Below are 71,687 nucleotides of genomic sequence, written 5' to 3'. Positions count from 1 at the left end.
TGACATCATCTGCTAACTCAGCGCTGGAGTGGGAACCCAGCAACAGCGTCAGCCTCCTCCAATGCGTCCGCTCCGAGGTGGCGGTACGGGAACCCAGGAGATGATCTCCTCGCCCGCGGCTGGTGCTCCTGCCGTTGACACCAAAAGAGGGACTCGAGGAGGCATGTGGTGACAACACCGGCAGCGACCTCAGACCCAAAGGAGAGGCGAGGCGATGCCGGCGTGGGAGGGGGCTGAGCCGCACGCCGGCATGGGAGGAAACGGAGCTCTGGTCAACGTCCTCCATGAGCTCACGCACTGCACCTTCCTCCCCAACCTGTTGGCCCTTGCCGCCGGCGCTTTCTCCGCTCACCGAGAGAGGAAAAGAAGGGGGAGAGGAAAAAAAAAGCAACGCCAACAAGTGGGGCCACCGGTTTTTATTTGTTTTTCTGACTGTATTGCCACGTAGACTGTATCGAGTTAAGGAAGTAATTCCTTGGGTTTTGGGTTTTAGGAGTTTGGGGGTGTTGAATGTCCGGTATTGCAGTTAGGGCCTAGAGGGGGGGATCGTACTACAGCAATAGTTCGGGGGTGTAGCTGATGACCCGGTATAATTAATGCTCCCACTTCCACGCTTGAAAAGTTACTACAATCTGTTGCCAGCCTAACGATATTACTGGGATTACTCCCAATCTCAAGAACTGAAGTCTTAACCACAGAGAATTTGATATACGGTTAGATATATACTCTCACCCTGATCAAGTGATCATTGCACGGCGTATCCGGCAACCACACCATGCATCAAGAAGCACAGTTTCGATTCCTTCTCCTACTCCTCTTCCTTTCGACGGCAACGTCGTCCGCCGACGCCGCCGTCTCGTCGACGTCCGGGCGCGCCATGTCGCTGCCCGGCTGCCCCGACAAGTGCGGCGACGTCTCCATCCCCTACCCGTTCGGCATCGGCGACCGCTGCGCCGCCGCCGGCCTGAGCCGCTTCTTCAACCTCACCTGCGACGGCTCGCGGTCGCCGCCGGTGCCCATGCTGGGTGACCCCGGCGCCCAGGCGGACGTCATCGACTTCTCGTCGGAGCGCGGCGAGCTGCGGCTCTACGCCGGCCTCAGCTACGCCTGCTACGCGTCGTCGGCCACCTCCCCGTCCACCAACGCCACGTTCGCCTTCTCCCTCGTGGGCACCCCGTTCCGCGTCTCGCCGTCGCGCAACCGGCTCACGGTGGTCGGGTGCAGCGCGCTGGGCCTGGTGGTCAGCACCGCCAGCGGCGGCGGCGGCGACGACGACGACCTGTACGCCACGGGCTGCTTCACCTACTGCGCCGAGCTGAACGCCGCGGGCGCCGACGGCGCGCCGTGCGCCGGGGCGGGGTGCTGCCAGGTGCCCATCTCGCCGGACATCCCCTACCTCGGCGCGGCGTTCCGCACCGGCAACTGGACGAACACCGCGTGGCGGTTCAACCCGTGCTTCTACGCCATGGTCGCCGAGGACGGGTGGTACAGCTTCCGGCGGCGCGACCTCGTCGGCGTCCTCGCGTACTACAACGAGACCGTGGACGCCGGCCGTGGCGTCCCCGTCGTCATCGACTGGGCCGTCAGGGACGGGTGGTGCCCGGCGACGGCGGAGGAGAGGGCGCGGCGGAAGTACGCGTGCGTGAGCGGTAACAGCGACTGCGTCAACTCGAGCAACGGCATGGGGTACACCTGCAACTGCTCCCGAGGCTCCGAGGGCAACCCCTATCTAGCCGGCGGTTGCCAAGGTATGTGTAAATGTGTAATGGTCAAAATAAAATTATGATCTCTCCGTATTTTAATGTATGACGCCGTTAAATTTTTAAACAATATTTGATTATTCGTTTTATTTAATTTTTTTATAAATATAAAAATATTTATGTCATGCTTAAAAAATATTTGATGATAAATCAAGTCACAATAAAATAAATAATAATTACATAATTTTTTTTAAAAAAACTAATGGTCAAATATTGATAAAAAATCAACGACGTCATACATTAAAATAACTTTTTTTCTTTAGTATTTAACTATGGTTTGTTCAATTTTGAACCAATCAACATCATCTAAATAAAACTTTTTTGATTTTGTATAATAGTAGGAAGTTATAAATTAACTATAAAATTTAAATTTGAAAAAGTATGAATATGAATTAACTATAAAATTAAGTTCATCTTGTCAGCTGCAGCAAAAAAAATATACAATTTATAATTTTATAGTTAATCTTCATGTTTTCCATGGTGTTTATTTTTAAGCATTGGCTTTACCTCGCTAAGAAGTCTTTCGTTTTCCACAGCTTACTAGCCTTGAACAAACGATGAGACTAGTTGTCTAAAACCGGTGTAATTTATGGGCCCATTACCCATAATACTAAACTAACACTAGTGGACATAAATTTGTGTTTGATGGACCTAACACTTAATTTAAACCTATTAATTTCTGATCCAACCATATGAAAAATAGATGATGCCCCGCGCTTTGCTGCGAGATATATGTTATATATTAAAGAAATAATAAAATGATTTGGATTGAAACATTATAAAAATGATTTGAGAATGATGATTTAGCATGTGTCTATTTAGTTTTAAAATAAAATAAATTGTAGATATAATTACTATATGCTTGCATGTTGAGTTTTGTGTGTTTAATGGGTTGATGTGACATACTTATATATTGGTTTTAGGAGTGCTAATAAATACTATACTTGCATGTTGAGCTTTAAGTATTTAGTGGACATTAGCTTTATATAAAAAAGGATAAGTGTGGCCACTGGCCACATTTGACAAATAGAGGGCCCAATATAAATCAAGTGCTAATTAACTATATCTGATTGTATTTAGACATAAACGAGTGCGTTCTACGGGAGCAAGACCCCAAGTATGAGGAGATGTACCCGTGCAGGCATGGCATCTGCATTAACACACCAGGTAGCTACCGCTGCAAATGCAAGGCTGGAACAAAAAGGGATGGCACGAATTTTGGGTGCCAACAAGTGCTTCCCATGGAGTGGTCGTAGGTAAGAATCATGTGAGAAAAGTAATTTTAATAAGAGTAAATTTCGGAATGAAACAACTATTTACAAATCTATCGTGTAAAACTATATATATTTAAGCCATAATATCGTAGATGCAGAATTTATTACTACAAAACTATATAACTAGGCTATAGTATCATATTAATTATTTCCTCTGTTCTAAAATATAAATATTTTTTATTAAAATTTATATCACAAAATAAGCATTTCCGAGACAGTGATTGCAACGCGTGTAAATTAATCTATACATTTTCAGCTAATGAGATTGTTGAAAAGGGAATCTAAGTAATTAAAAATTTAATATCGATCGGTAGCAAATCATTTACCTCACTAAATTTCTCTATTGGGAACAAATCTATGTGTGGATTTCAGTCCTACTGGTGACTACTAGTGGACTACTGGAGTGCCCAAAGAAAAAAAAAAAACCCTACTGGTGACCAGAGTCATATACACACACATCTTGGTTAATCACTCCAAAGAAGACTTTCTTTAAAAGTTATTCAGATTAATTTATACTTCCTCCGTCCCTAAATATTTAACGTCGTTGACTTTTTTAAATATGTTTGACCGTTCATCTTATTAAAAAAATTAAGTAATTATTAATACTTTTTTTATCATTGTTAAATATACTTTTATGTATATATATAGTTTTATATATTTCAAAAAAGTTTTTGAATAAGACAAACGGTCAAGCATGTTTAAAAAAGTCAACGGCGTCAAATATTTAAGGACGGAGGGATTATCTCATATGTGACAAAACTCTTTTGTTTCATAGGCCTGAGTGCCTGTGCTATACTGGCAATGGCTCTGTCATGCTTGCTAGTCATTCAACTTCAGAGAAGGAAACACATACAGGAGAAACAGCAATACTTCAAGCAAAATGGAGGCCTCAGGCTGTTCGACGAAATGGTGTCGAGGCAGGTCGACACGGTGCGCGTCCTCACCGAAGACGAGCTCAAGAAAGCCACCAACAACTTCAGCGACGATCAGGTCATCGGTTGCGGCGGCCACGGCACGGTGTACCGGGGCACGCTCGACGATCTCCGGGAGGTCGCCATCAAGAGGCCCAAGGCGGCGGTCGACGGCGGCGGCGGCGGCGGCTGCGAGGATGAGTTCGTCAACGAGATCATCGTGCTCTCGCAGATCAACCACCGCCACGTCGTGCGGCTGCTCGGCTGCTGCCTGGAGGTGCACGTCCCGATGCTGGTGTACGAGTTCGTCCCCAATGGCACCCTGTTCGAGCTCCTCCACGGCGGGACGGCGGCCGGTGTCGCTGGGCCTCCGGCTGAAGATCGCGGCGCAGTCCGCGGAGGCGCTGGCGTACCTGCACTCGTCGGCGTCGCGCGCGATCCTCCACGGCGACGTCAAGTCCCTCAACATCCTGCTCGACGGTGCGCTCGACGCCAAGGTCGCCGACTTCGGCGCGTCGGCGCTGAGGTCCGCCATGGGCGAGGGCGAGTCGTTCATCGAGTACGTTCAGGGCACCCTGGGCTACCTCGACCCGGAGAGCTTCGTCAGCCGCCACCTCACCGACAAGAGCGACGTGTACAGCTTCGGCGTCGTCCTCGCGGAGCTCGCCACCCGGAGGAAGGCGGTGTACGACGACGACGACGCCTCCGGCTCCGGCCACGGGGGCCAGAAGCGGTCTCTGTCCACCGCGTTCCTCGCCGCGCTCAGGCACGGCGAGCTCTGGAGCGTGCTGGACCGCGAGCTCGTGAGGCGCCCCGATGACGACGGCGAGGGCGACGACAAGGCGGCCGTGGACGTGGTCCGTGAGCTCGCGGAGCTCGCGGCGCGGTGCCTGGGCCCGAGCGGCGACGAGAGGCCGGCGATGAAGGAGGTGGCGGAGCGGCTGCAGGTGCTGAGGCGGCGAGCCGAGATGCGGGCGGTGGCCGGAGCTGGAAGGGACAGCAACGGTGGCGAGGTGGATCGCAGCTGGATCATGTGTGGAGGAGGAGGAGGAGGAGCAGTGGGGCGCGGCCATTTGGACACGAACACGACGGCTTCTTACCAGAGCACGGAGACTGACAAGATGCCGCTGACGCTGAGTGTGGACGACCTTGCACGCTGAGACTTCGGGAGACGTACGTCTTCTCTCAAGTAAAATTGTGTATTGGAAACTATGAAAAGGATTATAGGATGGTGCTTCTATAAGCTCATTTATTAGGAACAGTATATACATAACAATGCTCTAAATTGGCTACTATCAAGCTGTATGGTCGATGGAAACTCTTTTAATCACCCGATTTAATTTAATTTAATCACCCAGTGGATGCTTGATCACTCGTTTTCGTTTATTACATGTTAATTAAATGGTTATAAATATTTTTTTAGAAAATTGATAATACAGCTTAATATATAATAATATCTTTTACCAACATATAAATTCGAATTCCACTTCTACAAATAATAAAAATGGCAAATTTAACAGTAGTTAGTGTTTAATTTGTTGCTTTCTCTACAACTTGCCAAGTCGATTTTTTTGACTAGTATAGTATATATTAAACTATGGGTTGATTTTTGAGGTCACGATTACGGTATTTGTATGGCATGGGGATCGTCGGTACCAGGGTATATGCGAGATTGAGGTAAAAAGAGACAGAGGCAAGAATTTTATACAGATTCGGGCCCCTTATCTGACAGGTTCGGATTTTTTACTCTCTCGGTCCCAAAATATAACAACTTTTAGCTCTCAAGATTTGTCCCAAAATATAACAACGTTTTCTCCACCAACATTCTTTTCCCAACCAATCACAACTCTCTTCCATTCACTTTTTCCACCTACCACCACTACTTAATCAATCACAACCCTCCACGGCTCCACCATTCACTTCTACCTATTTTCTAAATAACCGTATTCAACTTTAAAAATACTTATATTCTGGAACGGAGGGAGTAACATCTAACAACATGAGTGGAAGCTACTCCGGCCAATTTGAAAAAGCTAGCGGTAAACCAGTTCTCTTATAAAATCACAATCAGGGTGTGTTTAGTTTCACGTCAAAATTGGAAGTTTGAAGAAATTGGAACAATGTAACGGAAAAGTTACTTTTAGATTCTAACTTTTTTCTTCAAACTTCCAAACTTTTCCGTCACATCAAACTTTCCTACACACACAAACTTTCAACTTTTCCATCAAATCGTGGTGTGTTTAGTTCACGCTAAAATTGAAAGTTTTGTTGAAATTGGAACGATATGACGGAAAAGTTGAAAGTTTGTGTGTGTAGGAAAGTTTTAATGTGATAGAAAAGTTGGAAGTTTGAAGAAAAAAATTAAAACTAAATACGGCCCCAGTTTTTTCAAACTTTTAATTTTAGTGTAGAACTAAACACAGCCTAAACATGGCCTCAGTCGTCTGTAAAGGTAAGACATGATGGGATAGATCCTCGGTATTTACAGTTGATAGCAGCTGCCACTCCGGATAATGATAACCAGTGCAGCCTTTTTTTAGTTGATGGAACAAAGCTGTGAGCTTATCATTGTTCGACACTACTAGGGGCTCAAGTCATGCCACTAGTAGAAGCCAATAACTCCATAATAAATGAAATGTGTTAGAAAATATTAGCAATTTTACCAGTTATTAGTTTAATCTAAAAAAGTAAGTGGTGTAGTGTTGTTCTTGTCGTCTGCCCGCAATTGTGGTGCCAGAAGCATAAGCAATTGTGGTGTTGTTCTTGTTCGTATGCCATCTTGTTAATTAGTATCTTCAGAGTTAACGTCAACCTTATTCATGTAATCCGTACGTAGTTGTAGTAGTCGATCACACAAATCATTGCCCAGTGGCGTAATACATATAGTCTAAGTAATCGATTACGTAAACTGATTTCTAGTAATATACTCCGTACTTTAGTGATGGATTACTCCAATATGAAATAGTTGAAGTAGTCGATTATATAGCAGTCGCGCAATACGTTCCCAAATACCTAATTCATCTTCTCCCAAGTCCTATCAGTGCAATTAATATTAGGAAGGAGGTGGTTCTGAAGAAATGCTCTCCAATCGGTCGTGGACGTAAACGCTGAGATAGGAAATTAAACCAAAGCAATGGAAGTGGACAGAGGCAAAGCTAGAACAAAATGAAGGATGGTACCACTTACTTAATTTACTCTGCTTTAGATCGAGTTTAAACTAATGCGGGTTTTTAAGTTTGTATTAAGGGGTGTATACATGGTAAAAATAATTAAGGTATAGCTAAAAAATTTTCTTGACCGGGTTCCTGGGCACCCCCTAATATACTCTAGCTCCGCCCCTGAAAGTGGATCGTGTGATTCTGTGCTCTCCATATATTTATCTCACGATCTCAATGACACTAGTAGGACGCCTGTGCTAACGCTACCGTAGTATTTATATTAAGCAACCAAAACTCCAAAAGACCATGTATATTTTGATAATCAAATATAAAATGAGATGAATTTTAAGAAATTAAAAATGTTAGATGCAGAGATGTATAACACCAGTGTCAGATCCAAGTTGTATTTTCTACTCTTATGTACAGAATGAAAAATTTTCATCCCCTTGATGTGTTGCGTAACACCCCATATTTAATAATCGAGTCAGCTCAGGCAATTTGATCGAAACGTCCATAGTCACAACAAGCATCGCTAGAAAGAGCGGTGTCATGATATAAAACTACTTGCATATGCCACAAAGGCCAGAATAGATTGGCCATCTCACACAAATGTCAATAGCAGGCAATAGTAATTAGTTTTTTTGAACAATGAGGCAGTAGTAAGTTGATATAAAACTTGTTTAGATTAATTTTTCAGAACAGCTTGACACATGACCGCATCACTTTATTTGTTAAGATAAATGATATTTTGCAGTGACTCAAATTAAGCAGGGTTAAACTGTAAACAAATTATATTTTCTCACACTACTGTAGGGTCCACAGAAAAAAGCCTCAAGCTTCCTGTTGGATGATTTCCACAGAAATCGAGGAGACATTCGAATTGATGGATCTGGATCAGTGTAGGTACTGCAAGACTACGTGGAGAAGGGTTGACACGATCTGCATCTGTTAACATCAGAAGAGCTAAAAACATTAAGTACCTTCAGGCTGCAGTTGGAACTTGTCAAACTGATATCCCAGGTGAGAACCATCGTAAATCCTGGATAATTAAGAGAGACTCTAAAGGCAGTGACAATCCCCAGTCACGCAACTCTCCATGGGGGCAGCAGCAGATTCCAATGGCTGTACCGATCGTCCCGCCAGAAACCCTCACCGGTAGTCTGAAAGAGTGAAAAGCGCATTCCGTTTCTCTTTGATACAAACAGCCAATGCAAATCCATTGACAGATATGTGAAAGTTAAGTTGTGAACACTTCTGAACCAATGCGCTCATCAGGGTCTTCTATGTTTCTTTGATTGTACAAACAACAGAGGTTGACTTATGCTTTGCCCGAGAAACAATACCTTCAGTAGCTGTCGGTCCTCAAGTTGTCTCAGTTGCAGCCCCAACCTTAATGACAGCTACATACTACTAATATAGAAAATCTAACATAAAGGGGCAAATCCAATTAATAGTGGATCTGAAAAAAAAGGTATTCAATGGTGAATGACACATAAATATAATCTCAACACTAATATAATGTATACATTAATTATAAAAAAACATACATGAATATTACTCTGGCACAAATGTAAGATATAAAAGGCACATTGTTTTCTATTGGACTAATATAACACCAGAAATTGCTTAGAACAAATATGGCAGCATTCGCCAATAGATTAAGAGCCCGGCCAGCCATGAATGCAAGAATGGAATTTAGCATAATCATAACAAACACCCACTAGTTGAATGACTAAAGAACTGCAGTATTATTCATGAACATATTCTAACGCTACTATTCAGAAATCAAGTATTGCTTTCGGAATGAACAAACTATAACATTAATATTCACAAATCAAGTATGGCTTTCTTTCTGATGTTTCTGTCACTTAATTATTTCTTTTCAAGCTAACTACATGTCTACTTCCCCCATGTCAGAGAAAGCACAAGTAAATTTCATCCTAGATGCATGAAATTTCACAACAGACACAAGAATGTGTTATGTTATAGACACAATTCTAAAGAATAGACCCCAGAAAAATTGCAAGCCAAGTCAGGGCGTTGAACTATTATCCATTCTTCACATATTGATGCATACCATATGCCCATATCCAGGTGGCAACAGAGAAGCACTCTTCGCTGCAAATACAAGAATTTTCACAACGTAAGTAACTGTCCCTCGAATGTCATCAACATGCATGAGCTCATAAAGTTGACAAACTAAACAGGGAGTCAAGGACTCAAGGTTAGGCAAAGTTCAGAAACTAAACTGAATCAGAAATTGCATCAAGTTCAGAAAATAAACAGTAAAGCCATCAACTCTGGAAGACTCCAAGACCAAGACGAACCCTCGTCTCTGTTGCTGGGTGGCAGGTCCAGGTGACCAGGATGATTGGGAACAGCCCTGGCGGCTGCGCGGCTCCTCTCCATGATCTCTTCACTGGCACTCAGCCCAGCACCATTTGGAGATGAAACATGCATCCCTGGTTCAAGTTCATGGAGCCATGTGGAGAAGCGGCAGCGCTAGCGGGGCCGCACAGCGGAGATCGGTGAAGGGCGCAGACGACGGCGAGGCGAAGAGGCAGAGGCTGCTCTGGGGCGGCGTGGAGATCAGCTTGGAGGGCGACGATGACCCATGCGACTCCGGGCGATGGTGATTTGGCGGCGCTGACGAGAGAGGGGAGAGCGGCGGGCGTCGGTGTCCCGACGGCGGGGATCCTAGAGGACGGCGTCAGTGTGGGGACGGCGGCGACGATTTGTGAGGGACGGCTGCTGGGGGAGGGGCGGCGGCACGGTGTGGGGACGGTGGCGAATCGTGGGCGGCGGCGCAGAGGAGATCGGCGAGGCGGCGATGATGGCGCGACGCGGGGAGAGCGAAGAAGCGGCGATGATGGCGGATGCGGTTTCCGTGGATGGGTGCGGTGCGCGGTGGGAGGTGAGGGAGGTATGGTTCGTTGGATCCGAAGCGGTGGATGATTCTTGTCCGTTGGATTTGATGAATGAGTATGTAGGTGTAAGAATAAGTTGGTGAATTATAGGGTAATATAAGAAGATGAGTTTTTCCTTAAGCAAGCAAGACGAAGAGGAAGAGAGACTCGGGAAAGATAGGGAGAATAGTAACTGATCATCATACATCACCTGTTACTATGCTCCACTATCAATAATAGTAAATGACGTCGATCGGTTACCATTAATTTATTTATGGATTAATTCTCAGAAATGGTTTATATATTACCTTCCTCTTGATTAGCATGTGAGATCTAAAAAAAAAACTTAGCATTCTACTACTCTTAGTACATTTTAAACACATGAACCGATACCCGATTATAACTAAATCAAACACCAACTTATCAAGACCCAATGAGGCTCAGGCTGCACTAGCCAGACACTGATGATCTCAAATCAGAAGCAAAACCAACTAAGCAAAACAGTGAAAATACGGTATTGCACAGTGGATTACGCTACAGTAGCGCGTTCAAAATTCTGGAGATGTTGCATTGGACAGACAAGAAACAGACATGCATGCGTGCAGGATAGGCGGATAGCTGGGCCTGCCTGGCCGGCCAGCTTTTAATTGATTGCTCGATCGATCAGACGACAAACCCAGTAGGCCAGCCATGCATGCGTTACCCCTAATAACCCTTTTTTCGCAACGGGCAACGGCTTGAGGCAGACATGCATTGCATGCATATGCATGTGTGCACCACATACACGACCGATCGACCGAGCAAACAACAGCTCACTCAGCCTGGACGGACACCCCCGGAAGAGTTGGAGAGAGCTAGGACGACCAAGCCACCAGCAATTCATGAAAGATTTTTTCGTGCGGGTGGAATCGATTTTTATGTGCAGAGCTTCCACCCGTCTGGAACGTAAACCCTAACCTAGCCGTCGTCAACACCACCGCCGCCGCCGCCGTCGCCGCCGCCACCACCGCCGTCGTCGCTGCCACCATCGTCATCGTCGCCACCTTGCCCGATGTCCACCGCCGTCATCCCCGCGGTCGCCGGCGACGGATCCGGCCTCTCCACGGTGGCAGGCCACGGATCCAGCCTCCCCGCGGCGGCCAGCGACGGATCTGGCCTCCCAGCAGTGGCAGGCCACAGATCCGGCCTCTCCGCGGCGGCCGGCGACGGATCCGGCCTCCACACGCCGGCCGATAGACGGATCCGCTCCGCCGCCACCACCGTAGCCGATGTCGCCGCCGCCGCACTCGCCGATGTCGCCGCCGCGCCCGCCAATGCCGCCATCTCCGCCACCCTAACCAAGGGCGCCGCCGTCGCCTAGGAAGAGAGGGAGATGGGAGGATGGGGAGGAAAAGAGGGAGAGGGAGGATGTGGAGGAGAGAGATGGGAGGATGGGCAAGAGGATAAATGGCAGCGCGCGCGTGATGGGAGGATGGGGAGGATTTTTCTGTGCGGGCGACGGCCCGGCACCCGCCCCTCATTTTCCCGTGTGGTTGCACTTATGGTCCGCCTGGAAACAAAAGGGTCTAGTGTCCAGAAAAATCTTTCATGTAGTAGTACGCCGTCGCGGTGTCGTGCATGCATCCATCCATGGAGCGAGCTCCTCTGACGTAAAGTTAGAAAGACGTAGGTCCTTTACAGGTGAGGCCCACCTTCATGGGCTCACATATCAGTGGCTATATCTTCGGGACCACCTATATATTTGTCGACAAATTTTCTCCTAAAAATTTGACAGATGTAATTATAGTACAATTATAGTGTAATTACACTGTAACTTGTCTATAATTACATTGTAGCTTGCATATAACTACCGTGTAACTTGTATGTAAGTTTCACGTAATTTTGAATCGTTAGATCTATTACAAGATTTGTTCTGGTGAGGAAGAAAGAAAATCACAGCACACACATATGTGAAAGGATTTGTTCCCACAGCCTCCATTTTACCGAAATAACATGTTATGGAGAGATTTTTGAAAGTTACATACAAGTTACATTATAGTTACAGCGTAATTACATTACGATTGTACTGTAATTATATCTGTCAAATTTTTGGAAAAAAATTTATCGACAAATATATAGCAAAATTGATATCTTAAAGTCAGATGAGCCTCATCCTCCGTCCATGTATGCTCCTGCCTCGCACGCTCGAGTGAACAAAAAATGGTTGGGTCCCCGGCCTGCGCTGGGTACGGAGGGCGTACGGGGCGGCGGCCTGTGCCGCCGCCCCGTCCGTGGACGACCGGCTTGGAATAACGCTAGCTGCGTGCCTGCAACTGCAAAATATACCTGCGCGCGCGCGCCAAAGGGAATATTATCCAGCTGGTGACCGTCCGTGATCCATCATGGATTGTCCGGTCCCACGTGGCCCACATAGTATGGCTCCTTCCTTGCTTGGATGCACATGGTATCCATCCAAAACCCGACCATTGGATCGTGCATGCATGTATATATGGCGCCGCTACTTGGATAGATCATGCTCCATGTCTTGTGGTTGGTCCAGAGATGTGAAGATCGATATGATGTCTAGCGCAATTCTAGTCACAAGAGTACTACCCCGTTCATTGCTACAAAATTTTAACGGATTTTCTACCTATCTCATTTGACATAAATTTTGTAATGAAATCTTATAGATTTTGTATCGTTCGATTCGCACCGAGCTTCACGCTTTCTTCAACTCCGGCGAGTTCTCTCCTCTTCTCATATGCTAGCGATGCCCCAAACTTTGGTAGCGTAATATTTTAGAATATTGTGGAATTAGAGAAATTTGCACACTTTCTCATTTGATTCGCGAGGAGCTGGATGAGAAGAAACTCTCATGTCCACTTTTGCAGTAGAGATGGAACTAAGAGAGAACCATCGACTATAACCCCAAAAGAACCAGATTTCATAAACAACATAGAGGAAGAATGAAGGGAAAATCCTACCGAGGCAATTGTATTTGTTTTGGTAGATATGCTCTTCAAGCACTTGAACCCACTTGGATTACGGCGAGGCATATAGAAGCAGGACGAAGAGCAATGACACGATATGCACGTCATGGTGGAAAAATCTGGGTACGTATATTTCCCGACAAACCGGTTACAATAAGACCGACGGAAACACGTATGGGTTTGGGAAAGGGATCCCCCGAATATTGGGTAGCCATTGTTAAACCAGGTAGAATGCTTTATGAAATGGGCGGAGTATCCGAAACTGTAGCTAGAGCAGCTATTTCCATAGCTGCCAACAAAATGCCCATACGAAGTCAATTTCTTCGGTTAGAAATATAACCTCCCCAAAAAAAGTAGTATTGAAAATAAAAAACCAGGTTCTTTTTTCTGGAAAAACAATATTTCTTTCATCCTTTTGCATTGAAATAACAAATTGAAATCAAAATAATATGATTCAACCTCAGACCCTTTTAAATGTAGCAGATAACAGTGGAGCTCGAAAATTGATGTGTATTCGAGTCATAAGAGCTGCTAGTAATCAGCGATATGCTCGTATTGGTGATGTTATTGTTGCTGTAATCAAAGACGCAGTGCCCCAAATGCCTCTAGAAAGATCCGAAGTAATTCGAGCTGTAATTGTACGTACATGTAAAGAGTTCAAATGCGAAGACGGTATAATAATACGCTACACATTAATAGGAAAGGTTAGGGTTTTTAATATTGAATTTATTAAAATACTAAAATATATGGTCAAGAAAGAGGATCTAGAATATATCTAGATGTGTATGTTTATTTATCTATATTCTATATTTAATGTAATTCTTTTTTTAATATCCTTTTTTTATTTTACTCTTATTGAATCGCGGTATGACGACAATGCAGCGGTTATCATTGATAAAAAGGAAATCCAAAAGGAACTCGCGTTTTTGGCGCGATCGCCAAGGAATTGAGAGAATTGAATTTTACTAAAATAGTTTCATTAGCTCCTGAAGTATTATAAATACTAGTAGACAAGATATAGATCAAATAAAAAATTAGTAGATTGTGTTTCACGTATATGCTTTAGAATCCAAAACGAAAAGAAAAAAGAGAACATTTGATTATAGAAAAATTAGGAGGAACCTAGAATTAGAGTCTTATGGGCAAGGACACTATTGCTGATTTACTAACCTCTATAAGAAACGCGGACATGAATAAAAAAGGAACTATTCGGGTAGTATCTACAAATATTACCGAAAACATTGTTAAAATACTTCTACGAGAGGGTTTTATTGAAAGTGTTCGGAAACATCAGGAAAGTAACAGATATTTCTTGGTTTCAACTTTGCGACATCAAAAGAGAAAGACTAGAAAGGGAATATATAGAACTAGAACCTTTTTAAAGCGTATCAGCCGACCTGGCTTACGAATTTATGCCAACTATCAAGGAATTCCTAAGGTTTTGGGCGGAATGGGAATTGCTATTCTTTCTACTTCTCGAGGTATAATGACAGATCGAGAAGCTCGACTAAACAGAATTGGGGGAGAAGTCTTATGTTATATATGGTAATCGCCCCGCCTATAGCGGTAATCGCCCCACCTATAGTTATAGTACCCAAATTCTATCTTGAACTTCCTATTTTTCAAACAAAAATACAACGTTTTTTTATTTTCAAATAAAAAAAGAAAAATAGGAGAAAAAAATATGACAAAAAAGAAAAATAGGAGAGAAAAAAAAACCCGAGAGAAGCAAAAATTACTTTCGAGGGTTTAGTTATGGAAGCCCTACCCAACGGAATGTTCTGCGTTCGCCTAGAGAATGACACCATCATCCTGGGCTATATTTCAGGAAAGATCCGGTCTAGTTCTATACGAATACTGATGGGGGATAGGGTCAAAATTGAAGTAAGTCGTTATGATTCAAGCAAGGGGCGTATAATTTATAGATTTCTCCATAAGGATTCGAAGCATATCGAAGACTCGAAGGATACCGAAGATTTGAAGGATACCAAAGATTCAAAGGGTTAGGTTTTTCTTTTTTTTTTCTAGGGTAAAAAATTCAAAGTTCTAAAATTCAAACAAAGAGACTTATTTTTTTCCAAAAGAGTAAATTCATAGTTTAAGAAAGGAATACGGAAATATGAAAATAAGAGCTTCTGTTCGTAAAATTTGTACAACATGTCGACTGATTCGTAGGCGTGGACGAATTAGAGTCATTTGTTTCAATCCGAAGCATAAACAAAGACAGGGATAATCTTTCGAAAAAAGAACTTGACTTTCTAAAAAGTAAAAAAAAAGTACCCGCGAAAATGTCGAAATTCCAAATAAAAAAATTCAAGTAGGGTCCCAAGTTAGGGTGGGGGAGGGGGGTGAGAGGTGGGTTGGGGAGAGGGGGACAAGGGGAAGATCGTTAGGCTTAGAGGAATGACCGTGTGGAAGACAGTAGCCAAGAGGTGGGTTGTGGAAACGAGCAGGCATCGTAGCGTCGAGTCCATGGGGATGGAGGAGGATAGCAAGCAAAGAAGGCAAAGCGAAGTTGTGGTAAAGAGGCGGCAGTCGGTGGTGACGGATCCAGCGGCAAGGAGCCACCAGAGATGGAAAAGACGATTGTGCGGGGGCACCTCACGGTTGCTAGCTTGAGATGAAAGAGAAGGAGGGGGAGGGGGAGGGGTGATGGTGCATTGGGATCGAGGTGCCGTAGTGTGCATGGGGCGGCGAGAAGGGAAGAAGAAAAGGAATGGATTAGAGTGTGGTAGTGTGCGTGGGGCAGCAAGAAGGGAAGGAGAAAAAGAATGGATTAGGGTTTGGGGAATTTGCATGAATCTCAAATCAATCCAACGGCTTAAAATTTACAAGATATGAGTAGTTTTTTTTTTATAAATATGGATTACATAGCCCTCAAAATATAAGCATTTCTCACTATATATCTAAACATCTATTTACTTACATTGAGACTAGGGAAATTCTGTGAAATTTTGTCATGTTACAAACGACCATGGCTTTGCCCATATGCATGACAGCTCCAATTTGGATCCATATATAGTAGTTTTTTTGTATATATGCTTATCGTTGCAATTAGCTTTCGTCCTTCACGGCTAATCTTCAGAGAAGATGTTATGGGCGCGTGTGAGAGGTTCTTATCCGTCTATAAAGGAGAGGTTGTTTTTCTTAGAGGAAAGAGAGGTCCTTAAAACTCCTCTTGGTCCGTGTACGTACAAGACTCCATTTCGTGGAAATTAAAAGTAAATATATTTAAGTAAAAATTACGTGTTACACCCTTCATCCCAAAATAATTTAAATCCTAACTAACCAGGACAAACATTTGTCCTATTTCATAACTAGGATTAGGTTTTTTTTGGACGGAGTAGTATTTGGTTGGAAATTCTAAAAAACTAGCGAGAATTCTGTTTTCAGTGCATAAAATTTGTTTGGAAGTGTTATCTTTTTTATATAAAAAAGATAAATATATTATTACGTCGCATATTGTCCTTGTAGGTAGAAGGACAAATTCAATCAACAAATGAAGAGATGATAACAACAAACACAAATGTGAAGAATTTTCCCGCAAAATAAATCGAACTGCCAATGTTGTCAACACTTTTTATTTCTGGTTTGTTATTTCGTTTCTTCACGTGGAGATCGAATTTAGCCTTAAATATTGTTAAGAAGGAATACATAATTTTTTTATATTGTCTGCTGTTTAAAAAAATATGTTTCTTCCAAGATGGCTGAAATTGTTCCACAAAGCTGACAACGATAATTAACAAAGGTAATTATTCTCCTTTTCTACAGTTTACAAGGTAATTATTATTCTCCTTTTCTACTATTTACAGGACGATTCAAATATGTATTCAGACCGAGTCAACACACTGAACTAACATGTACTCCCTCCGTCCCATAACATAAGGGATTTTGAGTTTTTGCTTGTAATGTTTGACCACTCGTCTTATTCAAAAATTTTTGAAATTATTATTTATTTTATTTGTGACTTACTTTATTATCTACAGTACTTTAAGCACAACTTTTCGTTTTTTATATTTGCAAAAAAAATAAATAAGACGAGTGGTCAAACGTTACCGGAAAAACTCAAAATTTCTTGTGTTGTGGAACGGAGGGAGTACTATATAGGCACCATACTCCAACCACCTAAACAGACGAAAAAACCCCCCAACTACTGCAAGTTCTTGCGAGAAAACTTGTCGAGCGTCGTCGTGCAAGCTTACTGTACGCGGCAAACTGAAACATGGACAAGTTAACGAACCCAAAGACAGACAGACAGACAGCCGGCCGCCTCCATCCTAGCGACAGCTCAACTGAGATCCATCGATCATCCAGCCTTAGCCATATGCATCATTCTACAATCTACACACGAACAAAAAAAGGGTAGCGCCAGCGCATGGTGCATGCCACATGCCATGCATATGGCTGCTGATTGATTACTCAGTCCTTGTTAATTTCTCATGGTAGTAACAAACCAGCAATTCATTCTAACATATTATATTTTCTTAATGTTAATTTAACATTTCGATATTTATTTTTTTAGCGTTGAAAATGTAGACTAAATTATATAATATGTTAATCCCTACAAAAAATATCGTATTACTAGCTGATGTTACTGTATCGTCTTGCAAATTAAGTTAAAAACAGTAGTATGACATTTGAGTATTTGACTGCAGATACTCGATCACCTGCAGAGGGATGCATTTAATAACCCGGTAAGACGCGTTTATTAGTGCCAGCTAATTACGTATTCCTCGATAATGTAATTAAGCATGTGTTTGGTTTCGGGACTAGATGGGATGAGATGAAACCATCTCTAATTTTGGGGTTGGGATGATTCCACTCACATATTTGATTTGTAGGATGGGACAATCCCAATTTTTTGTTTGGTTGAAGGGATGAGGGAGAAATAGGATGGACGATGTTTGCCATCACCGTCAACGACCATCGACTGCGCCATAGTAGGACGGATCAAGCACAGCGGCAGCAGCAGGACGGCCACCACCGCCGGAGCACCCAACCCGCTGGCCCACCGTCGTCGCCGCGGCTGGATCGGGAGATCCCCTGCGCCAGATCCGCCGCCGCCGCTCTCCCTACCTCCAAGTTTCGCCGCCGCCGAGTCCCCCTCCTCTGGATCCGCTGCCGCCGCCTTCCCTACCTCCAAGCTTCGCCGCCACTCGAGCCCGCCGCATCGACATCACCACAGTCGCTCTCGTCGAGCATCGCGATGCTCGACGAGAGCGGCGGGATGGTGCCGAGCATCTCGCTCGTGGCGGTGACCGGTGTTGAGGCAGGGGGTCGTGGAGGAGCATCGGCGGTCGTGGAGGTGGTGGCAGGCGGTCGTGGCGGAGCCGGCGGTCATAGAGGAGGCGGCGGGCGCGGGCGCGGACGAGCGCCGGCGGTCGCCCAGGAGACGCCATGCCACGACCGCCGGCGGTCACGGAGGAGGCGGCGGGTGCGGGCACGGACGAGCGCCGGCGGTTGTCGAGGAGACGCTGTGTGCTCCGTCCAAGTGGGACGAGCTCGTCCGGTCGATTTTGCCGGATGGGTTTGTCCCGGATCTGGGAGGAATATTCCTCTCTAGAGACCAACCCATCCCACTCGCCCCTCAACCAAACACCTTTAAAAATGGGTTCGTCCCATCCCATCCCATCCTATCCCACCAACTAAACACTACCTAAGTGATCAGGATGAGTCATCAGGTGGTATCACGCCGACATGACAGAGCTGTAATAATTTCACTAATTACTTAATTAATTAATTGACAGTGTTGTACAGCAGTGCTAATGGAGTAATTAATTAGTCAACATGATTCTAGCCAGCTAGCTGGTTAATTCGTGCCTCGAATTAATTAACACAACAAAAAAAAAATCCTCCTTCTGACGCGCTGATCGAATAGGAGTCAGAACTCAGAAGAGATCAAACAGCTGCGGCACGTCCGCCGCCTTGCTGCACTGGGCCGCCGCCACCGCCGGCGGCGGCACGACGGGCGGCGCCGACGACCGGAGCAGCGCGAAGTTGAGGCCCTTGAAGAAGGCGTGGGATTTGACGTCCGCGGCGCCGCGGCGCGACCCGAGGCGCGACCGGGGGTCCTTGTCCAGGAGCCGCGCGATCAGGTCCCGCGCCGCGGCGTCGTGCGGCGAGCCGCCGCCGGCGGCGGCCGGGGGGAACTCGAGCGGGCGGCGCACGATGTTGCGGAGCGTGGCCTCGTTGGTGGCGCCGACGAACGGCGTGCGGCCGTAGAGCAGCTCGTAGAGGAACACGCCGTACGCCCACCAGTCCACGCCGGCGCCGTGCCCGCCGCCGCGCGCCACCTCCGGCGCCACGTACTCGTGCGTGCCGACGAACGAGCTGGACCGCGCGTCCACCGGCTCAGCCACGAACCGCGGCCGCCGGCGCGGCACGGCGCGGCGCCTCCACCTCCTGAGCCTGAACAGCTGCACCTCCGGGAGGCAGGTCGGCGTCGCCGCGTCGTCGTCCGCGCCGTTCCTCGCGTCCTCGAGCGCCGGCGACGCCGTGGACTCGAGCGACAGGTCGAAGTCGGTGAGCATGATGTGGCCGTCGGCGCGTATGAGCACGTTTTCCGGCTTGAGGTCGCGGTACACGATGCCCATCATGTGCAGGTACTCGAGCGCGAGGAGCACCTCGGCGGCGTAGAACCTGGCGGACGCGACGGGGAACCGGCGGCCGGGCACGCGGTGGCGGAGCGAGTGGAGGTCGCCGCCGGGGCAGAACTCCATGACGACGCAGGAGTAGTCCTGGCCGGCGTCGAAGTCGGCGAACATGGTGGGGAGGAACGGGTGGTCGAGCCGGCGCAGGACGCGCTTCTCCGCGGCGGCGCGGCCCAGCTTGCCCTTCTTGGCGAGCGCGCGGCGGTCCACCACCTTCATGGCGTACTCGCACGGCGACGGCGAGCCGGCGCCGCGTTCCCCGTCGAGGCGGCAGAGGTAGACGGTCCCGATGTCCCCGGCGCCGACGCGGCGGACGAGGGTGAAGTCCCGCGGGCCGAGCGGCGCGGCGGCGGCGCGGATGGGCGCCCAGGCGACGTCGGCCGCGCGGTGCGGGCGAGGCGGGGAGGAGGTGGGCGTGGCGGTGGCGGCCGAGTCGAGCGAGAACGTGGAGGAGCGGCCACCGACGCTCGCCGTGCTGCTGCTACTGACGCTGGAGCTGGGCGTGGAGGCGGCGTCCACGTCGTGGTAGGACAGCGGCTGCTGCTCGACAAGCATGGCGGCGGAGTTGGGAGGCTTGGGCGGGAGAGAAGACGACGACGTGGGCGACGCGGCGGCGGCGGCCATGGAAGAGTGTGGCTTGGTGGGCGAGCGGTTGGGTTAGATGGATCCGGGGCTGGTTGGTTTGGGGGGGTTTTGTAGTGGATGGAGGTTTGCGCGTTCGAGGAAGGGTGGTTGCAGGTGGTGGCCATTTTTATAGGAGCTCGAGATGGAGGCAGTACGAAGGCCGGAGCACGGGCCAGGCTCGCCACCTGCGTGATGGTAACATGGAAGCTTCCTTCTTCTCTTCTCATTCTCAAAGGAAGAGTCTGCTGGTATGTATCTCTAGCTTAGAGCAAGTACAGTAATGGGCGGTAGTAGTCAGGGTTTAGGGTTCCGAAATGGCCTTTCGTTTCAGACTCTGGTAGAATGATGGTTTTTACAAATTCCGGTGGAAAGCCGGTAGATTCCGAACAAATTTCATAAACCAAATTGAAATACAAATTCCGTGAGTTTATCGATAAGCTTACGAAAACCGGTCAGCTTTGGCAAATCTTCGAGCGAAATCATCGAAATTTCTATCGGTAACTAGAAAAAGAGGTAAACTGAAAGTGTTTTCCTTTTTTTAATTCGTTATTCTTTTCTTTCCTATTGTAAATTTCATTAAATACGCGGAATGCATCAATTTTATCGAAAATTTATATCCCAATAGGTTCTATGAATATCATACTATTTATAAGATTTTATTTGGTTTTTTCCTTTTTTTTATCAATTCAAATTTGAATTTGGATGAAACTCATCGAAATCTCAGACGACTTCTACTTTCGAGCCTCATCGAAACCTCGGAATTTCATGTAATTTGACCAGTTTTCATCGGAGTTGTGAACCCTGTAGTAGTTCCACGTAGGATTTTGTGATGATCTGGAGGAGAGAGGGGAAGAGAGAGAGAGAGAGAGAGTGAGCTGGCGACTGATTTGTCGCCGGGTTGCACGCACTGCTTGAGGAGATTGTGGGGCCTGCCTTGCGCTGCCTCTTCTCGCCGCAAGGCTGGAGAAGCATCGGCCATGCCTCCGTCGCCAACACCCGCGGCCACCGGACCGTTGCCCTCAGCCTCGTCGGTGTCGATGCACGGTCACTGCTGTCTCCCACATCCGCCGCATGGGCCCCATTGCCCCCGCCTGCACGGTCGCCGCCGTCTTCCGCCTCCGCCGCCATCTCCTGCATCCGCTGCTGCCGTCTTCTGTCGTCGGTGACAGGGAATAGAAGCTAGCTAAGAAAGAAGAAAGAGAAGAAGACATGAACTGAGGGGATAGCAGGGAGAAAGAGAATGTGAGGTAGGAGAAGATGGTGGGTCCCACGAATCAATAATATATCCGTGTTATAGTATTTCTATTGTAGATATTAGGTACACTGCTTACTATAGATGATATGGCTATTTTTTGGAGCCAACAGCGGGCCATGTTATTGACCTTGCTCTTAGAAAGCTGGGAGTGCGTCGTCCTCCCTCCTCCGGTACTTTCTTCTAAAAACTGTTTCCATTCTGTAAAAATCGATTTCTCAAAAAGATCAATCGTGGTATAAAAAAAATCAGTCAACTTTGTCCAAATTCTTTTAGTAAACCGAATTAAAAAAATCTATTTCAACTGATGGATCTATAACTAGTTTTCTTTTTTTTATTTTAGGAATCTATAACTAGTTTCTAATTAAAAGAGGAAGGCATCCTCTTTCCATCCCCCTCCCACACTTATAAAAAAAACTGTTTCCCTCCCATAGAAACCGATCATGGTATAAAAACCAATCAACCTACTCTATCCAAGTTGTTTTCTAAACTGAATAATAAATCCATTGCAATGGACGAGCATATATATAACTAGTACGTATAGAAACAGATTAAATGTAAAGTGTACACCCTCAGCTAAAGAGAATAATCTTATAAATGAATCTTGATGTTATCTAGATTCATTGTTAAGATTATTTTTTTTTCTTTTTATAGAGAGAGTAAATGTTGGTAAATTATGGTTTAAACATCATGTAGTGAAACATACTGTGTAAGTTTATCATAGTATCATTTAGGGGACTAGCTAGGCTGCTAGGCGTCATTCGAAACATTTTTTCTTAAAGCTCACATATTTTTCAACCGTAAGATCAAACAAAAATATTGAACAGGATTAATGCACTAAAATCAAATAGAAGTCAAACTTCTACATATAGGCTATCCGCAGAACAAAGCCCAATTCATGCAAGATTAAGAAGCCTAGCTAAACTTCTACTGAACTATCTATCTATACATCACGTGATTTTTTTTCACTAAAATCATACGAATGTAACTACCGTAAATATAGTGTAATTATTATGTATAACTTGCACCTAAATAAATAAAACACTATAAATCATTCAACATATTTCTAGTCAAATTATACCCTAAAAAACAACGTATTTATGCTAGCTATAATATGATGAGCCTCGTATTTTCTTTTTCATCCCCTTTATTGCTGTGCTAAATTCATGAGTCGCTATCGCTTCACTGTTTTTCATGGGCAAGCAAATCTACGCATACATGAACAGTTTCACTGTCTCATCTGACCACATGCCAGCCTAAGCTACTTGACCGTTCACGCACGGATGCCGCTCTATATCAGCGACTAAGTTTCCGTGCGAAATTTTCTATATATAAATTGCTTTAAAATATCAAAATATTTTTCAAGTTTCTAAAATTAAAACTTAATTAACCATGTGCTAATAGCTTTCTCACTTCACGTGCGTCAACTTAATCTTTATTTTTATCAATTTTGAACACTATATTCATCTTCATTTTTTTTAGATAATGATCTTCATCTTCACTCGTTTGCAATCAAACCAAGCACAAATCTTAAATAAAGAATCAGTGGTAAAAAAAAGTTATTGTGATTTTTAAGAAGAAATTTATCCCAAGCCAATGGTCCTTGCGTTACGCACTTACTAGTACGCTCTTAGAGCAAAAAAGGACGTACGTGTGGCCCAACGGGCGTCCTGGTTGTTGTTGTCGTCGTCTCCATGGTGTTTGCAGCTGCTGTCCATCGATCAATCGGATCGTTTCCCGCCGGGGCGGTGGGGAAGGGAAAAGGGAGTTTGTGTCGCTACGGGTGAAGGGGATGATACGTATGTATCCGTCAATCCATCAACCTCGCGGTGGCCAAAGAAAGAGCCAAAGCAACGGCATTCTTTCCTGCAGCCGATCGAGTCACGTCAGATGGCGTATCAAATTAACGATCGCAAACCGCAAGAAAGCATCCACATATTTCGCACACACATGTCCCGTCTCATGTCTTGTTACAAGTGCAACTACCGTTGTTTGGACGCAAATCACCTTACGTGGCTTCCCAAAACAGATTGAAACTGACAGTGCTCCATCCACAAAGATACTAGTTTCAGGGGAGAAAAATGGCATCTAAAATTACAATTTAGGGTCCTAGCTTTTGCGTCTTTAAGGCACTCACAGTGCGTCCTACAAAATGCTGCGCCTGGGCTTCTAACTAGGCTAAAAGAACCATATTAGCTACATGCTCCACAATGCATGTTGCTTGGAGTGGGTCCCACCTATCTCTCTCCACTCACTTTTATCTCTCCCTCTCTCTCCCGGGCGGACGAACCGACAAAGCGAAGCGGCGGCCGACGCCGTGCTCCACGCCTCCACCTCTCCTCGTCGGGGCCGAAGGCGGCGACGTCGTCATCTGAGCGCTGGCGGCACCGGGCTCCACTCGTCCATCTCTCCTCGTCGGGGCCGGAGGCGACGACGCGGCGGCGCGGCCCCTTCCTCTCCCCGTCCGGCCTCCTCCCTCGGCGGCGGTCGAGGAGTCCCCAACGGCACCGTCCGGCCTCCGCGCCGTGGCCCGAGCAGCGATGGCGTCGGGCGGATCTCGGCACCTCCCTCTTCCTCCTCCTTCTCGACGCTCAGATCTCGGTGCCTCCACCTTCCTCCTCCGGCCTCCGCACCGTGGCCTGAGCGGCGACAGCGTCGGGCAGCTGCGCCGCTGTGGCGGCGGCCTCAACCTCAGCTCCTCCTCCCTCTCCGACGAGCAGATCAAGGCATCTTCAGCGGAGGTGGACGTGGCCGGCGAGCTCCGGCCGGCGCAGATCAAGCGACGGTGCGGAGCTCAATTCGCCGCCGGAGTAGGAGGATCAGGGGAGGCACAGTGCACTGTGAATCGGTGAATCGAGCTCCGTGCCTTCCCTCCTCCTCCTACTCCGACGGCGAATCGAGCTCTGCCACCGCCTCTCTTTTTGGGAAGAAGCCGCCGCCGCCGCACCCCACCTCTTCATCCGCCGCGGACGGGAAGCGGCCACGGGGCGGCCATGGCAAGATCCAACGGCTCGTCGGGACACGACGTGAGGACAGCGGCAGCAGGGAGGCGATGCCCGCGACCGGCGGGGGCGTGATCCTGTGGCCCGTCGCCGTGTTGATGATGCCGGCGCCGACGGGGCGGTGGAGCTGGAGCGTGGAGACGATGACCACGACGTCGTCTCGAGGATGATCTCGTTCACGGTGACGGCAGCGAGGTGGAGAAGCGGGCACAGGTTGAGGAAGCTCTGGCGCGTGAAGCCATCCTCACTCCCCCCCCCCCCCCCCCCCCCCGCTGCACACCTCGAAAAGGCCGAAGACCGCGTGCCCAACTTGAGCTCCGCGAACCTCAGTTGGTCACGCCAAAGTCCTTGCTGGCACGGAATCTCGGACGTGGCAAGCCCAGGCTGAATGCCAACAAGGCGCACTGTGAACGCCCTTAGTAGTTGGTATGCTCCCTGTCTTTTTAGGTTGTGTTTATTTATTTTATTTTGTTAAATTGATGTGATAATTGGCTGTAGCTTCTTAAACAAAGGCCGGGATTCTATTCAATTATCTAAAAATATATTTTTAGTGGCACCTAAAACATGATAAACTATACATAAGTAATTAAATATTAATTGTTAAAAAATAAAAATGGATTTATTGGAATTTTCAAAGAAACTTTTGTATAAAAGGTTTTTTTTGAAAAACATCATTTAACAATTTGAAAAACGTGTTAATAAAAACAATGAAGAAACCGATGAAGTTATACTTTTTTAAGGAAGAGCAAAAGCTTTGCCTTGTATATATATTGATAGAGAAGAAGAAAATTATACAGAGATATGTGTAGGGATTGTCGAAATGATATGTCTGAAAAAAAATAGGTGATATCTTCCAAAATTCTAAATTCCTATCTTGTTGCTTCTGCTTTTATCCATGCTCTAGCTTTCTTCTTGATCTTGGCTAAGATTGAGGCTGGCGTTGAGGCGATTACAATTTGTTTTTAGTAATTCGGCGTAACACTTTATTTGAGACTGAAGTGGAGTATTACCCTTAATTTATTGATTTTAAATTTCAGCAAGGCTAGTAGCTTAGACTCCACAATTAATGGAGCACTTATATGACGTGTATGCATGAGTGGTTTCCAATAGTAATTAATTTAGTGAGCTCAAGATTTTGCCATTGATCAGCTTTTGTCTCTTTGAAGAGGTGCACTTGCAGCATTGTGCATATGGTGTGCGTAAGTAGTGATTGTGTCTACTTGTCTATATATTTTCCTTGTAATGAAAAATCAAAATTTTCAGAATTATGAAATAAATAAAGATATATAAAGTAAGAAAATAGTATTAGGGTAGGTTCTATGTATAGTTTGCGTAATTACCAATTTTGTAACTATTTTCATTTGAACCTTAAAAACAAAGTCACAAATGTATGTCATATGAAAACAAAGTCACTAATATCAAAACTACTAGCTCACATGAATGCACGGACAAACAAGTAACAACTACTCCCTCAGTTCATAAATAAATGGCGTTTTACATAATAACAAGGTCACCAGTGCACTTACTTTATACTTACTAGTATAAAACTTGTAAAGACTATAGCTAATATTTTTATACTATTTTTGAAGACAAATTTAACCATAACACTTTCAGAGGTTGAATCAAAATATTTGTTGAGAAATTAATGATGACAATTTAAACATGTTGACTGTGCATGCACATTCGAAAACATCATTTTTTTTAGAGAAGAGTATTTTTTTACCCGGCCTCTATATCCAACCGGATACATGCAACCTTTTTATACTAGAACTTAGCCTATCTAACAAGGAACTTAGCTCTCAAATAACCCAATCTAAAATTCGCTTCTATGTAGATTTGAACTCAGGATCTTGATGTGCTACTCAGGTCACTGCGACCACTAGGCTACATGCCCTTTCACCGAAAACATCATTTATTTGTGACTAGAACTTTTAGATATCTTTTTATGATATAAATCTACAAATAAAAAAACATTGATATGAGCTGTATAAATCTACAAAAGAAATTGGAGCTTAGCTAGCGTTTGCATATCGTGTAGCATATGTTCTCTCTGTTTTTCTTTTTTTGGGTGGGGAAAAGGAGCCCTACCAGCATATGTACATAAATAGTAGATATATCTATCGGAATGCATATCTATTTGGCATCGAGGTCGAGATGGATTCTTGGAGGCGGTGGCGATTAGCAAGCCCATGCATTACGCATATACGTACAGTTGTGTGATATATGCAAAACATAAACCCATGATATATATAGATTATTCTCGACGCCTTATTTCTTGTTTTGGCCTTTTGATCTTGTGATCGTCAGAAACACAGTAAGTCAGAACTACCAGACAGTGAATAAGGCATATATAGGATCCAAATTCACTCTGAACAGAGCCACCCACTTTAAAAAAAATACCATCTTTTTACGATAATCTCTCGAGAAGATTTTCTCCCGTGTACTTTTTTTTTTCAAATTCAATATGTAAATAGTTATATAAAAAACTGACAATGTTGAGGACGGTGACATCTAGCACTCCACCAAAAATCAAGTTCAAATTCGACCTGTACATAGAAAAAAATAAATATAGGTGAACTTGTCTTTTTCATATCTTAATTTGTCAGTTGAGTTTAGATATAAAATTTATGAAGTGGCATATGCATATGTTATATGTATGTTTCCAAATTTTTTAAAAGAAATTCTCATCACTATTTGAATGGTTTATAGTCTTGTAGATAAACGAGTGGACATCCACTTAAAAAGAAGACGAGAAAACAAGATCACACATTGTATATGTGGCAGTTGCAGCGATGCACGCATGCATGTATGCAGAGCATGGTTTGAAATTTTCGAAATTTTGGTAATTTCGGCCCCTACCGACAAGCACAAATTATTCTGAATTTTTTTGTTTTTTTAAATATTTGTTCAAATTCAGTCACAATACGTTAATATTAAAAAAAAGGGCAAAAAAATTCTGAAATTATCGAAATTTCTGTGATTTCGGTTCTTTCGGTCCCCACCGCCAAAAACCCATGTTTTGAAATTGCAAACCCTCATGCAGAGAACACCACCGATCGATGGGGGGTAGGAACGAGGATTACGTGCAGAGAGAAGCAAAGCGAGATCGATCAGATTCGCCGATCGAGAAAAAAACGTAGGCAGGCACAGGGGCACGGGAACGGGGGACATATGCCAGAGACGACGTACGAGTTGCAGAGAGAGAGACAGGTCAAATCCGGGGGCAGTACGTCCCATCCACCGATCCACCGATCCATTCACGTCGTAGAGGACGAGAGAACCAGGGGAATCCGGCAACAGCGCGCGGGGAATAAAGCTTAGCTAGCGAGACGATCGAAGGCCAGATGATGAAAGAGGATGAGTGGCGAGGAGGGGGGAGGGAGGCGTGGGTGACCGGGGGGTGCGGGGTGCTGCTGCCGGGGAGAGGCGCGGCAGAGTCGGGCGGGGGGCACACCGCATCGGTTCCGCCTGTCTGCCCCGCGCTGCCTGACCACGCGCTCTCTCAGTCTCAACGCAAAGCTTGATTTGGAGCCGTGCGGTGCCGCCGCCGTGGTCCCGTGAGCAAGGGGGATGAAAACGGGACGGGTATTTCCTGTCTGAACTGAGGATTTGGAGCCATGCATGCTGCTGAGTAGATGGTGAAAACGGGACAGGTATTTCCTACATAAATTGAGGCTCACGGGAAGGGTACGGGTAGAGGAAAATTAACGGGTGTCACTAGCGTTTGTATCTTAATCTAAAATCTACTAAGGGATTATTTGAAACGCGGGATTATATGAGCATATGAATATATAGAAAACATGTCATGTAAAACGGGTCCTAGTGTGTGAATGACGAGGATCTCGCCCCTAATTGTGAACTGCGCTATACATTTCGGTATGCGGAAAAGAACATGATCAAGTAAATTCATATCAACTCAGAAGGTTTTGAGCGGAAAATTTTGGAATTTCAATAGATTTTTACGAATTCGAACAAACATTTTTCTAAATGCACATATATTTAAAACTTTTAGCCTGTGAAATGTCCTGCCGAAAGGGGTGGTAATGGGCCTAATTTTATAGTTTACAAAATCTGAGAACTGGTTCTAAAATAAGGTGGACTGACCTTTTATACGTTTTTACTTTTAAAATTTCGGATCCACGTGTGGATCCTAATTGTAAATGTTCATCATCCCAAAATTGTAATCTTTCTCGAGCGAAAAGTCTTCTATATATATGTGTATGACATGAGCCCTGGGTCGGCCTATAAGGTCAGTGAAACGCGAAGAGACAAATCCTGAACATGATTGATGTCTAAAAGATCCTTGGTTTTGTTCACACTACGTCCTACGATATATACCACCCAAGTAGTGCATGGCCATGTAGGGTCCCTATCACGTTTACCTCATCTTTTGTTCTTCTGACCGACCAACTAAGCGATCGGCACATTCCCGTGCTCACTGAATCTTATCTGAATAATGACTATGTGCCACCATCAAATTGCAAACATCTGCCGCCCAACTTGAACCTTGCAGCCACCCCTGCATCATGCATGCAGCCACTGCTGAAACGAATGCATCTTGCAACAACATGCTTACATAATTATATTAGTCAAGAGACCAGTGCAAACGTTGATCTAAATCAGGTTCCCTTTCTGTCCTCAAAGATTGATGATGATGCATATCTATATAGTACATATATCCTGCCTACTGGTTGATGGAGAGTTGTGAAAGTCTAATCTCAATTATTTGGTGTTTACTGTTCCAAGATGAGCATTTGAATGTCTCCTGTACTCTTTGGGAAGAAAGGAGAGAGAGGGGACTATATAAAGTGTGTTGAAGGCAAAGTTGCCAACTTTTTTGTATGTTTTCCACTGAGAAAACAAGTGTGATGTGAAGTGATTAGAGTTGCTATTACTACTAGCTTCTAAATAGGAGTACTAACAACTATCAATGTATGGGGAACCATGCATATTTATATATCATCAACAGATCACTTCACCAACCGTTTCTAGGCAGCCCCAATTGGACTACTCCCGACTTGTACTAATTCTTCCCTACAAGCCTACACAGAGTCCTACACCATCAGAGGAGGACTGAATAATAATTTAGCAGCAATCAGTACACTCCATGACTACAATTTGTCTGCCTGAAACCCAACCAAAAGTACACCAAAGTAATGGCAATGCAACAACTAAGATGATTTGATTTTGTTTTTGTTAAGAGTTGCTTCGAGCTAAAGATATGATCTACTACTACTCATCGATCTAGTGTGACACGCATGAACATATTGTAACTCTTTATCTCCCTCCGTCTCCTTTGTTATTTGACAAAAGTTTGTAGTTCTAGCTGTCAATGGATCCTAGTGGTGCATATCAAAACTTTGGATCTGCCTTTCTTTTTTGACTGCTTTCATAGAAAAAGGAAACTAATTTGGGGTGATTTTAATATATGCCAAGGCTAGAAAAGGAAAAAAGAAGCTCCTCATGATCCATGCTCCAAAGCATAGAACAGACACACTGAAAATGAATCAGGGAATATAAATATATATTATATGATCTAATTTTCATGACACTACAATTTGTTGGCATTGATGGGCCCATGGTTCAGTTGTTCAAGATGCAGAATTATATGCACTCTGTTCTTCTGCTTAATGGACCACTGTCTGGTCTGTCCCTCTAATATTCTGTTGGGACTCTGAAACAGAAGAAACCAGCTCAGCTTCTGAATGTATACAAAATCTAATCAATGTGCTGTGCTGATTGAATAACCTTAAACTTTTCTTAGAAGTAAGTGACCATGGACGTTTTGCCGTTTTCAGTCAGGTATAGTCAAGATCTGATAGAAAACTTACTGAAACCGGGTATTGATCCTAGTTTAGCCTCACTGTTTGGGACCATTCAGCTAACTATGCCAAGACAACAGTCATCTGAAGTAATATAATCATGAGCTTATCATCATTTAATTACTACTTCACTGCTGAAAGTGAAAGTCCAGGAGTCAATCTGAATGCACAGGTGATGAGGTGAGAAAAGATGCCCTTGATTTCTGAACAGGAGTCTCCAGATCGACAGCCCTGAACCTGATGCCTGGAGCTGCATCGATCACTGTTCTTCTGCCTGTTCTACATAGCCCAATTCTCTCTCTCTCTCTCTCTCTCTCTCTCTCTCTCTGTCCACAAAGAAAAGATACCGACAACCTTCACTGACACAACTCATAAAGAACAGATCAGGCACAGATCACGCAGTAACTTTGGAATGCTAATTGCTAGTAGTAGTCATATTACACGGTGATCAGCTGCAGGTAGGTAGGTATAGATCATAACAACAGGTTAAAAAAAAATCACATGAAATCTTGACACTAGCAGCTAGACTATAGCATCAGTAGCAGTGTTAAACTAATCCAATCATGCATACGGTGTTAATCAAATGGAATAATAATGGCTTCCATCTAACGACAAGAAAAGCTGGAGATGGATGAGAGGGAGAGGGACATGGACGCCAATATTCCCGCTGCTTTGGTAGGGAGACAAGCCATGCAGAGGGTGTATGATGGATCACCTAAGAGCCCTACAGGGATAGAGCAAGCATCGCTTATATCTAAGTGGAATCCTGTGAATCTTAGGCAAGATTGTCTAATTAACTAGTAGCATTTATAAATTAATCAGGGCAGGGGTGTTCGATCATCATTAGGGAGGGTTGTTTATTAGCTGGGTGTTGAGAGGGTGAGTGGCCAACTAGTGACATGGGCACATGGCTGACTCGAGGATGGCAATGCAAGACTTTGGTTATTTGCCTCTAATGTGGCAATGTGGACTGAACAAGTGAAGAAAATACATGACTTGATTGGTACAAGTCCTTTGTAAATTCTGATCTTGTAATCTTCTGGATAAATACTGTCATTTTTTATATAATTTTAATATAGTGGAGTAGGAGTCTCTCTTGCTGCTGTTTTTTCGTCCCAAACAATACTGATACTTTATAAACACCTATCAATGTATTATTATATGAAAATTAAGACCTATCAGTCTATCACGATGTTCAGCCTTGTTGGAGTATCTCTGGCGTGAAGCAAATTTAACAAACGAATTGTTATGTTCTCTGAATTCGTACTTGAACTAAAAACGCAAGCTGTGCTCCCTTAATTCCTCCATTCTCGCAGGAGCTAAAAACGCAATAAAACTCTACAAGAAAAATACCCGCAAGAATTAAGATGAGATGATGAATGTCTCTTAAGAAAAATTCTCTGCAGGGATCCAACACCTCAAAATTCCTATGATTCTGCTTTCTAACAGATGGATGGCTCACCTAAAAAATTCTATTTCTGGCGCAAGCATGGTAACAATAGAAGAAGTTCATCCTGATTGCAACTAACATAGCAACTAGAACAATAGAAGAAGTGGCAGGGATAAGCAGTTCATGCTATGATTTTGATTTTTGCTAATTAAGCAGTTCCCTGCCGTACGTTGATCCATGACTTTATTCTTCAATTATATTGCTGCCAAGTGTCAAACAATACTGATACAGAAGATACAACGTAGTAGTTCCTTGTGTTCATCACCAACATAGTTTTTGCTGGATCGTGGATAAATACCAAGTATCTATTGGGTTCTGTAGTATTTGGGCGTGTAATGCGGCTTGACAACGAACCCGGTTTTCATCTAAAATACAAGACATGACATACTGAAGAATTGCTAGCGAGCATAAAGCTGAAATTACAAGTTCAACGATTCCGTGTGATAAGTTCTAAGTTTCGTCAGAACTGCTGTACATCATAATCCAACGTAACAGCAATCTTTGTGCTTCTCACCAGCTTGGTATAAAATTTCAGTTACAAGTAGCTGCATAGTACCTAAGAAAAAAAGCAGGAATGCATTAGATGAGTAGGCAGATAGTACCTGCTACTAAAAAACGTGCTTTCTCAATTACAAATTTATAATGTATTTCCATAAATCGATGGCATTGTTTCCAGCGATGGTGGTTGCAACAGCTTACAAGCAGAAAGATGGTAAAGGACGTTGTGGACTTTGCAACAAATCTTTTAAAAGCCTAAAAGATGAGTGTTACTGATATTCTTGTAAAAAAAAAGTGTAAACAAAGGATCGAAATGCCCAACAATATCCCTCCAAAAGTTTAAGTTAGTACAATGTCATATTGTCATTTTCTCATTATTATTGTCATGTTGTCATGGGGATCTTTTTTAGTCTGTAGAAACTCACGGAATGAATCTCGGTTCTATTTGACAGTACAGACAGGGGGTTGCATGAAATAAACTAAAATATTCCGATTCTACTTGATTAGGGTAGAATAAGCCACAACTGACTGACTAGAAACAATCTAATACATGTACTCACATTCTGTTCTGTTCACACCACTTTATGGCATTGTATAAGTGAACTATATTGATGCATGCAGAAGAATGCTTAAAGCTATTTTTCAAAAAAAAAAAAAAAAAAACCTCGTTTCATTAGGTGATGGAACTAGCCAGAAACTTGAACAAATAAATGCCTGATAAGCTGATGACAAGTCTAGTTGACATGAAAAACTATACTGAAACAAGCTAAAAGACCTAAAACCCTAAAAGATACTAAATTGGTTTGTTCCTACGGACAAGAGAATAGATCATCATGTGAACAATTAATTGGTCTGCTACAACTGTTGATATCAGAAACCTACCCCAGCACCCAGCACATTATAATTAGATCAAGGATACAATCTACCAGCAAAACACAATGATCCAATATGCACAGTAAATACAATAGAATTAGCTAAAGTTTCGAATAAACTTCCACGCAGCAAAAAACACATTGCGCCACGGCATAAACACCATTTACTCATTAATTGTTTACCTAATTACCTTGCTTCCTGGTTCCAATGAAGGTTAATTAGATGACTAGCCAACAAACAAGCAAAGCAAGGGAAAAACCATCATGTCTTTAAACATAAGCCCAAGCAAAGAATTGTACCACATACCTAATCTTGCTTTCCTCATGTATAGTAGCCCTAACTCATTGACAATAAACAACCAACATTTCATTTCATTGATAAATTGTAACTCGGCAACAATCAACTTTACTTTTGTCTATGATAAATGGTACAATTTTCTAGATATAGTTTTTATCTCTTGTTAGGCTTGCCAGGCTCAAGAAAATTTCTGGCTCCACCACTGATTGGAGGAGATGCTAGAGCAGGGGAGGAAGTTGATTTGGTGGCACTCCTCTCGCCCCTGGCCTTGAGATACCCCTGGGTGCTCCTCTCTGCTCATTGCTCAATGCTGGCAGGGGTAGTGGGGGCTAGGTTTGTTGCTATAGTATCCCTTCACCTAATGAGCTAGGCCCATCCCATGTTTTCACTGCCTGCCAAATCCATGGGCCAACAATGAACACTCTATCTGTGAACAGGTCGCCCACCTAGACTGACTTTACGACTAATCTACAACTAACCTCGACTAATCACACGACTTGCTATTTGGTCAAGTCATGGCCCTCTAGTAGTGTGGGACCGACTTTACGACTAATCACACGACTTGATAAGATCCAACAAAAACACAAAATATTCAAGTTATGCATCCATCACTATATATAGCAATTTAGCAAGTCATTCAGGAAGTCAGGATGCATAGCTCAATAAAATAAATAAATAATAGAAGTTCAAGAGCATATACCTTCGGGAAGTGATATTGCCAAGCAAGAACTTCAAAGCTACCTTTGACAGCATTCAACACGGAGTCACATTACAAGGCTAACCAGAAACAAACTTGTCATATCTTGCATGAGAACTAATGAAACCCATTGCTCATTTCATTGATTTTTGCGCTTTTGTACTGTCATAGATCAACAAGGGTAACAAGGACAAAAATGTTAACGAAGCATAAGCGCAACAGGCAGTAATACATTACTGAACAAATGTTCACTTACCTTTCTTGGGGTTATGACCACTTGCCAAATCTTCCAATCCCTCTTGCTTCCTCTTCTGAAATAATTCATCAAAATTTTAGAGCACATGACAAAGTGTGAATCAGGTAGGCTGACTTTTGCATCAAGCAGGGTAGATAGAACAACCTTCTCATGATGTTTTTTGGAGCGATCAGCTCCTGAATCGTGATGCGCACTCTTATCCTTCTTCTTTTCTTTTTCCTTTTCTTTTTCTTTTTCTTTTTCTTTATCTTTACTCCGATCTTTATGGCGATGTTTGTGCTTCTTCTGATCCTTGTACTTGTCCTTGTCTTTCTCCTTGTGCCTTTTATGCTTCTTTACTTTGTCTTTGGACTTGATCTTTGATTTACCCGATATAGTTGGTGTACCTTTTTCAGCCTGGTGAATACAACAGCGTTGCGATAAGAAGAAAGAGTAATTGCAGCAAATGAAGTAAATGTTCTTAACAGAAGACAAATTGCAAGAAATAAAATATATGCTCTTAAGAGAGAGATATTACAGAAGGCAAATCTATTGGTGCTGTTTCTCGCAGCTGAAATGCTTGTCCAAGTGTTTCCATGTCAAAGGGTTGAATGTAAGAGGTCTTCTCCCTTAGGTATGCATCCTGAAAGAGTTGATCAAGCTCCATTCCTTCCCCTTTACGTATTTCTGTGTCTCCCACAACATTGTGAAGATAATTTGTATCGGAAATTGCCAGTGGCAAAGGTTTCTTGCAAAAGAAACTATGATGGTTCAGGAGCTTGTAACGGCTAATTAAGTCAACAGCACCAGTGAGCTCCCGTGGACCTGAAATACCAAAAGCAAACGATATATTTTTTTGCATGCAAAACAGTGATAGCACTAGATGGCTATGTGATTGAGTGGCAGCCTGATCAAAACTACCATAAGGCATATGCTTCTTTCATTCATTCACTTATGTATTTATCCGATTTATCTAAATACTAAATCTTATTTCAAATCTGTTCAACATGGTAGACACAGAGATAGCCTACACTTTTTTCCTTTGCTAGTAAGCATTAAAAGAATATAAATTAAAATTGGTAAATATAACTCCACAAATATATATATTTTTATATGGATGTCCATGCACTACCTTATTCCTATGCACCCAATGTGCACTAAGATTTGTGCAATGATATAAAAAATTAGTATGAGATGTTGGCTTCAGTTTTGAAAGTTTGCTTCATATCTCAACGCATATGGATGCATATCCATATACATGTGGAGACCCACTCATGTTAAAAAAGCAACTAAAAGCTCACCTTTGCCAAAATTGCCATCAGAACCCATCCGATTAAACCCTGACATTTGTAGTGTGCATGTCCACGGTCCACCTAAGAATTAGTTTGACAAAAGCACACAATGAGCAACCCAGTAAACAGAAGTGAAGTTAATTGCCACATTCAAGATAAATGTACTAAGACTGGAAATAACTAAACCCAACACTATGAATAGAGGAGACTAATTTGACATAACAAAATTTTAGTATGGATAAAAGGCTTTCTTTCCATACAAAAGGTCATATTTGTACATCTAGTTGTTGCTTAATTATGCGTTATAAGAGAAAATGTTCATGATGTTGGTCTCTCAGACAAATACACAATCCTTCAAAATGAAGTCACAACTAGGGGTGTGACCAAGTCAGATTCAATCCATATAATGGTCAAACCATTACCATTTCCATAAGTTTAGTGGGACTCGAGTACGAATAGTATGTATGTTGAATACGAATCATATCGGTAGCAAAAATGAATTCGCTCAAATTAATCTATTTCAGTTGGATTTGAATATCACCATAATGGTATTTCAAGTTTCAACTATATATACAACAATAAGCATATATGCATACCCAAGCAGTGGCGGATCTAACATGGGACGGGGGGTTCAGTTGAACCCCGAAACCTTTTTGGGAACCATCAAACTGTTATTAGTATTAAGGTTAAGGCAAATTTCTAGAACAGAAGCTAGGGTTAACGCAAATTCGAGAAAAGAGTGCGTGGGTGGAGAGAGAGAGAGAGAGAGATGGGAAAGAGGATGTGCGTCACCGATGTGGCGGAAGCAGCAGGACGAGCGACGGTCGCTCGCTCGCTCGCTCGCGCGATGGTTGGGGGTCGGCGGTGGCGGAGGATGTGCTCACCAGGATGGATGTGGCAGGAAGAACAACGGCGCCCTGCTCGCTCGCCGGATGGATGGGGATCGCCGGAGGCGGCAGCGGTGGGCAAGGGGGCAAAATGACGAGGAGGCCTCCTCTATCAGGATAACTCACTCACCCACGACAGAGGCGTCAAAATGGCGAGGGTAATTTAGTGATTTCGCCTAGAACTCAATGCACATGAGCACATCCCATCCCCACCCTGGAAATCTGAAAAATAGACCCATCAGTCCTAATCTTATTTTTCAAATGTAGCCTTTCAGATTGGATTTTTGGGACGATGGATTTTTATTTTATTTTATTATAGGGTTGAGATGGTGAATAAATAATATGTACATTTAGGCATTGGGTAATTAGGCACGGCTCACCGAACGGGTTGTGCCGTGTAGGCCCATGTGCAGAAGCTGGAGCTCAAGCACGACTTAATAAGATGTCAGGTCATGTCATGTTAGCCTGGCACGATTAGATTATGTGGGATGTGTGGAGGCCAGTTAGCCCAAATTTAATATATACCAAGAAAAAAATATAAACAAAGTCCGTTGCATCTTGTTGCACAAACTTCGGCAAAGCTCTAGCGAATCCTCCGTACTCCAATGGCACATTCCTCTTCCTACTCGTCAAGCACCATCGTGGCCCTTCACTTCCTACTTCCTTCGCCCCGACTCAGTGAGCTCACAATGACCAACAATGCTTAGTGACTGTGCTCACAAGTGGGACCGGCCACACTACGACGCCACCGTGCAGGCCTATGTCGATGAGCATCCACCATCGATTCCTCTGCCTGAGCTCCTGGCTTTCTCGATTCTTCCGATCTCCTTTCCTCATATGTCATGCCCTGATTTTCTTTCGGTTAAATTCTTTGTAGAAATTATATTAAAATTCAAACCAATTTATCAAGTGAAGTAAATGTGGAAAATAAAATTTCCTTTAAAAGTCATGGCTGAGAATAATTTGTAATATTCTCCATGTCCTAAAATACTCTTTGAAATTTCCTAAAAAATTTTAATAATACAAAGTTCATTTCATCAATTATTTAAACTGAAAAATCCCCTCCTTTCTCTATGGCCATTTTCGGCCCAAGTCTGCTTCCCCTCCCTCACGGCCCACCGTCCCCAAATCCCTCTCTTAGGCCGGTCTTCCAATCTCTCTCTCTCCCACACGGCCTGACCCTCTAGCCTCTCCCCTCTCTTTAGAAGTCTATTTCGCCTCCCTCCTATCTAGCTCTCTCCCATGCCACCGATAGCTGGGGCCCACCTGTCGAGCCCTTCTTCTTCCTCTAGCCGGTGGAGCAACAACTGCCGGCCACACCCCACATCTCCCTACCTGTGTCTGACTTTTCCACGCGTGCATAGCCCTAAGTTGTTGCCCACCTTCCCGCGCCCCACTGGCCCATTTCTCCCAAAAAAAAAATCTGACGCTCGTTCGTGCCTTTTTCCCCAAGCCGCCATCCCCACTCCCCCTCCCCCCCCCCCCCTCAAATCCGCCATTCCCCACCCTCCTCACCGCCTCCCGAGCATATAAACCCATCCCCGTGATCCCCTCATCCGTTTTCCTTACTCACCCGAACTCGTCATGCCCAAACCTCCTCTCTGCGCAGCTCTCTCTTCCCGCCGCTCACCACTGTACTCCGGTCGCGTGCCACCGCCGCCCTAGCCGCCGTCGCACTTCGCCGTTTGCTTCATAGGCTCTGCCACGTCGAGGGCTAGCTTGGCCGCAACCTCCCGAAGCTAGAAACCCATCTACGCGCCCTCTCCGCCGGCCACCAGAGCTCCGCCGCCATTCCACCACCTTCGGGCGTCGTTCATTGCTGTTCGACGCTGCTCTCGGCTGCCTCGTTGCCTCCCCCATCTTCGCAGGGTCGGGTGTCACACCCTAAAATTCAACTAAATATAAATTGTTGTGTAAAATGAATTTCTAGAAATTATTTAATAATTAAAGAAAGTGTTTAAATAAAAATCTATGAAAATTTGAACATCAAATTGAGCATAGAATTTTTAAATACTTTCGTTGTCCAAGTATTTTTCAGGATTTTTTAAAAAAATTATTTGAGCATCGGATGTACTTTTAACAAATGAAACATCATTTCAGCATTTTTTTTAAAAAAAATTAAAAACGAAATTAAAATCCCTTCCTAAGTATTGGGCCAGATCCGGCCCATTCCCCTTTTCCTCTCACCGCTGGCCTGCTCCATTCCCCCTCGGCCCAGCAGCTGCGTTGGCCACCTTGTTGCGAAAGTCCACCAAGCATCTCTTTTGTCCCTCCTCTCTGTCGCATGGGGCCTACCCGGCTGTGCAGTCTTCCTCCTCCAGCCCTCAAGGTTTACCTTATCGTTTTTGCCGAGGTTGTCACCACCTCACGGTAGCACGATAACCGTGATAACCACGCGGTAAACACCAAAAATCGCACAAAAATCACATCCAAAAATTCAAATTCAAAACTCGGTGGTTTCACGGTTTCACCGCAGTTACCGCGCGGTTATCGCAGGCTGTGTAGCTAAAATCATGTAAATGTAAAACAAATAGGGAAAAAAAATAAAAAATACGGATGAATATGTGTAGAAAACTACTAATTTGAGAATAATTGGAAGAATATGTAGAATACTTAAGGCCCAATATTGTCTTCCTTTTTCCAATTTATAAACGTTTTTCGGTTTTGCCCTCAAATTTAAATCTAGCTTACTCTATTTCAAAAAATTTCTTCATCATTGGCAAGTACAAATCAAGAACTACATCTATGATTTTTTTTCAACTTTTTTCCGGAATTTTGAATTTGGTCAAAATTCATTCAAACCATATCACCGGTTTCCCCTACCGTACCCACGGTAAGCGCGGTAACCACGGTAATCACGCGGTTACCGCGCAATAAGTGAAACACTGGCTGAACTATCTCCCGTGCACGCCATAGCTACAGTTAATCTTAACTTAATTAATCAACTATTTTAATGTTTTAGTCCATAAATATTTACAACTGTCTTTATGCAATTAGTCATAAATCTCTCTTTGTCTCTCTTGCATGTCCGCGTCATTGGTGTAGCTTACCGAGTATGGTGGTTGTACTCGGAAGTTTAGTGCATCTGTGCTAAATACGAAGTTAAAAAACCAAGACTTGTTGAATTTTGCTTGTAGAATGTGTCGCCGAGTGATACTCATAGACCGGATGATTAGGGTATTGGGGTACGTTGGAACGAGGATCTACGTGATACGACATAAAGCAAACAGAAGACAAGAACTATACTGGTTCAGGCCCCTTATCAGGTAAAAGTCCTAATTCAGTTTATATGGGATTAATATGAAAAACCACAAAATACAATGGAAGCATACGAATTCGATGATACCAACGAGATCGTAGTCGATGTATTCGACAAGATCTCCCAGCGACTTGGCTCTGTGAACTCCGACTTCGTAGACTATGGTGGGTGTGTTGCCGATGGGATTTGATGCCTTGCACCCCTCCCCAGTGGGCCCCTTTTATACCGTGGATCATCTTGTTCTCCAAGTAAAACTCGGAGACATTAGATCACGTACAATATAATATAAACTATATCCCCTCCGAGTAGGACTTTGTAAATCACCCAACTCGTAGAGATATTTTCCATAATTCGTAACAGATTCCTACAACGCATATAGAAACAACCCATGTATGTGAAGGTATACCATACTCGTATATTCCATAAGTCGTAGGATATGAAGTATGCCTTATCCGTAACCATGACAAAGTGGAACTGAAGCCCCGATAGAATTATCCCCTTTTCCGCTACTGTTTTCTCTTTTTAGTGTGAGTACTAAGTGCCTCTTCTATCATTATTTACGCTTTATTTATGTTTGGATCTATATATTGATTTGTCGTTTGTGTACCCTAACTTAATTTTTGACAGAAATTTATATACAAAATAGTTTGAAAATTTGGCTAAATTTCTATTTGTGACATTTACACAACATTTTAGGTTTTCATGAAATTTTAGCCTCCAACGGTTCTTTTTCTTTTCCAAAAAGAAATCGGCATTCCCTTCTCCGTTAATTTTGCTCTCCACGAGTTAGGAATCGCTCTCACTCCCAATTTCTTCTGCAATCACAATTTAGCATGCACCAAATCGAGATGTCCCGTTGGTATCCCCAACTCTCCCACCGTCGGCTAGAAACCCTATGCGGTTTCGCCCCAAGCTCGCCACTTCGGTTTTTCCCACCTTCGACTAGAGGTCAGCAGTCGACGGCCCTATCTGGCACGCCCCACGCAAGATGGTCAAACATCCGTTGCCTTGATTCATCCCTCTACCTGTCCTCCAACACCGTAGCATTGTTATATATTTCATTCACTATTTATAATAATTATATAGTGAAGGCATGCATACATAATACTCCATGGAGTATATATATTTATTTCTATCGAAATTAAGTACACTTAAAGCAGGTACAATAGCAGGCTATAAGCCAGCTATAAACATATTTTAAATAGATAAAGAAAGAGAGAGAAAAGCAGCGGGCTACAGATCTGTAGCCAGCTGCAGCACGGGCTCCAAGACATAATGTGTGTATGATAGGTGAGACCAGATATTAATAGTATAGTAAGCAACTATTGTATGAATTGGCTATTATATTGGCTATAAATGATTTAGAGCTAGTAGTGGGGTATACTATTAAATTTGCTCTTAGCGTGTTACAATTAGAGCGAGTGACGTGTGGTACCACTGAACCTGCATGCATTGAAACATGAAAGTGTATAATTAGTTAACAATTAAATTACATTTACGATGCAAACTCATGTGGCGGGTAAAAAATAGGTGCAATAGCTTGCAAAAACTTTCAATTGAACGCAATAATTTGCTTAGTTTGTACTCCCTCCATTCAAAAGTCTGGAACTATCTTTAAAAACTGCCACAAGGTTTTTAAAGAAAAAACTTTTAAATCTAACTATACTATAATTGTAATATAATTCCACTATAACTATACTATTACTATAATATAACTTGTATATAAGTATTAAAATAATACATGTAACTTTATATCTAACTTATATAGAGATTACAATATATTTACAGTATAGTTACAATGTAACTATGGTGCAGTAAGTACAACAACTATATTATAATTATATTTGAAAGTTTTTATCCAAACAACTTGCGATTGTTTTTTAGCAATTCCAAAAGTATAATTCCTAGTATTTTATTTTTTGATTTTTCCAAAAGTCTAAGTTCTATGTATAATCACTATGTGCTATCAAATTATTGATTGGAACCCGATAAATCATCCTAGGACTTATTATTAGTTGTATGTTCATTAGTTTTGTCATATGGTGGGATGAGTTAATTACTTATTGGTCCTGGTGAGATAAAAGGAATAGGGCTTGGATGAAGGGAGTACATAATAGGTTCAAAATGCACCATGCAAGTAAATTAACGACGTTTTACTATAGTAATTACAGTCCTATGTTGGTTTTGCAGGCACAACCCGCCAAAAAAAAAAGCATGAAAACCGCCAGTAAATATGATTTTGTCGGCTAACCTTATAAGCTACTCCCTCTAGGCTAATAATACTCGTCGTTTTAGACAATGGTGGAGGTCAAACTTTAAAATCTTTGGTTATGAATCATTTCTAAAATATTTATCATGTATAGATTAGTATTAAAAAATACTTCAATAAAATCATATATCTGTTAACATTTATATATATATTATAATAAAAAATAATAGTTAAAGTTTTTTTTAAAGATCGTGCCTTTTTTAAAACGAAAGTATAATCAACTCGGTGGGACGTATACCTGCAGTCGTGGATAGTGGAGTTGTTGTATGGGATGGGGCCCCGATCCTTGAAGCGGCACAGGCGAGGCAGATTGGCGACCCTGTAGAGGTAAGGGCGAAGCGACTCGCTGATGACGAAGCCCCTCAGGCAGCGGCACACGAAGCCGAGGTCGACGGCGGCGTCCGTCGTCAGGGCATCGTACACGCTCTCGGCGCCGTCGCAGCACGCGTCGTTCAGGAAAATCAGGCTTCTCTTCAGGTACCCGGTGCAAGACCTCGCCACCGACTCCAGCTGCTCGCACGTCGTCCCCGCCGGCGCCGCTGCCGGCGCCGCTGCCGCCAGCATCACGGCGGCGATCACCACCATTGCCCTGACCTGCAGCTCACTGCAAAGAAGAGCCATATACTATATCGTATGTGTAATTTGTGAAGATCGAGAGATATATAAGTAGAAATAATCTCTTGAAGATCAATGATTAGTTTGCTGATCGATCGATATAATTTTGTACTATATCGTCGTCGGTCGATCGCCCGGGGTATAAATAGGGAGATCGATCGAGTAGCCACGCACGTGCCAAAACATGAATAATAACTCTAATAATTAATTGAATGCATGACCCGACCTGCCTCTTCAGTCGCTGTTGTTGAAATTGATTCTTCCATTTCTACAAGCTACTACCTTCGTCCCAAAAAGAGTGGAGTTTTGTACTGTTTATATTTAACGTTTAACCGTCCGTCTTCTTTAAAAAAAATTTAGATTAGTTTTTGTTGTTATTTGATGATAAAACATAAATAGTATTTTATGTGTGATTTTTTTTATTTTTTTATAATTTTTGTAAATAAGACGAACGGTTAAATGTGGACACTGGAAACTTACAACTTTACTTAAATTGGGACGGAGGTAGTACTATATTAATCCACTCTCTAATCCTTATTTTTTCAACAGCTCTCTAATCAAAGAAATGCCTGAAAAATTGATTATTTTTTCCCCTGCCATACTGCTCAAGAAAAATAAATACGATATATACTGTGGCCACCGTAGCGTTGTCAAAATCGGTATATATGACTATCGGACGGATGAGATATCGATAAGCAATCAATCAGAATACGTACAATCAACCAAAATTATATGGCAATTTGGCGTTATGTGCATATATAGATTCAATAGTTGTTTACATGGTCATGGATATATTTTAACACATTATATTGTCCGTCCATATCTATGCTATAATATAAATTGGAACAATACTGCGAGCTCGAGGTGCTCGTCGAAGGCGTCCGTGGTGTCACGCCCCGGCTTGGCCATGCACGTGCGCCGGGTGGACGCCGCCCGCCGCGGAGAGCCCGAGCACCACCATCGCCACGGGGGCGAACAGACATGACGCAGCAGCCGCGCGGCAGCATAGGAGCATCAGAGTGCGCGTGGTGTGGCGAGGCAAGGCAGAAGAAGATAGGGCAAAACTGTCATTTTGATCTAGTTTCTCTCTTATCAATTTGGTGGATATTATATTTTAATGCGTTCAGTGTCCTGTAGAAAATTACCACACTTTTAGAATGTCCTCGGGTAAATTCACGTTTTTGCGATGGCCCACAGCTAATTACATATTTTTTAGGTGTCTGTAGCAAATTTTGCATTTACTTTTAGAATTTCTCATGCAAACTATTATATATATTGTGTAAAAATAATCATATCATTACTAGAAGTAAATAAGAAGAAGAATATGATTCTTTTTTTGTTGTAGATTAATTAATTATCCAGCCTAGCTAGTTGACTTTCAAAAATGAGGTTGATACATTAGTTAATGTATCACAGGAGGTTTCCTGCATCTTCAGTACAAGGCATTATTTAAAGCTGTTCAATTTAGACAAAAGAATTATTTTTATTCCTCTCATTTATTAGTCTGAAATTTGGCCCATACGAACGATGCATTTTTGGAAACAAATCGTGAAGTCATTTTCACGTAATGGAGTTTGGAGACTAAGTGCACCCTTGGAGTTGAAAATGCATACAGGAATATAGTTAGGAAAGTACCAATAATGTCTCAAGGCGTACCATCATATTTCAATCATTCCACAAGAATAATATGGCTACATTTTCTAAAGAAAAATAACCATTGAGACAATTAAAATTCAATGCTATGGTGGAAAGCCAAAGTAATATATAGGAGAATTCAAAATATCACACAAGTATTAAAAGAATTTAAGAAATGTTGTGAAAATATTTGCATCTGAATGGTTGCATTTATCAACAAAACAGTAGTGTTAAAAGAAAAGAAAAAGACGATTAAGGATATAGCAAACTCTATGCTCCAATGAAAAGGTATGACTACATCTACGTATATAACAATTTATATTTTCAAATAGAAGTCCTACTAAAACAATTTATATTTTAAATTAACTAAAATATATGGTCAATCCTTAAACTTGTGGGGTGATGTCACTTAGATCCGTAAACTTGAAAATTTCACGTTTAGGTCAACTTGGTTTAATGTACTATGCCCCGGTTCAATAGCCCTTTGACTACTGCGATTAACTGCCAACCTAGTGCGCCACGTAGGCAACACTTTTGCACTCGGTCCTCTCCACATTACAGCGTTTCACAAATATTGCCTATACCCCCCCCCCCCCCCGAGACACTGTAGCAACCCGAACCCACCACAACCCCCCCCCCCCCCCCCAAAAAAAAAATCCCCAAATCAGCCAGCCCCCCCCCCCCCCAAAAAAAAAAAAATCCCCAAATCAGCCAGAGTTTGGATGTTAGGTGGTGAGGAGCGGTAAAGTGCGGCGAGGCTATGGTGGGAGGCTACTAGGTGTGGTGGCAAGGTCGCGACGGGAGGCAACAAAATTGTGGCTTCAACACTCAGGTTTCCCATTGCTTCACCAAGCTCGTCATCGTCTTGTAGTCTCCGGACTCGCCGTGGTCACCCTACTCGCTGCTCTCCCTGGGAAGCCTCGTTGAATTGAGAGAAGAATGCGAGGGAGCAAGCCGGTTTGTGTATTTTGGAGGATTCTAGTTACTACAGTGTCTTGAAGATGTTATATGTTATATTTACGGAATGTTATGCAGAGGGGGTTGAGCGCAAAAGTGCTGCCTATGTGGTGTGCCACGTTGGTGGTCAGCGATCAAAGGGCGATTAGACCAGGACATGGTACATTAAACTAAACTTACGGATTTAAACATGTAATAATTTTTAAGTTCACGGATCCAAGCCGCCAATTTAAGTACTTTACTCTTTTAAATTCTACTAGCAAAATACCCGTGCTTCGCTATGGGTATAATGACGGGTTAAATGATATAAATACACAGTTGACATGTATATAATAATGTTCTAAGATAGATAAATTGTTCATTGGGCTAATGATAATTAGGACTGATAAGAAACACTATTGCATATTGATATACTCATATTGTCATAACACACGTTCTCTCTTAACTCTTGTATGGCAAGCGCCTGATATAATTTCTAAAATCGAACATGGGCTTGTGTGGAGACGACTCGTTTACATGGCTCATGCGTGGACGATAGATGGTGCGAACTCTAATATGTCATTTTTTTTGCAGATGACGAAAAGAAAAAAAATGATTATGTTTAATTTTCAAATTAAAAATTGGTTTATTATAAGATTTCAGAATCACTAAATATCTATTGAAGAAAGAGGTGCAAAACTTTTGATTTTTCAGCCATCGGATGCATGGTAAGCGTTTGATATAATTTGTAAAATCGAACACGGACTTACGTGGAGACGAATCGTTTTCACGGCTCATGCGTGGACGATAGATGGTGCGGACTCTAATATGTCGTGTTTTGCAGATGACAAAAAGAAAAAAAATATGTTTAATTTTTAAATTAAAAACTGGTTCATTATAAGATTCTAGAATCACTATATATATGTTGAAGAAAGAGGAGCAAATAGATGGTGCAGACTCTAATATGTCGTGTTTTGCAGATGACGAAAGAAAAAAATAATTACGTTCAATTTCTAAATTAAAAATTGGTTTATTATAAGATTTCAGAATCACTAATGTGCTAGTGGCGGAGAGAAAAAAATTGCGCAACGATCTAGCGAGAGGCAAAGTAATAATAGGATTTGAGATGTGAAGGCAAAGTAGGCGGAGAAAAAAATTGCGCAGCAATCTAGCCTAGGAGAGGCAAAGTAATAATAGGATTTGAGATGTGGGAGGCAAGACTTATTCCGAGTAGGATTTGAAATGTGGGAGGCAAAGTAATAATAGGATTTGAGATGTGGGGGGGCAAAGTAGACTTATTCCGAGCAATCTAACCTGAGAGAGGCAAAAAAGTAATAATAGGGATTTTAGTTGTGGGAGGCAAAGTAGACTTATTCCGAGTAGGATTCAGATGTGGGAGGCAGGTAGACTTATTCTGAGACAAAGTAATAATATAATTTGAGATGTGGGACGCAAAGTAGACTTATTCCGAGCAATCAGCCTGAGAGAGGCAAAGTAATAATATGTGTAAAAAAGGAGAGGTAAAAAGGGAGAGGTGGTGAAGTAATAATATGTGTAATAAGTGTAAAAAGGGAGAGGTAAAAAGGGAGAGGTGGTGAAGTAATAATATGAGGTAAAAAGGGAGAGGTGGTGAAGTAATAATATGTGTAATAAGTGTAAAAAGGGAGAGGTGGTGAAGTAATAATATGTGTAATAAAAAGGGAGAGATGTTGGGAATCAAACCGTGGTGGACAAGTTGAAGATTTCCTCCACTAACCAAGTAGGCAAGCTGCTAGTTGTGATTGGTGGCTACATGAGCGGTACATATTGTATATAAATCGAGGTTTTGAAGTAGATTAGAAAAGGTCCAATCTGACTATTAAGCGAAGTAAAACGGATTTTGGCAACGTGATCTGGATGACGGACGAAAATAAATCCGGAAACCTTACTTATTTTTTTATTAGGTATATAGAGATATAGATATAGATATAGATATGCTGCTTGGTTCGTTGCTTAGGATAGAGGTGTTAGTTTTTATCTCTGACTTTTTTTTAATGAGATTGCTGCTTTGGTACAGAGATGTCGTTTTTATCTCTGCCCTTCTTTTTAAAATGAGACTGCTGCTTGATGGAGGCCCACCACAACCTAATATGTATGGCCCATCACCTATCTAGCCCAAATACAAGGCCCACAAAGAGGGAATAAGTTCACTTTGACTCCATTAAAAGTGACCCGAATCTAATCCGTGACCCTCAACCGCAAAACCAGATAAGATGACTCCCCGAACTATTAAAACCGGTGCAATTTGACTCCCTTGACGGTTTTGAAGAGCGATTTCGCTGACATGGCGTCTATGTGGCAGTGTTGACCTAGTCTACCATTGACGTGGCGCTTAGGTGGCATTAGAATTAAAAATATACATGTGGGACCCAATTGTCATTCACACAAAAGGAAAATTTTGTGGGGCCCATTGACATGTGGGTCTATCCCTTCTTCCTCCTCCCTCTCTCTCTCCCCCTTATCTCTCTTTCCCCCTATTCGGCAGTTCGGCGAGCAGGGGCCAGCACGGCGGTAGAGTGGCAGCGGCGTCGAGGGACACGAGCCAGAGCTCGAGGGGGCCGTCAGCGCGCCACCCTACGCTTGTGGGAGCTCCATCAGGACGACGACAGCAAGTAGCAGACGCCAGCAGGCCATGCTCTAGGGGCTCTAGGAGGCAGCGACAGGATGGAGCTCGGTGAGGGGGCTCTAGGGCGGTGGCGCCAGCAGACGGCAGTGACGGAGCGCGAGTCGGCGACCGGTGGTGGTGACGACGGCAGCAGGACAAAGCTTGGCGCTGGGCGGAAGCGTCGCTGCAACCGGCGGGACCAGCGGCGGCGCCTGACGCCCAATGGAAGCGTCGCAGCGATCGACGAGACCAGTCTCCGCTCCGGGGTTATCGCACGCTACCAGAGCCGCCACTCGACCCGCCTCCATACTCCTCCACCTCCCCCATGTCACACCTAGAAATTTAGCCCAAATTTCCAGACTATTTTGTGTATTAATTCCCTGTCCAGGACCAGCCAGGGTACACAAAACGACAAGTAATATATAGTTCCAAACGTAAATAAAGCGTAAAATACTTACAAAAGAGGCACTTAGTCCTCACACCGAAACAAAAGCAGCAGCAGCGGAAAAGGTGATCCTAGCGGGGCTTCAGCTCCACTCCACAGGCAAAACTCAACTGGGGTCTGAGCCTTGGTCTTCCAACTTCGTCTTCAGCTCAGAAGCACTACACTTCTGAAAAGGGGGAATAATAGCAAGGCTGAGTACAACCACCGTACTCAGCAAGCCACACCAACGATGCAGACGTGCAAGGGGATACAAGGACAGTTTGTGGCTATTTGCATAAATGCGGTTGTAAATCATTTTATTGAGCAAAACAGTAAAACAGTTGAGTAATTAAGGTAATATTAAATCTCCACTGATCAACGCTACACCACGTTGAACAGGCCCAACCAACCCACCTGAACTACAGTGCATTGGGTCGATTTATTAGGGGTGAGACTAATCACGGTGAATCTGGTCGATCGCCCATAACCGCGGGCACGACTATTCGAATAGTTTTACTCTGGCCAGAGGTGCACAACTGTACCCACAAGACAAACCCACCGACATGTCACCGCGTCATCATGTGCCCATGATGCACACGTCACCATGTCGAGTGATTGTGACGAGACCCTTCGCATAACCCTCCCCTAACCATCCACACCACGCTAAGGTTTCACCCCTACCCCTCAAAAGGCAGTGGGCGGTCCCCTCTTGCGCCGCGGTGAATCCGGCAGCTGGACAACCGGACACCCCGGCCGACCCAACTCCATCACGCCCACCCTCGCCACCGGTGCCTAGGAAAGGGTCGAGCTATACTTCAGATCAAGCAGTTACCCACTCCCGCTTGTGGTAAGCACTGTTAGTCTTCCAGGGTTTCCCGTGAACCGGTCCTTAATTGCCATGGGTGCGACTCACAAAACCATGCACCCACAGCCCACCATTCAGTCGCATTTTAATTGGATAAATACGACCATGAAACATGGCCAGATGTCTCGAGCACGCAGCTCAACAAGATACTAGAATGTCTAATACTGCAATTATCCCATCGACTGAGCTAGTGGTAATTAAGCATGGCTAAGCATATAGTTCTAGCTAGGTCACATAAGTAACATGAGCTAGTCGATTTATCACCCAAGGTTGACAAAAGACAGATATCAAGTAAACATGGCACAAGCGAGCAGATAGGTAAACCCTGATCCCATGTAATTAGCAAAACATGCATATTTATTTGCAAACGGGAAAACATTTGTAAAGTAGGATCAAAATGCTCAAGGAGAATGTGTGACTTGCCTTGCTTCTTCACTTTGATCTTCTGAACTCTTATCCTCGCGACCGCGATCTTCCGAAACGATGGAACTACATGCTGGCACGCAAAACGAGGAAAAAAACTCTAATAAAAAACCAAGGGAACAATACATAAAAACTAAACAGACATGTAGAGCTCAATTTTAGATGAATTTTGCAAGTTGAATGGCTCAATTCGGAGTTCGAATGAATTAGATATGAATTTTAGAAGTTTTGAGCCATTTTAATGGATTTCTATAATTAAACTCGATTTATTGCGCAATTATCAATTATTTTTACAAAGGAAATGATTATGCGGACGTCAGCGAGAGAGGGGGCTCGGTCCACCATGGACCAGGACCACAAGGGCGGTCCACCGCCCATCCACGGGATGGACGGCCCAGATCGGCCCAAGCCGATCGGGCGGCTGAGGAGAGCGGTGGCCGGGCACGGGCACAGCCGGGGCTGGCCCGACCGACCACAGAGGGCGGCGGCGCGCAGCGCGGGAAGCGGCGAAAGGAAACGGAGGCAGTGAGGGAGAGGGAGGTGGCGGAGCTCACCGAGGGGCACGGCGACGGCGAGAGCAGCCGGCGGAGGGAGGCGGCGGCGCTTCACAGGTCGACAATGAGGAGGGGCTCCCGGTGGCGGAAGGCGGTGACCGGGCGGCGGACGGGGAAGAGCGGGACGCGGCGAAGCCGGCGATGCGGGCGATGCGTCGCGGCGGCAGCCGGGGTGAAGGCGAACGGCGACCGGAGGCGGAAAAAGGCGGCCGGAGGGACCTGGGAAAGGAGGCGGGGAGTTAGGGGAGGGAGAGGCGTCGCGGCATGGCGAGGGACGCCGACCGAACATGAGGAATTGGCGGCGGGACTCACCCGGGAGGCGCGGGAAGACGTGCCCGGCGACGATTGGGAGCGGCGGAGCGGTTGCCGGGGAGCGGCATGGAGCGGCGAACGCGGTGGTGGCGGTGGGGCGGCGTGAGGCGGTCAGAAACGGCGCCGAGCGGCGGCCGGAGGCGACAAACATGGCGGTGGCCTCGGGTGTACGGGGAAAGAGGAGTTTCGGCGATGGTTTGAGGAAATGGAGTGGTTGCCGAGCTTGCCCTCGAGATGGCGAAGCCAGTGGAGGATGTCGCGTGGGGTGCCGACGGCTAGGGCGGCGGCGAGGTGCGGCTGGAGTAGGCAGCGGTGACGGAGAGAGGTGGTGCGCGTGGCGGCAGTGTTTCGGTAGTGGATTGGGGAAGAGGGGCGGTGGACGGGGTTCGCACGGCGGCTGCGGTGCCGGGGAGGACGACGACGCAGTGCGGGGTGGACGGGAGCGGCGGCGCGGCGCGGCTGGAGCACGCCGGCGGCTGGCGGAGCTGGGGGGCGCGTGGGGAGAGCGGGAATAGGTGCCGCGGGCTCGGGGAGAAGGGGGAGACGGGAGAGGAATCCCTGGGGATGCTCTTTATAGGGGAGGGGAGGCGGGATCGAGCCCGAGAGAGGTAGAAACCGGCCGGCGACGTGGGAGGAGAGAGAGATGCGGGCGGCGGCGACGTGGCCGGATTTTGCGGGGAGAGTGGGGGGAAACGGCGCGGACGTGGGCGACGACCGCGTCCACGCACGCGTGGGAGAGGGAGTCGCGCGGGAGAGGCGGCGACGTGGGAGGATTTGGCGGCCATGGCGGCGGTTGGGGATGGAGCTGGAGGTAGGAGATGACAGGTGGGGCCCACCGGTCGGAGAGAGGGGGAGGGGAAAACGGGCTAGGGAGGAAATGTAGACTTGAGGGAGAGAGAGAGCCGAGCGGGCCGAGGAAGGGAAGCCCGGCCTAGGAAGGAGGAGGGGAGGAATTTGGGCCGAGCCCGAAAGGAAGGAAGGGGAAGATTATTTTCTTTTCTTTTTATTCTAATTGGTTAAATGAACTTTGTGCTATTTAAATTACTTCTTGAGCTCCGAAAATTCACGGAAAAAAATCCGGAGAGTGTTTTAGGGCACAAAGAATATTACAAAATATTCTCGGCCAATGACTTTTAAAGGAAATTTTAAATTCCCTCAATAATTCACTTGATTAAATTGCTTTAACTTTTATTTAATTTCTAGAAAATGCATTATTTAATGATTTTTAATCCCGAACGAAAATCAGGGCGTTACACCCCCTCCCCACCCGTGCCACCGAGGTCGCCGCACACCGCCGGGGCCGCCGCTCGACTCGCCGAGTTCCTCTCCTGCTCATAGAGCGCCTCCGTCGTCGACGTCCCGCGCCCGTCGCTGCTGCCACGGGGTTTCATGAAGCCCCCCACCCTCGGCCTCGGCGGCGCTCACCGTTGACGCCCCTCCAAGCCAACCGGCTCCGGATCGACGCCACCAGCGCCCCTCCCGGACGACGACGATGCCCCTCCCCGCCGACCATCTCCAGATCGATACCGCCGGCGCGAGAACGCCCCTGCCTGCCGACTGCGTCACGAGGTGAAGAGAAAGGGGATCAAGATGTGGAGAGAGAAGGAAGGAGTGGGAGGAGGAAGAAGAGAAAGAGAGAGATGACATGTGGGCCCCACATGTCAGTAGGGCCCACAACCTTTTGTGTTTGTGAATGACAAATGGGTCCCGCCGATATTTTTTAAATTCTAATGCCACGTAAGCGCCACGGTGGGATGAATACCAGGTCAACACCGCTACGTCAGCGCCACGTCAGCAAAACCACCCTCGAAAACCGCTGGGGGAGTCAAATTGCACTGGTTTTGATAGTTAAGGGAGTCGTCCTATCCGGTTTTGTGGTTGAGGATCATAGATTAGATTTGCGTCACTTTTAAGGGAGTCAATGTGGACTTATTCCCACAAAGAGTCTCCTAAGATGGAGGCCCAGCTGATGGTCGTGCACCTCGACCTCGACGGCGGCGCTTCGTCTTCCTCATCAGGTGGGAGCTCCAGCTCCTCCTCGAAGACACGGAGCCAGTTTAATCCGAATCGAATCCCCACGCACGCATGGCAGCAACCACAGCAGCAATGAGATCGAAGCAGAGGCTCCAAAAGCCTTCGCTCAAGTTGCATTTTTATTTGGCATTGAGGAACAAAAATGCCTCCAAATAGGTACCAGTAGTAAGTTTGAGTTATTCCCTTCCATTGTTTGGTTGTACTATTCTTGAGATGTTCGATAATACTCCTACATGTTTTCAACTTATACTCTTTTGTTTTTTACGCGCATGAACTGCTAAACAGTATATTCTTTGCAAAAGAATTTATATAGGAAATTTACTTTCAAAAGTCATATTAATCCTTTTTATGTTTCATAGCTAATTACTTAATTAATCATGTGCCAATGAACCGTACCACCATTTTGTGTGTACGGCAGAGTTTTCCAACCTTCCCTCCCAAATACACCCATTGAAAAAGCGAGCAGAAATCAAAAATGTTTTTTTTTATGAAATCATGCCATGTACTTGAAACACATTGAAAAAGAATACGGAAACTCATGTGTCCTCGAAGTTATAGCAAAAGCGAGCAGAAATCCAAACTGTTTTTTTTATGAGTTGCAAGCTAAGGAAACATCTTGTCCAGTTGGTAATAGGTTGGTAAAGGACCAATTGATAGTTGGGATCTTCTAGCCAAGTGCGACCCAGTGTAGAACTGGGATCTCAAACACCATTTCCCTTTTCTTTTTCTTGTCGTCAATCAATTGGTCATTCTCGGATCAAAATCCGTATAAAAACGTGAATATTGGGAAATGACTTTATATCAAATAAATTGAAGAGATGAGGCTTCAAACCCAGGCCGGCCTACCCACCTCCTTGTGGAACTAGTTGGAAGACCCTAGCCATTTCTTGGATCAAAATCCATATCACTACTACAAAATGAAACATATCACACTACTTGATGAAACATGTTTCATTTTGTAGTAATTTGTCCCATTAATATGTCCCTCCGCCTGATTTCATCAGAGTTAAGATGCTCCCCGTGAAAAGTCCCTTCTCGAATAAATTTGAAGTTGTGCATCCTGTGAAATTTGCTGCTGCACGTTCAGAAAATTGTTTTGTTACTACAAAACAATTTTTTTTCTGACAGTTACCAAAGGAACTTCCTTTAATTTCATAGTTTTAACCATTTTGAGGCACAACTGTTGCCGTGCAAGATGATCTGCACATTTTTGTCAACACTCTGTCACTGAATTTCTAACGCCTTTCCTGTTCATATGCAATGCAGGTGTGGCCCAAAGCTGCTCCAAAGCCCAAACTGTTGCTGTATCTGTATGCATATGACTGACTACAATTGAACTGGAATCAGCTGTCCTCTAGTTGCACCAACTTATGCTGCTGGAACCATGCGATCCAGCATGCGACCAACAGCAAAATACCCTACCATCTACCGTACACTACCGTCAGCTGAGGAGGAGTGCCCACTTACCAGTGACATTTGCTGGCACCTCCATTATCTCAAACATGCTTGTTTTAGCTAGCTATCTGTCTCAGCATCCTTTTCTGAATGTCAAATGGTTAGTTAAGATGCCGTCGCATTCGCTTGGCTGCGTTGCCTGTCACTGGTGATCCTTTTGCATAGAGATGTTCATTGGAGTGGAGCCATTTCAAAAAGGTTGTGTGATCAATTTGACTTGGAGGCGGTAGCTAGTTTCAGACAGGCTAAGGCTTTGTTTAGTTCACACCAAACTTCCCTCAAACTTCCAACTTTCAATCACATTACATCACATCCAAAACTTTACTACTCACATAAACTCTCAACTTTTTTTCCAAACTGCCAACTTTCCCAAACTTCTCCCCAATTTCAAGAACTAAACACAGCCTAAGGATACAAGAGGAAAATATGCAGTGCAAAGCTAAAAACTATCACAAAATATACAAATAGATGTCTGATATTTATTCACGTCACCATTATTTTATTTTTTTTCCTTATAGATTTAACCATGAGTAAGAAAATTACTCATTACGCGGAGAAATCTCAGAATCCATTTATATATCCTAGAGCCATTTTTAGATCGATTTGCACTACATATTTTTCCTGATATAATAGGGATCATATCATATCATCCCCAACCATCTTTCAGTTGGGGGTAGCATGCAGCAGCAGCACCACAGGCCACACCACCACTTTTTGTGTGGTCTCAGACAGCTTGCAAATGCATTGCATTGCAAATCTGATTGGCATGTGATGGATGCTCACCTTTCTGGTACCAGATGATGATCACAGGAAAAAAGTGGCGCAGATATTTGCCGGTATGATATACGCTTCATCGATCTGTTCCTGTTGATGTTTCCATTTCGTGGAGGCCTTGCCTTGGAACAGAATTTGTACGTTTCCGGATGCTCGTGCCCGTATATGTCGTATAAACTCAATTGCAGCATGAGCGCAATATAATTTGGGGCTCCAACGATTTACCACTACAGTGGCAAAGAACTGTGATAAATGTTCAATTTTGATTCTTTCGGATTTGTTATCCTATTAAAACATATTTGTACGTTTTCTTCTCTCAATGAATAAATCAGAGTTAAAAAAACATTAACGTACTTGGGTACCATATTTTTAGATAATGGAAGCTTTTATTAAAGCTTGTTAATTACATCAAGCTGATACAATTTTTCTAAGAACACTTCTCGTCTTTACATAACTAACTAAGATGCACACAACGAGTTGAGTAACATATAGTTGTAAGCAAGAATAAAGAATTAAGAATTTGCTAAAATGGGAATATCATATGATAGTAAAATGGACTGATGAAAATAACAAAAAGAGTATAATCGAAAATTTTAGGAAAATATACTCGAAACATATGGGCAACAATAATTTCAAGTCTCAAATCTTGAAAATGTTAAATATAAATTAAAATTTGTTCATGTGTACAAATTATGTTTAAATCCTACAGTGGAAATATAAGACATCTAATTGATTTTTAGTCTGAACGCTAGTGTTTTAATATCTAGTTCTTCATTAACATGGAGAATAAGGGCTATTTTGGATTGATGCAAAAATGTACCCTGCTAATAGATATGGTGGTTTTAATTTAATTAAAGTCAAACCATTGGTATTGTCAATGTTCAATGTGGTACTTTGGAGATTCTGCTTAAGGTTTAGCTCATATTGGCATCAAAAGAAACACAACCAAATACAACCCTTGTCACACTTTGGCACTACTAACATTTTGATATAGTATTGAACAAAAATGCCCTAAAACAAAGACAAAACAACAACACCGCTCAGCATATTCCGATGTCAAATTTCCATAACCACACCTCACACATTGGAAGCGGCGGAGCTAGCTCCTAAACGAATTAGGTGGCAATTTTGGCTTGATGTTGGCGTATGCTATGATCACCTGCCGCTTTGGGCGCATTCTTGTAAGATTGTAGCTGATGGACTATGAAGTTGTACGGTTGGTGGTTATGACCTTTTTTCACCTACGGTTAGAAATTTTGGCTTGATGTTGGAGTATTAGACAAGTTTGATCAAGGTAGCATATCTATTTTGTTCCTAGACATACTTAACAAGAATCTTTTTTCACCCATACCATTGAAATTAAAGCAAATTTGTTGCAAGTTTGTATCGTAGTAGTTAAAGTGTGGCACCCACCTCCAGTCCTTCGCCACCACGGCCTCCTTTTAAACGGAATCTGCCATCTTTTTTTTTTTTTGAGGGAAAGAACTCTGCCATCTTACCCTAACCACAAAACCTCGCTGGAATTTGTTGGAGATCGTCGGAGCTCATGAGAGTCTGCTAGTCTCGAAGTTAGAGTCTGGTGGTGCATGAATCACAGAGCAAATTGCAAGATCAGAAATTCACATGATTTTGCTCCCTTTTTTAAATCTCATATAGCTTTTATCTTGTTTTGGTCTTCAATCAGTACAAATTTGCATGAATTTCTACTCAATATTAATCACTCGCCTTAACTAATCCGATTAAGATCGAACTTCACCCCCCTAATTAACAAATCTTGTCTTCAAATTAATTAAGGATCGGAGCAGAGCCGGCTGATCGAGTTTTATTTAATTTGCCGTAGAACTGAAGGAGGACAGACAGCTCGCCTCTCCAATCTCCATGTCCACGCACACAACGACGCACGGCACTGATCGATCGAGCTGATGATCCGTCGAGACGGCTGAGAAAGTGGGGAGGCAGGATGCCTGGCTTGCCGGCGCGGGCGCGGGCGCGGCGAGGCGGCCGGGCGCCATGTGCGCGTGCATGGGAGAGCGAGCGCGCGATCGATCGCCCGTGGACTAAACGGCAAGCAACGAATCACGCGCGCGCCCAGGCCGCGGCCGCGCTGACTCTCTCTCTCTCTCTCTCTCTCTCGCGTCTTGTTCGTCGCGCGCCTCGAGCGTTCCAAGTCCAAGACGGAGCGGGACACGGATCGAGCGAGCTGACCACCATGGCGTGCGTACGTGCGCGCTCCGGAGTTCGGGACGGAAGGCATCTGCACGCACAAGCAAAGCTTTTGCTGACGAGCTAGCTTTAAGAGTAGGTACAATAGCAACATATTTTATTGATATAAAGGAAGAGAAAGAAGAGTAGCGGGCTACAGATATGTAGCTAGCTACAGCACGGATCTCAAGACACAATGTATGTATGACATGTGAGACCATATATAAATAGTATAGTAAGTAACTATTATATGAATTGACTATTAGATTGGCTATAGATGAATTGGAGCCAGTAGTAGACTATACTATTAAACTTGCTCTAAGCTACGTATACTCTCCCTCCTTACCAAAGTAGCCCAGCCTCTCAAAATAACTCAACTTAAAATATAGAAAATGATTAATCTTAGTATAACAATTATCATTATTTTTGGATATATATGTATATATCGCATCATAGAAATAACTTAACTTAAGATATGTCGACACCTTTGCTTGTTCGTCGTTGCGATTTGCGATGGCTATGGGGAGGAGGGAATATTTGCTTGTGATAGACTTCACCGGAGAGAAATCATTAATGACACGTAATACTAATCTATGGCGATGATCAACGCATCATCTTGAGTTGAGGGAAGCAAAATGACACTAGTATTTAACATCGATCTTAGGTAGCATTGCATGTCGTGAGAATCTTTTCCTCCATTGGAGTGAAATTGAATCGAATGTTTTCCTCTTCTTTTTTTTTCTTTTTTATTAATCTACTCGCTGGGAGGTCCACGCATGTACGTGCCGTTTCATTACAAGGAAGAAGAGGTTTGACAGAGAGTTCTTACAAGAGCTTATTTAGGTTTGAGTTCGGCATCGAGAGTTCCCAACTCTCATTGCTCATTTTCTGCGCACACGCTTTTCAAACGGCTAAATGGTGTACTTTTTTATGAAAAAACTCTATAGAAAAGTTGCTTTAGAAAAATCATATTGATCTATTTTTTAAGTTTTTTTTAATACTTAATTAATCACGCGCTAATGAACTGCTCCGTTTCCGTGCCGGAGGAGAACATTCCCAACCATCAAATTCGAACACAGCTTTAGAATACAAGAATGTCATGAGATAACACGATCATCGTTTCGATTATACTGATTTTAATCCATAACGATTTATAAAAAATAATTTGTGAATAAAACTCTTATAAGTGTGTTCTCAGTAATTTAAAAGCATAGTTGCTAAAAAACCCTTAATTGACTTTAAAATATTTAAACAAATTTAAATTTTAGCTTCGACTTATAAGGTGAAGGGTAAATGATGGGAATGTTAATTTATTTTGTCTAAAATTCCTTTATTTTTTTTCTCTATTTGGGAAAGAGCCCAAAGGTTATAAAGTCAACTAGGCTGGTTCTCCCTCCATGCTTATATACTCCCTCCGTCCCATAATATAAGGGATTTTGAGTTTTTGTTTGCACTGTTTAATCACTCGTCTTACTAAAAAATTTTTGGAATTATTATTTATTTATTTTACTTACTTTATTATCCAAAGTACTTTAAGCACAACTTTTCGTTTTTTATATTTGCATAAATTATTTTAATAAGACGAGTAATAAAAAGTATAAAAAAAACTTAAAATCTCTTATATTATAGGACGGAGGGAGTATACCGCAGGGAAAAATGTCAACTGCTCCATATGTATTGTTTTTTTAAGGTTGTGTTTAAATATAAAGTTTGGATCTAAACTTCAGTCCTTTTCTATCACATCAACATGTCATACAGACACAACTTTTTAATTACATCATCTTTAATTTTAACCAAAATCTAAACTTTATGCTGAACAAGTGGAGTACTCCAGTTCTGCGATGATGGTATGAATTAGTAGTGGTAGTAACAGGGAACCTGTGCCGTATGATGTGATTAGCACGTGCTCGCATGCATGTCGTCAGAATCACCACCTGCGAGGCTGTGACTGTAGCAGGTTCCTTCTTCAAATCTCCCGCCACTCACATGGGCATTAGCTGCCCCCATCAATCAGACAATTAACTTTGGTAATGATGGTTCATGTTGAAAGAAAGCAACGTACTACTTGGCATAGGGAGAAAATATCTCATTTTTGTTTGAAAAGGCTGTTAATACTCATGTAAAAAGACATTTTTGCCTCTGTCGGCTTGGCTGGTCTTTTCTTATGGACGTATTGCTGCCGACATTTTCTTCCCTCATTTTTGGTTCATGACCATTACAAATTGAACTTTACCATCGAAACTTTATGTAGATAAAAATGTGCAAGTATGTGAACGGTCAATAAATCCAATTTTATTTTAGTAGCTTAAATTTGAGCAAATAAAAACAACTAGTCGTTCATAAAAATAATATATAGGTCTTATCGTTTATCCTATGGGTTATAAGTCGTCGTCAAAATTTAAATTTTAAAACTTATTTATGAAGTTGATTTTGATGTTTTTAATGTAGTTTTTGTTTCAGCATTGTCTATCAAAAAAGTATATATGTAAAAGTTCTATTAAAAAATATTTTTTTAATCACTAATAAGCCGTTATGGCTTCTAATAAACCATAGGCAACCAATGAGGTCAAATTATCTTTAAATATACCAAACCATTCATATCAATACTTGATGTCAACCGAAATTGAATGGTGCAAATAAGGCTATAATTGTTTTAAATACATACCAAGGGCAAAGTACCATGAATTCCATAATATTTTCTTATTAATTTTAATAAATGAACAAATACCACGTATCCTATAGACACGTAAAGCCAGACAAAATACGCTTACGCAAAAAGTTTCGTAATAGAGCATAAGAAACGAATTTCGCTATGCTACAATTTTTGGCACCGACAAAACGGAAGATTCCGAGACAACCATGCTATTAGATATCCTATATTTTTGGCCTATGTTAGAACTTGGATAAAAACTGGCTATAGTGTGTCTACTCTTGTGCCATGCCATGAGTAAAACTATTTTCTATAACTCTCATATGTTGAAATAAAACGGTTGAGATTATCATTAGTAAGAGTTATTTTAACTACGAGTGGCAGATTTTAAATATCATGATCATTAATAATACTCCATTTTCTTTAAATCCGACGCCGTTTTAAATTGGAGGAGGGTAAATCGGGGACGTCCTTAAGCCATATTTACCTCTTTGACCCTCTTTTTAACATGAAATAAAAACTGCGCACCTATAATTATTTTTTTAACTTTGATGAAGAGGACAAAGCAGTTGCAAATGGATGCACTAAACTACTCCAGCATAAACAAAAGCTGCCGGGCTGTACTGCATGACCCTCTTTCTCTCTCTCATCAGCGAATCTCTGTGCACTCAGCCCCAGATTTCCAGAACTTTTAATGCCCCTCCATTACTCCACCCTGCCCCAACTACCCCATGCTGCCCGCTACCTTGTCTACTCTGCGGTTCACAATCCTCTAATCCTGATTATTCTTTTTTCCTTTTGAAGGGATTCCTAATCTCATCTTCTCTTTCCATTTTATCACTCTTAATTATTTCTGTATAATTGGAAGATGCAGTCTCTCCTTTTTCCTTTGCTGATTCATGGTAGCAGCAGCTTGACGATCTGTTGACCTGACCTTTTAGGATTCCTTTTGACATCTTCTCTTGTTGTTTGGCAGCTTGCTGCTTTGACTCACTGACAAAATTCTTTTTCTTTCTTCTCATCTTTATTTTTTTCTCCCCTTTTCTCACATAGTACAGTTGGTACTCCTCTCCAAAAGAAAAAAAAAATCTGCCCCCCTTTTTTATTTACTTAAATTTTGGGTCTTGTACTGTACTTGGGACCAAAATCCCTCAAGAACTGAAGTGAAGAAAACAAAGCATCATGGTTCAAAGCTTGATTAGTACACTCAAACCCACACAAAAGAAGAGAGAGAGAGAGAGAGAGAGAGAGAGAGTGAAGACAGAATAGAAACTGCCCTCTTCAAGAAGCCCACCACTACCTGCTGCTGGCTTGGCTGGCCTCCTCTCATCTCCTACTCCTACTGCTCCCACCGTGTCAGTGTGATCCCCCCACCACCATTAAACCGCCTGCATTTGCGGTTTCTTGATTCCCCCCATTGGAGTGGTTCTTCGTTTGTTTGGAGGAGTGGTTGGATTAGTTGGTGGCCGGCCGAAAGGAGAGGGCCGTGAATTGGTGAGCCTGCTTCTTCTCTGCTCTGTGGTTCTTGGAAGAGGCAGAGAGAGAGAGAGAGAGAGAGAGAGAGAGAGAGAGAGAGAGAGAGAGAGAGAGCTCTTTTCGATGGCGTCCATGGTTTGAGCTTCTGGAGCGGTGGTTGGGGGCTTGCGCGGTTGCGGTTGGGGTGTTCTTGCGTGCCATCTCCTACTTAGGCGTCGGCGGCGGAATCGTTTGAGGTTCAGAGAGATTTCTGCCCGGGATGGCGTCGTCGGTGAAGCTGGGATCAAAGCCTGATGCTTTCAGAAGGCAAGGGCAGGCATGGTAAAGCTCTCGCCTTCTTCTTCTTCTTTTTTAATTTACTCACTTCTTTTATTTTTCATCCTTAGTTTTCTCTGTGTTTTGATGTGTTGTCATGAAAGACTCGCCCTTGTCTGCGTTCTTTGTTGTTGTTTCGCTATCTGGGACCTGAGAGGGGAGACAAATTGTGTGAAAATTTGGCCAAAAAAAGGTTCCTTTTTGGCTGCGGATTCATGATATTTTTGGGGGTATGGATGGGTAGAGAGCTAAGTATTTCTGAAAGTGTGACTCTTCAGAAGTCAACTCGTACTTTGTCTGTGCTGCACGCCTGCACTCTATGCGCGCTCTTTTCGTGATGCATTTCTTGCATTTGTTTCGTTTTTTGCGTACTCAGTTCTCTTCTTCAGTCCATTGCAATTACAAGATGCTGTATTAGCACTTGGCAAAGCTGGTCCAACTAATAGTATTCCACTTGTTGGGAGAAAGTAAAGTTTTGGGCTGAAACCTGAATTAGTTGTTCATAGGTGAGGATTTGCCAAAAGTTTGAATTTCAAATAATCAAATTATGTAGTTTTTCCCCCTTAAATCAGGTTGTACTTTTCAGTATACCCTATATAACACTAGAGTTGAATCTTGCATATTTCTCCGTAGTCCGTAGAGAAATAAGTGAGAATTCATCTTTATCACCCATTTGGTGCATTATTGCCCACACACTAAATGAATTATGGACATTGAAGCTGGTGGGTTAATCATTATTATTCAATCCACAAATATTCCAGTAAATTGCAGTTGACTGCTTGTGCAATTAGTTTATGGGGAGGGTGTCGTGAAGCTTTTCGTGGATCCACATCACATTAGTTGGCAGTGAGATGCTGTTGTTCCTCATAACAGAGAAGTTGTAACCATCATGTAATTATTTAGATGGGAGCAGGTTTGGATTTGTTTTCAGTGGACCAATCAAATATTGTAATTTTCAAACTCAATCAGCCTCCTTCCAGCCTGTTGAATCTAAGTATTAAATATTCTGATGTGTCTGTTCTAAGAGAGATAAGACAGTCATGATGTATTGATGTTATATGTTGTCTTGTGGACAATAAATACTAAATGATGTCCCGCGCTTTGCTGCGGGATATATGTTAGATATTGGAGAAATGATGAAATGATTTGGATTGAAATATTATGAAAATGATTCGAGAATGATGATTTAGCATGTGTATGCTTAGTTTTAGAATGAAATAAATTGTAGACATAATTACTATATGCTTGCATGTTGAGCTTGTGTGCTTAATGGGTTGATGTGGCATGCTTGCATGTAGGTTTTAAGAGTGCTAATACATACTATGCTTGAATGTTGAGCTTTAGGTGTTTAGTGGGCATTAGCTTTATGGAGTAGAAAGAAGAGATTAAGAGAAATTATGCACTGCTTCTTAGCTGCATAACTGTTTTTGTCCTGCGAGAAATATATTGTAATAATTACAAATAGTAGTACTAATGAAACATTACATTATTAACAGACTAAAGAAAGATTATGAATGGCTTTTTCTTTATGCAATAGATAGTCAGGTTTATCCAACAATGGTGCATGTTTACTTGTACTTTCTTTCAGAAAATATTTTACTTGTTTCTAAATAGGATGTGCACTGAAAATTTCTTTGAAATTTACATTTGACCTTTAGGAGTCCATTCCATTCAGCATGCACGTTTCAATTTTTTTCAGTAAAATTTGGTGACTCAACTCACTGTGGATGATGACTGTTCTTCCTTCTTGCAAATCTCCTAGGTTCTGTACAACTGGACTTCCCAGCGATGTTACTGTTGAGGTTGGAGACATGTCTTTCCACCTTCATAAGGTAATTATGCCTTTCCCTATGTTTGCTCATAAAAGTAGTAGTCAGCACTGCTAATGGTAGGAATGATAGCTTAACAGTGTCCCATGAGGAAATCTGTAATTATCTCCCCCTTTTTTGCTCCAACTGAAGATTTTTTTGGAGAACTAGCGTAGTGCTCACACCTTATAAACTTATAATGGATAGCAAATAAGTGCACTATATCCTAAATAATAACTAAATGAATGACTAGCATCAGATCCAAAAATAATAATATATTAACATAGGATCAATTAGTCACCTACAGATGCACATGGGCAGATAGTGTTGGTTAAAAAAAATTGCAAGTAATACATATAGTAAGTATGCATGTAGAAGCAAATTTAAATACATATATGTCGACAATACAAGCAAAACATATATTTTAACTAGTAGAACACGCACACACACACACACACGTAAAAATATTGGTAGTAGCTTGCATGCCTTGCACTCGTAGAAGAAAAATTTAAATGCAAATAATGTATGTGAAGATTACAAGCAACACATATATGCTTTCCACTGATAGTTTGCTTGCATGCACTTTAAATACATACTCCCTCCGTCCCATAATATAAGGGATTTTGAGTTTTTGCTTGCAACGTTTGACCACTTGTCTTATTCAATTTTTTTTAAAATTATTATTTATTTTATTTGTGACTTACTTTATTATCTACAGTACTTTAAGCACAACTTTTTGTTTTTTATATTTGCAAAAAAAATTTGAATAAGACGAGTGGTCAAACATTGCAATCAAAAACTCAAAATCCCTTATATTGTGGGACGGAGGGAGTATATGGCAGTGTGCAGAAGATAATTTTTTAAAAAGTGCATCTGTTCTCAACAGCCAGTTGCTTGCATTTTTTAACTTGCATACATTTGACTTTCTCTGGCTGTTCTTAACATGTACAATTTTCTTGCAGTTCCCTTTACTTTCAAAAAGTGCCTTTCTTGAGCGGTTGATAGAGGAGACTTCAGACCAAGACGAATGTGTGATCAGACTAAATGATATACCTGGGGGTGCAAAGTCATTTGAGCTAGTAGCAAGGTTTTGCTATGGAGTGAAAATAGAACTTTCATCTGAAAATGTTGTTTACCTGCGCTGTGCCTCTGAGCATCTCCAGATGACTGAAGAAATAGCTGAGGACAACTTGATTTCACAGTCAGAGATTTTCCTTAACCAAGTTATCATTCGTAACTGGAAAGATTCTCTGAAAGCACTGGAAACATGTGAAGATCTCCTCCCTCATGCTGAAAACCTTCAAATTGTGAAGAGATGCATTGAGTCATTAGCATCGAAGGCTACTACCGATCCAAACCTCTTTGGTTGGCCAATAAGGGAACATGGCATTATGCAAAGCCCTGGTGGCAGTGTACTGTGGAACGGGATCAGCACAGGTGCCAGGCCCAGAAACTTCAGTTCAAACTGGTGGTATGAGGATGCTTCAGCATTGAGTTTCCACATGTACAAGAGGTTAATTTCTACCATGGAGTCTCGTGGGATCCGACCTGAGATCATTGCTGGATCCTTGACATACTATGCTAAAAAGTATCTCCCGGGACTAAATAGGCGTCATAGCATGGGAGCAGTGCCTCTGACTGCTACTCTGTCTGAGGTGGAACAGAAGAACTTACTTGAGGAGATTGATAGACTATTGCCTGTTCAGAAGGGTTTAGCATCTACAAGAGTTTTGCTTGGGCTCCTTCGCACAGCCATGATTCTAAAAGCCAGCCCCACTTGCATTTCCAACTTAGAGAAGCGAATTGGCATGCAACTGGACCATGCCACTCTGGAGGATCTACTGCTGCCAAATTTCTCATACACAATGGAAACTCTGTATAATGTCGAGTGTGTGCAGAGGATTCTTGATCATTTCTTGGCAATGGACCAGGCTAATGGTGCCGCCTCCCCATGTTTGGATGACGTCATGGCATCCCCTTCTTTGGCACCAATCACTACTGTAGCCAAGTTAATTGATGGCTATCTTGCAGAGATCGCACCAGATATCAATTTGAAACTTCCAAAATTCCAAGCTCTGGCATCTGCTGTGCCTGAGTATGCCCGCCCGTTGGATGATGGGCTCTATCGTGCCATTGATATATATTTGAAGGTAAATATTTCACTATCTTTTACTGCTGTGCTCCATCTTTGTTTGCAGCAACAACCAATAGTGTTCTGCCTTAAAGAACTGAACATTGAACCACATAATGCATGCATGACTTGTCCCCAATCTGCCTTTGCGTCTGTTTTAATACTACGGATTAATGTTGCTCACAGGCACATTCCTGGCTATCAGAAGCTGAACGGGAGCAGCTCTGCCGGCTAATGGACTGCCAGAAGCTCTCCCTGGAAGCATGCACCCATGCTGCACAGAACGAGAGGCTGCCACTGCGCGTTGTTGTACAAGTCCTCTTCTTTGAGCAACTCCAGCTAAGAACCTCAATTGCCGGGTGCCTGCTCGTCTCCGACAACCTCGAGGGATCTAGGCCGCTGCGAAGCGGCATCACAACATCAGGCGAGGCCGGGGGATGGGCTACGGCTGTAAGGGAGAACCAGGTCCTCAAGGTTGGCATGGACAACATGAGGATGCGCTTGTCTGAGCTCGAGAAGGAGTGCTCAACCATGAGGCAGGAGATCCAAAAGCTGGGGCGTGGCAAGAGCGGTGGGTGGGCTTCCCGCGTCCCCAAGAAGTTCAACCTGAAGCTGAAATCGCAGATGTGCAGCGCCCAGGAGGGATCAGTCAGCGAGCAGCACAAGAGCATGAGCGCGAAGCTCGACAAGCTGCAAGCCAAGGTATCAAGGCAAAAGAAGCAGCTTGCAGGAGATGCCTGAATCCTCTGAACCTCGGTTCGCTTGTAATTTTAGCCCGGTGTTAAAATTGCTTTTTAACTTCTTCCATGTTCCTACTAGCTCTTTTAGGTTAAAATGCGTGGAGTGTAGTGGTCTCTGAATCCCTTAAGGTTGAACATTTGCGATGCTTTGAGTGCTAGTGAGAGTGAAAATGTGTAGGTAAGAAATGAGGATCTGATGTTCTCTTTTGACTGGTGTTTAGTGCAACTGTACAAGTGATGATCAGTTCATAGCTGTAAGAGACTTCATCTGTAACTTATGATGTTTCCCTGTACCAATGGTTTGATTGTTCGGCACAAACGGTTCAGTATCAATGACTGCTGTGTAGGTTTTGCAGTTCAGGAAGTACTAGAAGACAATTAACAGCAATGCCGAAATTCAGCTGCCTGTTTAATTTGACTTCTGAAGATGGCATCACTATCTGATTTGAAATTGTGAGATGTAAATGGGCATGTGATATTCAGACCGCCACCACACAGCAAAGGAGGAATCTTTGACTCGAGCATGATAATGCTTCAAGCAATCAAAGATCTGGCTAATGAAAACTCGTTGTCATTTAATTGGGATAGTTTTTGAGTGACCCAGTGAGTAGTATTTTTTTTTAGTCGTCAGGGACCTGCCGATACTAGGAGCTGGGTCTTAGATTCTGATAGCAAAGTTGCAAACTAGAGTTCTCTTCTGCAAGATAATATGTCCAATCTTTTTATATGAAACAGTTGTGGACACTTATAATTTTCTCTCTCACTGGATTCCTGCTACCCATAGTATGATTCTATGGTAGTACAGGTGAAAGTATAGATAATCTATTCAAAATGGTTTGGAAATTTAAGGTATGTGTGTGTATGTGTATTGACACATACACACATCCAGAATTGCAGTTACAGAACTGATGAAGATGAACTGGAAGAGAAATAAATCTTCTTTTTTTTTTTCCATGAAAGATGCAATTTTTAGGTAATGGAAGATGCAATCAGTCCATGTCCACCAGGCTGGAGTCCAAGCAAGCCCAAATTCTTGACCAATTCATTGGTGGCCTCTCTTCCCTTCCTCTCGCATTCCTATTGTTGCAATAGTTTTTTTTTTATTATTTTTGCTATCTTCGTTTCATATTATAAGTCATGTCAATTTTTTTCTAGTTAGGTTTAACTAAGTTTATAGAAAAATATAGTATCATTTTCAATAAAAACAAATATATTATTAAAATATAATAAATGTTAGTCTGGATAAAACTAATTTGGTGACGTAAGTATTGCTTTTTTTTAAAAAAAAGATCAAATATAAAGAAGTTTGACTAGAAAAAAAAAGTGACTAGAAAAAATAACTATATTATTAAAATATATTAAATGTTTATATTTTTTGGTTTTTAGGCGTGTGTAGTCAGTGTGATGGGGTTCCCATGTGCGGCGTTGACTTCATGTGGGCCCGTGCTAGTCATTGGGTGATGGCGTGATGCTTACTCCCTCCATCCAAATCCTGATTTCCGTGCCCAACATTTGACCTTCCGTCTTATTTAAAAAAATTATAAAAAAATTAAAAAGATAAGTTATGCATAAAGTATTAATCATGTTTTATCATTTAACAAAAATAAAAATACTAATTATAAAAAAATTTCATATAAGACGGATAGTCAAACGTTGGCACGGAAATTCAGGGTTTGTCTTTTTTTTTGACGGAGGGAGTCCAAGTTACGAGTCATCACCCGTTTATATATACTCAATTAAATTAAATTAAGAACGTAAGTGTGATGTTCAGATGATGCGCGCGATGTAATCTGTTTTTACATATTCCACGCAAAACAACGTGTTTGATCGCATCATAATGCCACGTGGATCGTGGACTTGATTAAGCACGCCACCGTATAGTACTGATACTACTATACGTGCCCGCTTGCTTGTGTTTTGAATTCTCGTTGTATAATACTCCCTCCATTCTAAATAAGTACAGTTTTATACTATTCTTGTCTAACGTTCAATCGTTCGTTTCTTAAAATTTTTTTATGATTACTATTTTTATTGTTATTAGATGATAAAACATGAACAATAATTCATGTGTGACTATTTTTTTTTATTTTTTTTAAAATTTTCAAATAAAATGGACGTTCAAACGTTGGACACGGATTTTCATGGCTGGGATGAAGGTAGTACTATCTTCAATTTTTAATAAGATAACACCGTTAACTTTTAAATAATATTTAATTATTTGTCTTATAAAAAAAGTAGTATAAATATACTAAAGTGTAAGGAATATTTAAACCTTTCTAAAGAAAAAACATATTACAACGAAATAACATGATATTAATATTTTTATAGAAGTCATTGGTGCCAATCATTAGAAACAAAGAGAGTACTAGATAAGATAATTTGCGCGGTATACATGCAAGGCAAATTGCTTGCCGGCACATTTTAAGACCCTGCAAAACAAGTAATTAACATCAGCTTATCATCGAAGTCGTAGAGCTCCGAGAGAATCTTCCCCCCAAACACTACATGCGAATTTCCAAAACAGCACAGCTACATTACATTAGTCTCTCAATTAAGTTAATTGAAACAAGAAAATTAGAGTCTTCGATACTGAACCGTACGTCACTAAACTATTCTCTGCTAATCGAGATGGATATCATCTGGACACTCTCCATGTACAAGGAGGAAAAGTTTAACTACAAGAAGTCAAATGTACGAAATAAACAATGATTCATTTCGTATGCATCTCGTGTGAAACATGCATGCATACGATTTGCTCCAGATGCATTCTTCCTGAATTTTTTGATACCTCATTTCATTTTGCCATCTCACTGCCAGCTTAATCTCCTTCAGTACCATTCTTATTTAAGTAGTAGTTGTATTAATTAAAACCGCCGCAATTATCACGTCGTTTGACCTCCCATATCCTAAGTGGCTAAGTGTAGTATTACTATTTCTCTTAAAGTCTAAATTATTTCTCTCATTTTCTTCTCATATTAGTTTTATCTTAAGATGGTCAATTTACATTGTCTTCTTCCATTTTCTTCTCTCATATGCTTTTTAGATTATCATCTATATACATACTAGTAAATTATCATAAATCATTTATAGACTTTTTCTAATGATTGATCAAAGATGCAAACCGGATAAGGTTATATCGTCTAGTTAATTATTTTCACGTTATTTCTCACTATATATTATCATACAAAACTCCCGTAGAAACATGTTGCTGTCGCGGGGTTTGTGGGGTTCCATCTAGTATATATATGTGGGATGTGGCTAGCTCTCACCCCCATTCTCTAGCATCACAAAGGGAAAAGCCGCCAAATTCATTCAAAGGAGTCCACGAGGAGAGCAAGCTTAGCCATGGCGGTCGGCGATGGCGGCGGCGGCGGAGTGAGGCGGCGAGGGTGCGGGTGCAGCAAGGAGGACTTCTTCCCGGAGGAGTCGTTCTCGAGCTGGGAGGCGTACAGGCGGGCGCTGCGGAGCACGGGGGCGCGGCTGGCCGACCGGCTGACGGCGAGGTCGCTGGACGCGACGGAGCTTCACGAGGTGCGGGCCCGGAGCGGCGCCGACATGAAGCGCGACCTCACGTGGTGGGACCTGGCGTGGTTCGGCGTCGGCGCCGTCATCGGCGCCGGGATCTTCGTGCTCACCGGCCAGGAGGCCCGGAACGCCGTCGGCCCCGCCGTCGTCATCTCCTACGTCGTCTCCGGCGTCTCCGCCATGCTCTCCGTCTTCTGCTACACCGAGTTCGCCGTCGAGATCCCCGTTGCAGGTAAACAAATTAATATTAAACCATCTACTCCACAAGCGTATAATTTGCATGATCGAGCGCTACAAGTATTTATTACTACCTTTTTAAGTCACGATGCTTATTAATAGCTAGTGGTATCAAATAATCTGTGAATAAAACTTCCATATGTGTGTTTTTTGCGACTTAAGATCCACAGCTGCAAAATTAACTTGGATGAAAATACATTAAAATCAACTCGAAACGTAATATAAACATTTAAAATTCAAATTCAAACCTTGGAGGCTACTCAAGATTGAATTGCTCTTGATTTTTTTTTTCAGTGAAAAGAGTATCTATCATAGTACTCTGTTTTTTCATCATTTACTTGATTGAAAAGTTCTTTTTCACTGAGTAGTAAGGATATGCATCATTTCAGCTGTCCTAGCTTCATGGAAAACGAGGATCATGTAAATTGGAAGTATTCTAATGCGATGCATTTGGAACAAAATGGCAGATTTTTTTTAATATCTAAAAAAAGATGTAGTAGAAGAAACACAAGGTACTGGCTGGCAACTTGGCATGCATGCACAATTTAGTCCATATGAATGGCCAAATTAACCAATAGAGAGAAAGTATAATATCATTTATTGTTCTGAGGATGACTATCACCACATGGCAGTTGATCCAATCTGCATTTGTTTATGTATATTATAGTACTGTACCAATACGGCAATACAGCATGTCGCTACCTGCAATACAGTATGATAAGGGGGTATAATTTTATTTATTTTATACCTGTTCGTCTTGTAATAATAGGTCAACGGTGGAATCAACCAAGTGTTGCTTTCTTTACTGTCAAGTTGATCGGATTAGTCAGAGACCCACTCACATTGATTCTTGAATCTTGCAGTCCTGATACCGACTGTTCTTTCATTTGAAAATTACTAGTGCCAGAGGAAAAAAGGATTTGTGTCTCTATGATTTGATCATTTGACCATTCATCGTCAGTATTCCTTGAATATTGAAGGGATAGTTCACACTTCATATCCAACAAGTCGGTATCACGAAATATAAATTATAAGTTGTCGAGATTTGGTCAAATTTTCTGAAGTCTTTTTAGAGGAAAATTCTGCTCTTTTGTCTGACAACTATGCGTATAGTTCATTTTTGGATGAGCCCGTTTGACCAGATGCTGTGTTTGTCGAAATAGAGAGGCATAGATTTGATGATTATTTAGTACATTGTTGTTGAAACCTCATCATTTCACTCATGCTCATGCTTATCAGCCAAAATTGGAATTTTCAACCTTAAATTTAGATTTGATTTTGAGTTTTTTTTCATCGAAGTTTATTTTTCAGCCTTTGCTTATAGATCATTAAGAACACGCATATAAAAATTTTATTAATAAATTATTTTTCGTTTGCAAATAAACCGTTTGGTTTATTCCTAGAATAAACGAAACGATGGAAACTTAATTATCTGCACGAGCACATGACCATTCTCAGGGAATGTGCTTTACAGTGTACTTTCACGAAGGATTTATCTTACCAGGGGAGGGGTTACCGTACCTTTGACGATAAACCTGGTAACCACCGCGAACAGAGTATCATTAAAGAAAGTTTATAAAAAAGTTGAACTTTTCTATAATTTTTTTGAACTTGGTTGCAGTGTTTTCATGAAATTTTGGTGTCACCAAAATTTTCAGGAATTTTGGAACTTTTGTTTGCACAAATTTATTTGAAATTTTACCAAATTATAACTGAATTTGAATAAATATTGACCAAATTCAAAAAATAAAAATGAATAAACCGAAAAGTTCAGGTGAGATATTTGCTTGCGGGGAAGGGGGGAAGTTTGAAATTTTATAACTTTCGAACATAAATTGCAATCCTTG

The 71,687-nt window shown here is 42.9% G+C and overlaps 5 protein-coding genes and 1 pseudogene across 6 annotated transcripts in view; 3 read left to right on the top strand and 3 right to left on the bottom strand.

The window, feature by feature from the left end:
• The window catches only part of LOC127768151 (wall-associated receptor kinase 2-like), a 6,262-nt pseudogene extending 989 nt beyond the window's left edge, over positions 1–5,273 (top strand).
• A 13,393-nt stretch (positions 5,274–18,666) lies between these two features.
• LOC127767752 (protein kinase PINOID-like) lies at positions 18,667–20,459 on the bottom strand. The gene has a single exon (XM_052293190.1). It carries the CDS (start codon positions 20,250–20,252, stop codon positions 18,867–18,869), a length of 1,386 nt encoding a protein of 461 aa, XP_052149150.1. The 5' UTR covers positions 20,253–20,459; the 3' UTR covers positions 18,667–18,866.
• An 11,489-nt stretch (positions 20,460–31,948) lies between these two features.
• Positions 31,949–36,697, bottom strand: LOC127767637 (mediator of RNA polymerase II transcription subunit 19a-like). 2 transcript variants are annotated; one of them, XM_052293037.1, is made up of 7 exons: positions 36,463–36,697; positions 35,680–35,751; positions 34,917–35,203; positions 34,544–34,795; positions 34,400–34,454; positions 34,147–34,305; positions 31,949–32,334 (listed from the first exon to the last, which is right to left on the bottom strand). In XM_052293037.1, exons 2-6 carry the CDS (start codon positions 35,723–35,725, stop codon positions 34,283–34,285), a joined length of 663 nt encoding a protein of 220 aa, XP_052148997.1. In that variant the 5' UTR covers positions 35,726–35,751; positions 36,463–36,697; the 3' UTR covers positions 31,949–32,334; positions 34,147–34,282. The 2 variants fall into 2 exon arrangements, with proteins under 2 accessions (XP_052148997.1, XP_052148998.1); XM_052293038.1 differs by having other exon boundaries at positions 36,555–36,697.
• Positions 36,698–41,228: 4,531 nt separating this feature from the next.
• LOC127767648 (uncharacterized) lies at positions 41,229–42,706 on the bottom strand. Its single transcript, XM_052293052.1, has 2 exons — positions 42,324–42,706; positions 41,229–41,259 (listed from the first exon to the last, which is right to left on the bottom strand). Exons 1-2 carry the CDS (start codon positions 42,704–42,706, stop codon positions 41,229–41,231), a joined length of 414 nt encoding a protein of 137 aa, XP_052149012.1.
• A 17,673-nt stretch (positions 42,707–60,379) lies between these two features.
• On the top strand, positions 60,380–66,354 carry LOC127767647 (BTB/POZ domain-containing protein At1g30440-like). The gene is made up of 4 exons (XM_052293050.1): positions 60,380–61,405; positions 63,162–63,231; positions 64,170–65,357; positions 65,525–66,354. Exons 1-4 carry the CDS (start codon positions 61,344–61,346, stop codon positions 66,077–66,079), a joined length of 1,875 nt encoding a protein of 624 aa, XP_052149010.1. The 5' UTR covers positions 60,380–61,343; the 3' UTR covers positions 66,080–66,354.
• A 2,985-nt stretch (positions 66,355–69,339) lies between these two features.
• The window catches only part of LOC127765702 (cationic amino acid transporter 1), a 5,444-nt gene continuing 3,096 nt past the window's right edge, over positions 69,340–71,687 (top strand). Inside the window, exon 1 of the mRNA XM_052290645.1 lies at positions 69,340–69,835. Within this exon, the coding sequence (XP_052146605.1) occupies positions 69,424–69,835 (412 nt within the window). The 5' untranslated portion in view covers positions 69,340–69,423. The remainder of the gene's footprint in view (positions 69,836–71,687) is intronic.

This window comes from Oryza glaberrima, chromosome 3 (genome assembly GCF_000147395.1).
Source record: "Oryza glaberrima chromosome 3, OglaRS2, whole genome shotgun sequence".
NCBI classification, from domain to species: Eukaryota; Viridiplantae; Streptophyta; class Magnoliopsida; order Poales; family Poaceae; genus Oryza; species Oryza glaberrima.
This window is presented reverse-complemented; position numbering and strand designations above follow the sequence as displayed.

Excerpts from the sequence above, each read along its gene's own strand:
- LOC127767648 (XM_052293052.1), bottom strand. The coding sequence starts at position 42,706 with ATGGCTCTTCTTTGCAGTGAGCTGCAGGTCAGGGCAATGGTGGTGATC. Across the intron at positions 41,260-42,323 it reads TCCACTATCCACGACTGCAG|GTTCAGTGGTACCACACGTC; the intron begins GTATACGTCCCA and ends CAATGCATGCAG.
- LOC127767647 (XM_052293050.1), top strand. The coding sequence starts at position 61,344 with ATGGCGTCGTCGGTGAAGCTGGGATCAAAGCCTGATGCTTTCAGAAGG. Across the intron at positions 63,232-64,169 it reads TGTCTTTCCACCTTCATAAG|TTCCCTTTACTTTCAAAAAG; the intron begins GTAATTATGCCT and ends ATTTTCTTGCAG. Across the intron at positions 65,358-65,524 it reads CCATTGATATATATTTGAAG|GCACATTCCTGGCTATCAGA; the intron begins GTAAATATTTCA and ends TGTTGCTCACAG.
- LOC127767752 (XM_052293190.1), bottom strand. The coding sequence starts at position 20,252 with ATGGCCGCCGCCGCCGCGTCGCCCACGTCGTCGTCTTCTCTCCCGCCC.
- LOC127767637 (XM_052293037.1), bottom strand. The coding sequence starts at position 35,725 with ATGTCAGGGTTTAATCGGATGGGTTCTGATGGCAATTTTGGCAAAG. Across the intron at positions 35,204-35,679 it reads TGATGGCAATTTTGGCAAAG|GTCCACGGGAGCTCACTGGT; the intron begins GTGAGCTTTTAG and ends TTGGTATTTCAG. Across the intron at positions 34,796-34,916 it reads CACCAATAGATTTGCCTTCT|GCTGAAAAAGGTACACCAAC; the intron begins GTAATATCTCTC and ends TGTATTCACCAG.